The 72,089-nt window shown below is 43.6% G+C and overlaps 1 protein-coding gene across 1 annotated transcript; it reads right to left on the reverse strand.

Moving 5' to 3' along the window:
• Positions 1 to 4,523: 4,523 nt before the first annotated feature.
• LOC143808172 (uncharacterized) lies at positions 4,524 to 55,538 on the reverse strand. Its single transcript, XM_077290550.1, has 5 exons — positions 55,451 to 55,538; positions 55,132 to 55,278; positions 50,885 to 50,999; positions 50,623 to 50,788; positions 4,524 to 11,208 (listed from the first exon to the last, which is right to left on the reverse strand). The coding sequence occupies exon 5, from the start codon at positions 6,958 to 6,960 to the stop codon at positions 6,151 to 6,153; it is 810 nt and encodes a 269-aa protein (XP_077146665.1). The 5' UTR covers positions 6,961 to 11,208; positions 50,623 to 50,788; positions 50,885 to 50,999; positions 55,132 to 55,278; positions 55,451 to 55,538; the 3' UTR covers positions 4,524 to 6,150.
• Positions 55,539 to 72,089: the final 16,551 nt, after the last annotated feature.

Here is a 72,089-nt window from a genome sequence, read left to right on the forward strand (position 1 = left end):
GGAACAAATACCACAACATTATGACCAGACCACATATTACCACCACATACTGACTGAATACTACAATACTGATCAGTAATAAAAAAAAACCCCACAATACTATCACCATCAGTGCCATTATACACAGGAGATCTGTACTTAGTATGCAGTGTCTGTGTACAGGTAATACAGTGATCACCTGTGACATTATACACAGGAGCTCTGTATATAGTGTATAGGTAATATAGTGATCACTGGTGACATTATACACAGGAGCTCTGTATATAGTATACAGTGTATAGTGTCAGTGTATAGGTAACACACTGACTCACCAGTGACATCTCTAGGTGAAGTCCTTCATCTTTCATCCAGCACAGACCGCCATCATTTCTTCCAGCCAGGGCTCCTCTCTGCAGGATATAACACCGTTATCTCGAGTTCCTCTTGCAGAACACATTACTTAATTTCCCCAACTTCTACATTACACCACATGAAGAAGGCAACATCGTATCACTCTACACAGTAATAGGACTTCCCCTCCATTTAAAACAGTATACTCAAAAAATAAAATAAATACATCACTGCAGTAATAATATCCCTTAATTAGCCCCTATGGTAATAATATTCGCCATCCTAGCCCCCGTGTGTCTCATTCCTGGCGTCAGCCATATGTTCTCCCATCCTGCCCTAATGAGTATCCATTCTGCCAAATATGATCTTCCCATCCTGCCCCATCTGTCTCCATCGTATCCATCCTGCCCCATGATCCTGCCCCATCTGTCTCCAATCCTGCCCCCAGTGTCTCCAATTATGCCCATATCACCATTCTGCCCCGTCTCCAATCATGCCCCCATGTCTGCAATCATGCCCCGTGTCTCCATTCTGCCCCATCTGTTTCCAATCCTGCCCCATCTGTCTCCAGTCATGCCGTCATGTCTTTCATCCTGCCCCCTGTGTCTCCAATCATGCCCCGTATCTCCATTCTGGCCCGTGTCCAGCATTCTGCACCAGTGTCCAGCAATCTGCCCGTGTCCAGCTTTCTGCCCCTGTGTCCAGCATTCTGCCCCTGTGTCCAGCGTTCTGCCCCTGTGTCCAGCGTTCTGCCCCCGTGTCCAGCGTTCTGCCCCCGTGTCCAGCGTTCTGCCCCCGTGTCCAGCGTTCTGCCCCCGTGTCCAGCGTTCTGCCCCGTGTCCAGCATTCTGCCCCCGTGTCCAGCTTTGTGCCCCCGTGTCCAGCTTTGTGCCCCCGTGTCCAGCTTTGTGCCCCCGTGTCCAGCTTTGTGCCCCCGTGTCCAGCTTTGTGCCCCCGTGTCCAGCTTTGTGCCCCCGTGTCCAGCGTTCTGCCCCCGTGTCCAGCGTTCTGCCCCCGTGTCCAGCGTTCTGCCCCCGTGTCCAGCGTTCTGCCCCCGTGTCCAGCGTTGTGCCCCCGTGTCCAGCGTTGTGCCCCCGTGTCCAGCGTTGTGCCCCCGTGTCCAGCTTTGTGCCCCCGTGTCCAGCTTTGTGCCCCCGTGTCCAGCGTTCTGCCCCCATGTCCAGCGTTCTGCCCCTGTGTCCAGCATTCTGCCCGGGACCCCCCGGATCGCCGCTCTCAATAAAAAAAAAAAAAAGTTCTGCTTACCTGGCCACGCTCCTGCTCTCTGCACGCAGCTGAAGCGCGCACTCGCCGGCGACTGACAATGACGTCAGATGCTGGCGACATGCACGCTGCGGCTGACATCAGCTGCCAGCCTCAGATTGGCTGGCGGCTGTTAACTATTGACGTGCGGGCGCGGGCCCACACGTCAATAGCGTTAAACAGCTGCAGCGCCGCTAAGGGCCCGGTTTAGCCTGCGGCTGCCGGTAGGGGCCCGGTGAGCAGATGAGACGGGGCCCGATGCGGGCCCCCTCTGCCCTCCGGGCCCCATACGCCAGTCATGGCTGTAATGCCCTGATGGCGGCCCTGCCTGTGTGCTACGCTGAGCACTTAGGAATGAGATTCAGAAGAAACATCTGAGGGATTCATTCACTATAATGTGGCAGCAAAGTTACTCTGGACTGCATCTGGTTCAATCTCTGATTGAGCACTCCATACTTTCGATCACTTCTCTCTCTCCACTCGATTACGCTATCCGTCCTCTCGATCACCTCTCACTTTAGAGATCACACGTCATGAGGCTCTGCAGAGCAATCACACCAGAGGTCTGCTCCAGCTGCAAGTTAGGCCCTGTCTATCTCCTGTGCCATTCACCATGTGGTAAAAGTGATAAGACAGCATTATTCTTTGGGTTGGTACGATTACAGCGATACCACATTTATATAATTTTTTTATGTTTTGCTGCTTTTACACAAATAAAACAACTTTATAGAAAAAATATTGTTTTTGCATCTCTATATTCTGAGAGCTATAACTTTTTTATTTCTCTGCGACGGAGCCAGGGCTCAGCTTTCATTTAACCCCTTAGTGACAGAGCCAATTTTGACCTTAATGACCAAGCCAATTTTTACAATTCTGACCACTGTCAACAGATTCCACTGATTGTGAAACTGTTTTTTTGTGAGATATTGTACTTCATGTTAGTGGTAAAGTTTATTCACTATGACGTGTTTATTTATGAAAAAAAAAGGAAATTTGGCCAAAATTTTGAAAATTTTGTAATTTTCAAACTTTTAATTTTTGTGTCCTTAAATCAGAGAGTCGTGTAACACAAAATAGTTAATAAATAATACTTCCCACATGTCTACTTTACATTACCACAATTTTAGAAACATATTTTTTTGTTAGGACATTATAAGGGTTAAAAGTTGACCAGCGATGTCTCATTTTTCCAACAAAATTTACAAAACCAATTTGTTTTTACAGACCACCTCACATTTGAAGTGACTTTGTAGGATCAATATGAAAGAAAGTACCCAAAAGTGACACCATTCTAAAAAGTGCACCCCTCAAGGTGCGCAAAACCACATTCAAGAAGTTTATTAACCCTTCAGGTGCTTCACGAGAACTAAAGCAATGTGGAAGGAAAAAATTAACTTTTAACTTTTTTCACAAAATATTTATTTTAGACCCAAACTTTTTTATTTTCAAAAGGGTATCAGGAGAAAATGGATCACAAAGTTTGTTGAGCAATTTCTCCTGAGATCGTCAATACCCCGTATGTGGGGGAAAGCCACTGTTTGGGAGCATGGCAGGGCTCAGAAGGGAGGGAGCACCGTTTGACTTTTTGAACGTAAAATTGTCTGGAATCGATGGTGGGCACCATGTCGCATTTGGAGACCCACTGATGTGGAAACCCCCCAATTCTAACTCCAACCCTAACACAGCCCTAACTCCAACACTAACGCCAACACACCGTAACCACAACCCTAACCCCAACCCTAGCCACAACCTCAACCCTGACCCCAACACAACCCTAACCTCAAAGCTATACTGACCCCAACACCACAACCCTAACCCCAACACAACCATAACACTAACACAACTCTAGCCCCAACACAACCCCAACCCTAGCCCCAATCCAAACCACAGCTCTAACCACAACCATAACCCTAACCAGCCCCAACCCTAATCCTAACTGCAAAGAATGGAAAAAAATTACAATTTTGTTATTTATAATTTTTATCTAACTAAGGGGGTGACAAAGAGGGGTTTGATTTACTTTTTCCTTTGGTCACTGTGATAGGGTCTATCACAGTGGTCAAAATTAACCTGTAGGAAAAATCTCCTATTGTTGTCAGGTACCGGCCGGCAGATCTCGGCAGGCGCACTGCGCATGTGCCTGCCATTTTCTTCCGGGAAGATGACTTGGAGGGCCGGCGGAAGGAGCAGGAGGGGCCGGGGATGGCAGAGCTGCCGTGTGGGCTTGGGGCACCCCATTTCTCTCTCCTCTGATATGCTAGATCATATCAGATGAGAGAGAAATGAATGGAAATCGGACTTTTTTTGTGATCGCCGTTATTTGGTGAATAACAGCGATCACTTGACTGGAGACTGTAAAAACCGACTCAAATCATGTTCTCTGGGATCTCAGCTACGTCTGACAGCCAAGACCCCGGAGATTTTTCTATGCTGGGGGGCACTATACACTTATTTGTCAGCGCCATTAAAAAGCAGCACTGAGGAATAAGTACCCTTAACTGCTGCCATTAAAAGGCATATCGGTGGTCGTTAAGGGGTTGAGCCAAGCTCCCGTTGGTCATCATGTGGGCACTGCTCCTGTACCCACATGATAGCCATGTCATAAATTTCCTGACCATGATGTAAACTTACATCAAATATCATGAAGGAGTTAAAGTGGGATAAGTCTATCTTTATAATAAGAATACAAACACATGTCGAGAATATTTTCATTCAAAGGATGTAAGTATGGAAAAATATATTTGTATTACTATTAGGGTTGAACAATTAATAAAATGTTCAATTCTCTAGTTGCCTACTCCTGGCCTAATGGATATTGATCATGTGCACTAAAGAAATACACCAGACACAGTCAGCTGTAACTCTCCTTGATCAATGTGTGGCTCAGCTCCAAGAAGGGAAGTTTATTAGTCAAACACAATGTTATATATCTCCTGAAAAGGGGCTCGGTTAGCTTTAAAATGGGAGTGATCGGATGTATTTCATTGGTTAGTGGGTTGGGCATGAGCAAGTCCATGGGCGGATCCATGAGGTCATCAGGGTGGGTTGGTCCGTGAGGTCATCAGGGTGGGCGTCAATGTGGGTGGATCCATGAGGTCATCAGGGTGGGCGTCATCTTGGATACCAGAGCACACGGCATGCTGATACAGGAAATGGCGGCCATCTTTAGTGTCTTCATTGTTCATCTTGGATACCAGAGCACACGGCTCTGGTACAGGAGATGGCGGCCATCTTTAGTGTCTCACTTTGATCTGAGGAAAACTTATGTAAAGTTAAACAATACATGTTATGGGTTGCTTCTCTCAATTACCTTATGTCTTGTGGTTAATTAAGTATTTGATCTTATGGCTCTCCTCAACAGTCCCCCCTAAATACTTTATTAACCTTTTTTTTATCTTGATCCCACCATGGTTCTCTAACCCACCAGTGTTAAGTGTCACTATGACATCAGAGGCTTCATGACAATACGGATGCTACTGACACCAGAGAATGTGTGACTAATTATGGGTATACCGAGGAGGTATATCGGAGCGCGTTACCCATGTCCTCGGGACTTTACTACCTGCGAGATCTATTAGTCTCCAATCTTCCATCTCCATGGTTACATAAAATACACGTGTGCGACTAACCCTGATGTACACATCCTAGATCTGACCGTCTTGCCCGGGAGGGGGAATTGGAGTTTTCACCAGTTTGAGACAAGTTTTCCCTTGTGGAAAACCTCCCTTTGTAGCTGGACTTTGACAAGCAGGTCAGATCCTACTCTGTCCCTAACTGTCTAACAACTTTATAATGTGAGAGATGGATCCAGGAGGCGCTCAGCAACCCTGACCAAAGTAGGAGTAGTCAGGAGCACTTAGTAGGACCCTCAAATCTCGACTCCAGAGATGTCTTTCTGATGCACTTCTTTACAAGCACGTAGTCACCAGGTTGGAGAGCATGGGTACCTTCACTGGAATCTGGACCTGGAATGGATGATAAAACTCGTACATGTGTTACTGACAGTTCTTTAGTAACAACAATTACATATTTTACCAGAGTATCACTTCCTAAGGCTAGCTGTTGTGGAAAATATTGACCCAATCTTGGAGGTTCCCCAAAAAGAATCTCGAATGGTGTGAGTTTAGTAGGACCCTTTGGAGTGTTTCTGACTGAGTATAAGGCAACGTGCAAAATGTCTGTCCAAGTCTGACCTCCTAACTGGCTTTCAGTATTTTATTTTTGAAAGTGCCATTCAGTGTTTCTATTTTCCCACTGCTCTGTGGGAGATATGGAGTATGTAAACCCAAATCAGGTCCCACCAATGTCCATAGTTCCTTTGTCAGTGCTGCAGTGAACGCATGTACTTGGTCACTCTCAATTACCTCTGGGACCCCATATCTGCAGACTACTTCAGTCATCAGTCTCTTAACAGTCACTCTGGCAGTCATGTTGGTTACTGGATAGGCTTCGGGCCATCCTGAGAACATGTCAGTCACTACCAGTACATACTCGTACTTCCCTACTTTTGGCATTTGAATGCGATCAATCTGAATCCTCTGAAAGGGATAAAGTGGTTTAGTCAAATGTTTCTGAGTAACTTTCTGAGGCGGTGCTGGATTGCATGTTGCACACACAAGGCAGGACTTGAAATAATTTTTGGGTGATAGTAGAGATTCCAGGTGCCATATAAGTCTTCCAAATTAGGTCATTCATCTGATTCTTGCCTCTGTGGGTGATACCGTGTGCCCATTCTGTCACTGAGGGGTACAGATTACGGGGTAGACAGAGCTTTTTGTTCACCTTCCAGACTCCATCTTCATCCTTTTTAGCTCCTCCTTCTTGCCATGACTTCTTTTCATCATCTGATGTCTTGCCTTGATGTAGATGGATAATCCTCATAAGAGAGGCTTTAGTCCCTTCTTCAGTGTCTTGTGACACGTACACCGCTGCTTTCTCTTTCCTAAATGGATCCACAGCATAGGTCTTTGCTGTTTTGTCAGCAAAGAAGTTCCCCTTTGCTTCTGGAAAATCCAATCTCCCGTGAGCTTTGATCTCGATCACTGCAACCTTTGAAGGTAGATCCAGAGTGACCACAAGTTCTTGTATGGTAGCAGCATGTTTTAGAGGAGTTCCACTGGACGTTGGGTATCCTCTGGCTGTCCAGATACTGCCAAAGTCACGAGCCACTCCGAAAGAAGATCTTGAATCCGTGTAGATGTTGACCACCTTCTCCGTCGCTTCCTGACAAGCCAACTTCAAAGCCTTAAGTTCCGCTTCTTGTGCAGACGTGCGGTGGTAGGGATCCGGCTGAGATGACCTGGTCATGTGTAACCACGGCATATCCCGTATGGAATCTTCCTGTTTCATCTGCAAATCTGGAACCATCAGTGAAGAACGTCAGGTCAGCATGTGGGAGTGGGTCTTCAGACACGTTTTTCTTGGAGGCTGCTTCTTCCTGCATTTGTTCAAGACAGTCATGATCCTCTGAGTGTGTAGAGGCATCTTCTCCGAGAGCATCAGTATCATCATCCACATCCCCCCTGGAAAGAGGAAACAGCGTGGACAGTTTGAAGATGCTGCAGCGGACAAGAGTGACATTATCCGGAACCAAGAGCGAACATTGGAGTCTCATATGACGCTGCACCAACAGATGTTTAGGTTCCAAGAATAGCAATTATGTCATATGGAGCCGTTAAGAGAACTTGGTGTCCTCAGATGATATCAGGATTTTGGATTCCAAGAGCTGGTGCAGACTGTATGGCCTGTTTAAGAGCGTAGAAAGCTTCCACGGATTTGGTACATAGTGGAAACTCTGACGTCTTGAGGTCATCGTACAATGGCTGCATCAGCTTGAGGCATCTGGAAACCTTTGGCGACAATAAGCGATAGGTCAGCCAACTCATCCGAGGCCCATGTCTTAGGTTCTTGGCAGAACTCAACACCAGAGTCCCATGTCTCGTCACTGGCAAGTGAGTCATCATTGAACACGATATCCATAACAGGCCAATATGCATCGCCTGCTCTAAGATTTGGCAGGGAAATGAGATCTTGCCACATGGCTGGGTGATTCCTTTGGATTTGAAGCATGCTTCTGTTGAAAGGCATCAGCTGTTTTTCTGGATCTGGAAGTTCGTTCAACAGAGTAGCAGCTTGCTGGGGTGTAAACTTGACATAGATGGTGGGCTCCTCAGACATGAGCATTGGCACTGTTGGTGGTGGCACCTGAAGCGGGAGTAGAGATGGCACCGGGAGTACAGATGTAATCACTTGTGTATGAGGAGCAGGAGGAGTCTTGGAATGAGGAGCTCTATTTGGGCAGCTCCAGTATCATGGTGTGGGGTCCAGGTGACACAGGCAGTCTTAAAAGCTTTAACAGTCCTGTCCTCATTAATGCGAGTTATTGCTGCACAAAGTTGTTGAGCACTAACGTCTGGATGAATAGGGTCAACATTAGGGGTCACAGCGTGTATTATGATTCTACACGGAAGATTGCCAGCTTTAGTCACCGCTATGTCCCCAACAGCTATCTGACCACGTGACTCAACAATGATTTGACTGTCAGCTTGTATAGTCGCCCCTCCTGCTTCCACTATAGCTCTAGCTACACCTCCATTGTGCTCTAACCGAGAATTGGCAGCATTAACAATAGCGTCTGTCTCCATTGTTGTTATGTCACCCTTTCCCACCACTAACAAGGGTCCCTCAGGAAGTTCTTTTTCAAAAATAGGTTGCCAACATTCCCTCCCCTTTGTTCTTCCTGTGCTATTGGTATCCCCCTCCCAGATTGAGCCCCCCCTTGATACAGTTGCCACCGTCCCATACAGGTGTGCGCTTGGCTGTGAGACAGCCTGTGAGATACCAGGTATAGGGTTAGGTAGACTGTGTGAGAGTGCTGTTGTAGTGGAAGCATTGGGAGGAGAGGCCGCTGCTTGGAGCATCTCATGTGGGTGTGCGGCTAAATTGGCAGTGGAAGTGACAGTAGAAAGGGTAGGTGCCGGGGACGATCCAGGTGGGAGTATTGCTGGATTCACGACAGGTGTGATAGGGGAAAGGGTCGGTGCCTCATTGGAAACCACTGAGATAGGAAACATGGGTAAAGCCTGTTCACTTCCCGAAGGAATATAGTATTGGCCATTAGTGGTCATTACTGGGTAACAAGGATTTGGTGATGTGGTGTGTAGCCTTAGTCTGAGATGTTCACCACCAGGAACAGTACATTTGCCATCCACAAAATGGCCGCCGTCAGAATTACATTTGCCATCCACAAAATGGCCGCCGTCAGAATTACATTTGCCATCCACAAAATGGCCGCCGTCAGAATTACATTTGCCATCCACAAAATGGCCGCTATTAGAATTAAAACATTTGCCATCCACAAAATGGTGGCTGCTATTAGAATTAAAACATTTGCCATCCACAAAATGGCCGCTATTAGAATTAAAACATTTGCCATCCACAAAATGGCCGCTGTTAGAATTAAAACATTTGCCATCCACAAAATGGCAGCCGTCAGAATTACATTTGCCATCCACAAAATGGCCGCTATTAGAATTAAAACATTTGCCATCCACAAAATGGCCGCTGTTAGAATTAAAACATTTGCCATCCACAAAATGGCCGCTATTAGAATTACATTTGCCATCCACAAAATGGCTGCCGTCAGAATTACATTTGCCATCCACAAAATGGCCGCTATTAGATTTAGCACATGGCTCTGGGCCACCATTATGGCTGCTATTACATTTAACACATTTGCCATCAACAAAATGGCCGCTATTACATTTAGCACATGGCTCTGGGCCACCATTATACGGTGGTGGCCACTCACAGGTTATATTTTTGTAATACACAACTCAAAACTCTTTTCTTTTTATTCCTTTCCTCTTCTACCCAATTTTCTCTATACAGACTTTCAGAGACTCTTTCTCCTGCCCTAGCAATAGACAACAATCCATTATCTTCTAGGATACCTTTTCTTTCTTTTTTTTTTTTTTTCTAAGACAATCTTCCACTCCAGGGGCTGTAACCATCCCCCCTTCTGGCATTCCACACAATTTCCACTAATGTGCATGAGTCTAACTTGCCATCTGAATTTGGCTTAGTGCCCATACGGCAGAACTGCATTAATTTCTCCATCTTTCTATAGATACACAGTATATATATCTATCTATCAAGATAACAAACACCAAACAAACAATAAGACGGGGGAGATGACTCAAACCTGAGATTCTAAAGGGAACTGAGTCTGCAGTACTCAGTTCCTATTGCTTCTTGTCATGTGGTCCCTGTCTGACTTCCGTGCTCCGTACTTTACAAACCAATTATTCCCTACTTTGTCAAATTGTTCCCTAACTTACCAGTCCCTGTGCAGAGTCACTCACTCGATGTCACGGGGCAAAAACTCAAAATTTATTTATTTGGCTCAAACTGAGTCAATCACTCCAAGTTTTTAATGAGCCGCTACACAATTTATTATGCCCGAACTGAGTCAATCACTCCAAGCTTTACCGGGCCCCCCTAGGCCGAGTCAATCACTCCAGGTCCTAGTCTCTCTTATACAGAACTGAAAATCTTATCACAGGCGACAACCGTATACCACAGACAAAAATTATTATTTTTTTTTTCTTTCTACACTTGCTTGCTTCTCTAAAAACCTGTTTATCCCGTTCTACCACATGCTTTTCCTTCTGTAAACACTTGCTTCTTTTCTTTCCTAAAAACCTGCTCTTCCTGTTCCAAACACAATGCTTCTCTTAACTACCAGTCATCTCCTTCTGTAAAAAAAAAACAAAAAAAACAAACTTGCTCTTCCTGTTTTATCACTTGCCTCTGTAGAAAAAAAAACTTGCTTCTCTTAACTACTAGTCATCTCCCCTCTTCACAACATGTAACAGGCAGCAGGCAACTAAAAACATGTGACGGTTCTTGCAATTAAATGACCAGCAGCGGAGAGACCCTTCTGCCGTCTTACAGATACCAAGAAAACCGGACACGGTCAGGCAATCTGCACAGGATACCCCGAAGGACACAAGGTAAAGACTACAGATTATAAAAATCAGCAGACTTACCGTGTTCTGTTAAGGAGGTGATCAGTCTCCAGGTTCGGGGTACTCAGTGCATCCAGCCGTTCCACTCGCCGATCCTCAGGGTTCAGGGCTCTCCTCTGCTGGCCCCAGGTTGGGCGGCCAAATATTAGGGTTGAACAAATAATAAAATGTTCAATTCTCTAGTTGCCTACTCCTGGCCTAATGGATATTGATCATATGCACTAAAGAAATACACCAGACACAGTCAGCTGTAACTCTCCTTGATCAATGTGTGGCTCAGCTCCAAGAAGGGAAGTTTATTAGTCAAACACAATGTTATATATCTCCTGTAAGGGGGCTCGGTTAGCTCTAAAATGGGAGTGATCGGATGTACTTCATTGGTTAGTGGGTTGGGCATGAGCAAGTCCATGGGCGGATCCATGAGGTCATCAGGGTGGGTTGGTCCGTGAGGTCATTAGGGTGGGCGTCAATGTGGGTGGATCCATGAGGTCATCAGGGTGGGCGTCATCTTGGATACCAGAGCACACGGCATGCTGATACAGGAAATGGCGGCCATCTTTAGTGTCTCACTTTGATCTGAAGAAAACTTATGTAAAGTTAAACAATACATGTTATGGGTTGCTTCTCTCAATTACCTTATGTCTTGTGGTTAATTAAGTATTTGATCTTATGGCTCTCCTCAACATTACTACTTCTCATATGTTCATTTTGTTTTAATCATATAAAGAAAGAGGAAGAAAAATGAAAAAATAAAAGGAAACGTTTAAAATAAACTGATAAAATAATAATCAAAGTCAAACGGAACAAGTCCATGACACATTCTGTATTCTGTTTAACAACAAGCCTGTATTTCAAAATCACTTTTTATCAAAATGATTCTGTCCTCTTGAGCAAAGCTGCACAAAACCAAACTTAATGAGGACCACAGTGGAGCATATCAAAAGCCCCAGCCTCTGATGGAGTCAGCGTTCTTGATATCAACTGGAGGAGAGCAGGCCACCAGCATGAAACTGCCAATATTAAAAGGGAACAAAGATCACAGAGGTAAGCATTAAGGTTATACCTAAATTTACAAAGTGCATCTGTATATGGCAGAAATTAACTACTACAAAGGGGCAAAGAGAAGCCACACAAGAGGAATCTGTATGCTAATGATTGAATTTGAAGAAGAGTGCATATGTGAGACAGCTAGGATACTGGTTCCTGACTATGTAGGATTCTTGCATCATAAAGGCAGAGTCAGAAGGCCATATATATCTGAGTGAGATCGGAATGCAGTGCACAGACTGGTGAGTGGATTTCCAGAGCATGACAGCTGTATGTATTCTAAGATTGTGCCAGGGAAAGTAGGTGCTGCTGAAAAAATTGCAAGCAGACTGTGCAAGTGCAGCGCCCCCACTGCCGCAGGGCCGAGGGGTACCCGGTACTGGGCCTCTGAGTCTCTGCTCTGGGGTTGTCACGATGGCTAGACCCAGTCCGTGACCCTGCTGAGGGGCGCACAATGAAAGGTGTGGATGGTGGTGGTGGTGCGGTGAAGTAAATAACGAGGACACCAGGTTGCAGTCTCTTTACCTCTTTACTGAAGGCTTCTGGGTCCTCAGTCCGGAGTACGGTTAACCAGGCTGCGCAAGTCCGGCCGGTCCGATGGCACCTCCAGAGTTCCCTTTGCAGGTGGAAATCTGTGCCTTCCTTCTAGCGCTTATGTGTTGTGGTCCTACCCTGCTGTGCTTACGGGATAGTCCCCACAACTGTTGTGTCTGTTTCTCGTGTTCCCTCACAACAACTCGATTCTGATGTTCTTCTTAATCTCGTCCCCCAGATCTTATGGTAGGACGCACCCGTATGACGGGAAGGCTCGGAGCGCTTCCGGGACCCTAGAGTCGCCCCTCTCCACAAGTTGCCCCCTATGTCTGCGTAGGTGATGTAGGTGAGACAGCCAGCCTATAGCTCTCTGTCCTGCCGTTGGCTTGAAGTAATGCTTAGAGCTCTGTACTTCCTCGGTGTTCTGGCCACCGGTTACTTACGCCTCAGTAGGATGTTGCCTCGGTCTAACAGCACGACTCCTACTGGTATTTCTCCCTGTTGCGTTGATCTCGTTTCTCACTCAGCACAATAAATCTCGCTTCTTGTCCTTTCTTAGGGCACCGCCGCTATGAAGTGCAGGCGCTGTCCCGTAGCTTTCTCTCTGTTTGCCAGGCCTCTGTCAGGATCCCACCCCTGACAGGGACCCTACCGAATCTTCCCCTACAACACCCCCTGCCACAAGGTGTTGTCTGGTTCCAACCCAGTCAGCGTTCTCTCTAACTTCCTGCCTAACCCCCAGTTTTACCAGACTGTGAGGAGTGGCCTAATGAATAGTACCCTTAGCTCCCCCTGGAGGCCAGACTGTGAAATGTATTGGTGTATGTGATACCTGGTCAGATGAACTCCTTCAGTGCCATCAGACGTACCATAGCCCCCCTTAGCGGCGGAGCCACAGTACTGCAACGACCAGGACTCTGGGGCGCTGCACAAGCATCAGTAAAGTTTCATTCAACAGTCGTAAGTGTCAGTCTGTCATTGTTAATACTAAGGCTTGTTCCATCAGAGTAACATCACTTTGCAACCACTTCTTTTCGTCATCCCAAAGTGGGGAACCATTTTACCCCAAAGTGCCTTCCTATCTTGTATGCAAAAAGAATGTGATATGTAATCAAAATGACCAATTTTTTATAATAAACATTTTTATGTCAATTATATTTTTTAAATGTTTTAATATTTTTTTAATTTTCCAGATTACAATCTATTTAAAAAAACTCTTGAAAACCTGCAATTATCACACTAGCCGCTAAGCACAATATTATGTTCATACTTCCTGTATTCATCTCATTATTATTACAGACAGGATTCTGATGATAAGAGATAAACCTATATGTAAAGTAGATAACACAGAATCACACCATTCACAATAGGTGATGGTCATCCCCCCTCTCCCTGCCATATCAGAGTGCCCAGAAAAATACTTCTATTCAAGACTATAAGTCTGATTGTGTCAATTGTTTTCTACTGTTCTTGTCACTGCTGTAAAATATACAGGTCCTTCTCAAAAAATTAGCATATAGTGTTAAATTTCATTATTTACCATAATGTAATGATTACAATTAAACTTTGATATATTATAGATTCATTATCCACCAACTGAAATTTGTCAGGTCTTTTATTGTTTTAATACTGATGATTTTGGCATACAACTCCTGATAACCCAAAAAACCTGTCTCAATAAATTAGCATATCAAGAAATGGTTCTCTAAACGACCTATTACCCTAATCTTCTGAATCAACTAATTAACTCTAAACACATGCAAAAGATACCTGAGGCTTTTAAAAACTCCCTGCCTGGTTCATTACTCAAAACCCCCATCATGGGTAAGACTAGCGACCTGACAGATGTCAAGAAGGCCATCATTGACACCCTCAAGCAAGAGGGTAAGATCCAGAAAGAAATTTCTCAACAAATAGGCTGTTCCCAGAGTGCTGTATCAAGGCACCTCAATGGTAAGTCTGTTGGAAGGAAACAATGTGGCAGAAAACGCTGTACAACGAGAAGAGGTGACCGGACCCTGAGGAAGATTGTGGAGAAGGACCGATTCCAGACCTTGGGGAACCTGAGGAAGCAGTGGACTGAGTCTGGTGTGGAAACATCCAGAGCCACCGTGCACAGGCGTGTGCAGGAAATGGGCTACAGGTGCCGCATTCCCCAGGTAAAGCCACTTTTTGGGCTACAGAGAAGCAGCACTGGACTGTTGCTAAGTGGTCCCAAGTACTTTTTTCTGATGAAAGCAAATTTTGCATGTCATTCGGAAATCAAGGTGCCAGAGTCTGGAGGAAGACTGGGGAGAAGGAAATGCCAAAATGCCTGAAGTCCAGTGTCAAGTACCCACAGTCAGTGATGGTGTGGGGTGCCATGTCAGCTGCTGGTGTTGGTCCACTGTGTTTCATCAAGGGCAGGGTCAATGCAGCTAGCTATCAGGAGATTTTGGAGCACTTCATGCTTCCATCGGCTGAAATGCTTTATGGAGATGAAGATTTCATTTTTCAGCACGACCTGGCACCTGCTCACAGTGCCAAAACCACTGGTAAATGGTTTACTGACCATGGTATTACTGTGCTCAATTGGCCTGCCAACTCTCCTGACCTGAACCCCATAGAGAATCTGTGGGATATTGTGAAGAGAAAGTTGAGAGACGCAAGACCCAACACTCTGGATGAGCTTAAGGCCGCTATTGAAGCATCCTGGGCCTCCATAACATCTCAGCAGTGTCACAGGCTGATTGCCTCCATGCCACGCCGCATTGAAGCAGTCATTTCTGCCAAAGGATTCCCGACCAAGTATTGAGTGCATAACTGAACATTATTATTTGATGGTTTTTTTGTTTGTTATTAAAAAACACTTTGATTTGATTGGCCGGGTGAAATATGCTAATTTATTGAGACAGGTTTTTTGGGTTATCAGGAGTTGTATGCCAAAATCATCAGTATTAAAACAATAAAAGACCTGACAAATTTCAGTTGGTGGATAATGAATCTATAATATATGAAAGTTTAATTGTAATCATTACATTATGGTAAATAATGAAATTTAACACTATATGCTAATTTTTTGAGAAGGACCTGTATTTTTAAATGTTTTTTAGAAGCTCAGGCTACCGTAGATGGCTGCCCCCATAATCATGTAAATAAAATTAAAAACAAAAAATTACAATGAGAAATGCTAAAAATTACAAAATTAAAATATGCATCGCTATCTGCTGTTAAAGAGAACCTGAAAACTGACACATGCTGCCTGATCCATGTAGTGCCGTAGTGTTTGAGTCAAACATACATGGTTGAAATCATGCAGCCAGTGGATCAGGCAGTGTATCAGCTGTGAGGTTCCCTTTCATTATGAAAAATACTACAGGGGATACATTCCCTTTAAAGGGGACAAATCACCATAATCCACAACACCCCCTTCACTTTGACAGTTTTGGGTGATAAATATTTGGTAAAAGGAGCATTAAAGTATGATTTTTTTTCCAACCATCATATCTTTTTACAGCACGTACAATGCAATTGTAATGTCTAAGGGTACCGTCTCACAGTGGCACTTTTGTCGCTACGACGGTACGATCCGTGACGTTCCAGCGATATCCATACGATATCGCTGTGTCTGACACGCAGCAGCGATCAGGGACCCTGCTGAGAATCGTACGTCGTAGCAGATCGTTTGGAACTTTATTTCGTCGCTGGATCTCCCGCTGTCATCGCTGGATCGGTGTGTGTGACACCGATCCAGCGATGCGTTCGCTTGTAACCAGGGTAAACATCGGGTTACTAAGCGCAGGGCCGCGCTTAGTAACCCGATGTTTACCCTGGTTACCATCGTAAATGTAAAAAAAAACAAAACGTACATACTCACATTCCGGTGTCCGTCAGGTCCCTAGCCGTCTGCTTCCCGCACTGACTGACTGCCGGCCGGAAAGTAAAAGCAGAGCACAGCGGTGACGTCTGCTTTCACTTTACGGCCGGCACTCAGTCAGTGCGGGAAGCAGACGGCGAGGGACCTGACGGACACCGGAATGTGAGTATGTACGTTTTTTGTTTTTTTTTACATTTACGATGGTAACCAGGGTAAACATCGGGTTACTAAGCACGGCCCTGCGCTTAGTAACCCGATGTTTACCCTGGTTACCCGGGGACTTCGGCATCGTTGGTCGCTGGAGAGCTGTCTGTGTGACAGCTCTCCAGCGACCACACAACGACTTTCCAACGATCACGGCCAGGTCGTATCGCTGGTCGTGATCGTTGGTAAATCGTTTTGTGTAACGGTACCCTTAAACTTGTTGTATGTTGACGCATTCAAGAGTAAGTTTGATGGTATGAGATGAATCACTGGTGATAGAAATAGGTGCACTCAACCTTTTGACTTGCACTGTATGTCTAAACGCTCTAGCCAAATAATAAAGCAGTCAACTTTTTTCTAAAGCTGGCTATAGAGCTTGATGCTGGTGGTTATGACTTGTTTGAGTTACTTCATTAATGATATATGATCTACGTGTGCAATGATATTAATGCAATTGTTAATGAAAATAAATGAGGGCTTAAACATGACTTCATATCAAAAGAAAAACATGTTGCTACAGCTCATCAATTCTGCAGTTGCAAACTGTTCGGCCATCAGAAATCCAAGCTCAATCCTGGTGATGCATGGAAGATTCATAGAACAGCGAGGTGGAGATATACATATAAATCTAATGACTGAGTTGCACTAATCCAAAACGCATAAGCAGGCTATTGATGAAGGTCACACATAGAGGCCCTGATTCAGCAAGAACGGTGTTGTTAACATCAGTCTTGATGAGGGCACGTGGTGGAGTAAGAAGAGCCTGACTTATTAAGATGTGTATGCCTCTTAATCAATCAGGAGCATCTGACAAGTGGCGTGTGCCTCTGTGCTCTTCGCTACAAATTTTACTCAGTGACTGGAGTAAGGTACTGCCTTAACTTGTCTTGAATTAGACAAACTGTATCATAGTAGGAGTGGTGGAGCTGATGGTCTGCTCCTTGTCACCCTAAAAGGTTAAATGTATTTAATATGCATGAATGATATAAAACGGTAGCACTCACTGGGGCTGCAGCCTAGCCTAGCCGGTCCAGTTTGGAAGGGGAAACTGAGTGTTAGTGTCAGGTTCAGGAAGTTTCAGACATTTGAGGGACAGTAGTGTGAAGTGGCAGCAGCTGTCTCACGCATTAGTCTGCCAGGGACAACATGGGCCTAATACTTGGGGCAGTGGATGGCCAAAAATACCCTTCATTGTGATTCCATCTACTAGCATGATGGGATCTTGAGATGGATGTCGGGGACCTTGGATGCACTCAGCCTGTGAAGCTACAGGCAAAGATGGAATCAGACTACATGGGGCGGAAAGTATTACAATCAGGGTGCACTGCTAGTGATGTTGAAGAATTTCTAGTGCTAGAGAAGATAGCAAGAGGGACACCCCACCCATACTGAGAACCAGGGCGAAAGTTGTGCCGATACCTGTGGGAAAGACGATAACCTGTTGGGCCCTATCTTGTATGCTTACTTGTAAAGTCTGCCATTCTTTAAGTAAAAGTTGGACTGTTTTTACTTCATCACGACCCTGTCGCACTTCTGTCCCACCCTAGTTCCATCCATTTAGGCAAAGTTGGGTGAAACTGCTGTGAAAATGCCCAAAGTTACAACATTTTTTTGCAACTCCTAGTGCAACTTTTCAGAGTAATTTACACCAGAATTCTGGCTAATTACTTTGATGAATCGGGATCAGGTTTTGTTTAGCATGAGGCAGACTCTCAATATCAGTATTTTGGTGAGCCCAAGGTACTTCAGTTCATTAGTATTCCAATCAGAGCAAAAGTCAACACAAACCTGCTTCTACTCACTTCTCCCCGTAGCCCCTGAATGTTGCTGCCGGCTGGTGTTCTGCTACGAAGTAATGTGCTGTTGCGTTAGAACAAAATCCCTGACTACATAGTTACAAAGACACATAGACACATTTCTGCTCCTGATCCCAAGTGTCAGTCAGCCACTTAAAGCATGAAGAAGAGTGATGCAGATGTTAAGGAGTTAAAACACAAACCCTAATAAGAATTACTGGAAAAACCTGGTGTCAGGCAACAAGAACATCACATCAATATACATTGTCACATTAGCAGCTGCATGGTAACATTACAGTTTATTTTAATTAATAGAAGTGCAGAGGCATCCCTATCTGTAAGCTGGCGGCTCCCTGCACCCGGCACGGACGAGCGTTGCTATGGAAGCATAACCTATAGTGAGATTCTAACAGAGGTTCATGAACAAACAGGAAATCAATGCAATGTCTGGGCTGCTCTATTACTGGGATATGTATCTTTAATATTAGCGAATACTGGTTTTTATCATACTGGTAAATTAGCACCATTGCACCGAGAACACATTAGACTTTCAATATAAATTTTAATAACATGTTTATCACATGTGCTCTGGATTAATTAGGTTTTTTTTCTGTATAGTCACATAATTAATGCAATTAGTTTCTATTACAGAAATTGAAGATGATCATCTACAGCTAATATTTTGCTTCCTGTATCCCAGTTATTTTCATGAAGAACCAAATGGGTTTAAAGGGTACTAGGGGTCTACAGAAATTATTGATTCTTTTAAGGCTAAGGTCACACCGCCGTTTTCTCTCCATCTGACAAAAATGGTCCGATTATGCTAATTAGACTGTGAGCAGATTTTGATCAGATTGGGATACTTTTTTTGGAGGTGGAGAGAAAATTAAAGTTCCTCCACCTTCTCCATTATGTCGCTTTACTTTACAGCTTGTTCTTAACACTGCGCTAAAGCTGGGTGGAATTAGAAGGTATCAGCGCGCTCCAGCGATCCTGGCCAGCTTCAAAACAGTACACACTCAACAGCTTGTAAGCGCTGCACAAGTTCTGTTGTCTAGCAGAGGTGGCCTGTTTCCAAGAAGCCCTCCTCCCATCAAAGTTTTTGTCCTCTTAACAAAATTGCAATCATCATATTAGATAGCACTGTGTACTTACATCTTGCCCTCTACCCAGTAAATTCTCCTCTTTTCTATGTAAAAACAGGAAGTCTCTTTTCTCCACATAAATCATTCCTCTCTTTAACATTAGAACTACCGATGGAGTCATTTTGACTCCTCGCAATTTTTATGTCTCTTCTGTGACTACATTTTTCTGAATACCAGCCTGAGACTCAGTGACTTTTACTCATTTAGGATGCAAAAAAAGATTTTGTGACAATAAATAGTTTTTGAAAAAAAAGAGTACCTTTTTATTCAAAATTTACCTTTAATTACCAAAGGGAGTCATTTTGACTCCCTACTATATTTTGTTAGTCTTTGTCGCTAAATGTTATTTCTTTTAGTTTTCATTTACTTCTCTTATGTGTAGTTTAATTTTCAACATGTTGTGTATGCATTTGATCTTACAAAATTAATAATAAGCGATTGTAAAACGTCTATTATTATTGTTTTACTTAGTTTACTTTTGTTATTTCCTGTAGAAAAATATGAAAATCAGAAAAAAAATTCCAAAGCACTACTTTGGGATCTGGCAATAAAAACACATAAGAAAAAATATAATTATTATTAACAACCACAAATGTAATATAGTAATAATAAACAAAAATTATAAAATTAAAGTTACAACAATACCAAGAGCAAGAAGCTCTAAAAATAAACGAAAACCAGCCAGGATTCAAAATGACTCCATTCGGTAGTTCTAGGGGGTGACCAGTCCGTTAGTCCTAGTGTTAACTCCTGACCCAGCTGCTCTGCTCCTCCCCCTTGCAAAGGACTTTTGCAGTGACTCATGAGTTATACAGGGTAAATTGACCTCCCATTTCTACATAGAGCTTAGAAGGATTCAGCTAGTCAGATTTTAATCACATGATTTCATAAAACAGAAGAATTAACTGTTGTAAGAGTGTCACTGGTAAAATACTGGAGGGGAGATATGTTTCACTGAGGTTGTTAGCTTCAGTGATATGAACCTGGAAGCATGCTCCAGCATGCTATGTGCTGAGAGGGGTTAATCAACCAGGATAGGGCTAAAGAGTTTGGGTGGGTCGGCTATTCACCATATGTCCACCCTATGGTGTGGTCCAGGAGGTAAGGGTAGTGGACTCACTCAGTGTTCTGTGTGCCTGAAGGTGAGCAGATCTCCAGAACTGTGCTCATGTTAAATAGAGCTGAACCCTCTTTCTGAGCCCCTCAGTCATACGGACTGTAATGCCAGCAAGACTCAGTATGTTTACATCATTTTGAACTGGATTGTGAAGCATGTTTTTAATAAACTAGTTGAAGAGTTAAATGAAAAGCATTCCTCTGACTACCTTACTAAGCAGCCGAGTGAGCCAATCTACCAAACTGAGTAAAAACTTAACTAAAGAAAACAATATTGTTAATGTCATGATCCAGTCCGGAGTTTAGTCCTGTCTGCTCATTCTCTGAGTGGATCATGTCTAGGGTTAACTTTGTTCTGCCTCATTTTGGTCTCAGGTTTGCTATTTAGCTCCCAGGTATCCTGAGGGTGGTGTCAGCTATAGCTCTGTCTTTGGCGTGTGTACCTGACTCTGGAAGCTCTTGATTTGTCCTGTTGTGAACCCTGACTTTTCCTGTGTATTTTATCTCCCCCTGCCTGCTCTTTCCCAGTGTCTCTTTGTTTGTCTGTAGATCTGCTTGACTCCCTGTTACTGACCTCCTGGCTTGGCGTTTTGACTCTGTTTCAGCTTGTCCCTATTGTACCGTATTTTGCCCGTCCTGGTTTACCGATCCCTTGCTATGTCTTGACTATTCATTCTGTCTAATCATTTTGTACTGTAGTGCTATCTTGTGTTCTGACTTGGCTATCCTGACCTCGCTCTCTCTCGCCACTAGGTGGCGTTTGTTCAGCTCCTCTGTGAGTGCAGTCTCGCTTCTCTACCAAGCTCCCCCTGGTGGAGGTTGCGCTGTACTGCACTGCAGCTGCATGACATTATAGCTGACCTCACATTTGAAGGGATCTCTGCATTTTTTTTTTCTTTTCCCTGCTCTGTTTGCTATGGATCCGCTCCATACCTTGGCGGATCAAATGAATAGTTTGACAGTTATGATACAAGACTTGTTTGTGGAACAGAGGGCCTTGTCCTCATCTCTAAACCACCTGCAAAGGGAGTTTTCTGACAGAGCTAAATCTTTGCAGACTGACTGTAAGCGCTCTGACGCTGTTGATGTCTCTTTGCACTCTCCTGAACCTACAGTCAAGCTCCCAGATACCTTCTCTGGGGAGAGGGAGAGATTTTTTACTTTTAAGGAGAGTTGCAAGCTTTTTTTTTCTCTTAGACCCAGATCTTCTGGAGATGAGACTCAGCGGGTGGGGATAATCATTTCCTTACTGCGGGAGGGACCTCAGTCATGGGCCTTCTCTTTACCTGCTTCTGCCCCTGAACGTTTGTCTGTGGACAGATTCTTTGAGGCTTTGGGACTGATTTATGACGAACCAGACTGGGTCAGGGTAGCAGAGGACATGATCATGAGTCTCTCCCAGAATGAACTCACTGCTGAACAGTATTGTTCTGAGTTTAGGCGGTGGTCCGTTGAGGTGTCTTGGGGTGACTCTGCTCTGAGGCGCCTGTTTGAGAGAGGACTTTCAGATCATCTCAAGGACGCGCTGGCCCTTCATACACCACCCAGTTCCCTGGTAGAGGCCATGACCCAGGCCATTCGCATGGACCGGAGGTTACGGGAGAGAAGAATTTTCCAGCGTGAGATTCCTGTTTTCCTGCCAAGTCTGAGGCGATGTCATTCAAGGAGACAATGGAAATTGGTGGGAAATTGGTGCCACCAATTTCAAGGAGAAGGAAAGGAAACGGCGACGTGATGGGAAATTATGTTTTTATTGTGGAGATCCGGGACATTGGAAGAAGGACTGCCCCTCTTGTCCATCGAGTAACAAGCTTCTGAGTCTGGGTGATGGTCTTGGAGGACATCCAGACTCTAAGGTACCATTTTCGTCATTTCAAAAAGTTTTGTTAGAGGTGGAACTGTGTTCTGGAGGTGGTTTTGCATCCACTTCAGCGTTTGTGGACTGTGGATCTTCCATGAACTTCATTGACTCTAGTCTGATGTCCAAGTTAAAGTTAGGGACAGTTAGGCTAGAGGTTCCCATCCATATCGTTGCCATTGATAAGACACCGTTGGCTCAAAATGTCCTTAAATTTGTCTCTGAGGAGTTCCTCCTCAAGGTGGGGTCCTTGCACCAGGAACGAATTTCATGTTATGTTATGACTAATCTTCCTGCGGGACTGGTGTGGGGGTTCCCCTGGCTGCAGAGGCATAATCCTGTTATAGACTGGGGATCTCGTGATATTGTTAAATGGGGTCCTAATTGTTCCAGTGGTTGTCTTTCTGCTGTGTTTGTGTCCACCATTAGTCCGGAGGGTATTCCGAAGTACCTAAAGGACTTTGGGGACGTGTTCTCCGAAAAAGAGGCTGAGGTCTTACCACCCCATCGTTCTTATGATTGTACCATCAATCTTATTCCGGGTGCTAAATTGCCCAAAGCCCGTTTGTACAATCTTTCTGGCCCGGAACGTATTGCCATGAAAAACTATATCTCTGAAAGTCTTCGCAAAGGTCACATCCGTCCCTCTGTCTCACCTGTGGCCGCGGGATTTTTTTTTTGTCAAGAAGAAAGATGGTGGTTTACGTCCATGCCTCGATTTCCGGGAACTAAATAAAATTACGGTGAGAAATACCTACCCTCTCCCACTCATTCCTGATCTCTATAACCAATTGTCTGGGGCTAAGTGGTTTTCCAAACTGGATCTTAGGGGAGCATATAACCTTATCCGTATTCAGGAGGGGGATGAGTGGAAAACGGCATTTCTCACCTCCGAGGGTCTGTTTGAGAACTTGGTCATGCCCTTTGGTCTCACTAACGCGCCTGCGGTGTTTCAAAATTTCATGAATGATGTATTTTCTGATTTTATCGGGCGCTTTATGGTTATATACCTGGATGATATCCTTGTTTTCTCGCCTGACAAGGAATCCCACATTGGTCATTTACGTGCTGTTCTTCACAGGTTACGGGGAAATTCTCTGTTCGCTAAACCCGAGAAATGTTTGTTTTGTGTCCAGGAGCTTTCTTTTCTGGGGATCATCCTTTCTACCAATGGGTTTCGGATGGATCCCGGAAAGGTACAGGCCATTGTTGATTGGGTGCAACCCAGAGACCTCAAAGGGTTGCAGCGTTTTCTGGGTTTCGCCAATTATTAACGGAAATTCATTAAGGGGTTTTCTCAAGTTGTCAAGCCTCTCACCGATCTCACTTGCAAAGGGGCTGATCTCAAAGTTTGGTCATCCTTGGCTGTTGAAGCATTTATTACATTAAAAAAGCGTTTTATGACTGCTCCTGTATTAGTTCAGCCCGATCCATCTGAACCATTCATTGTGGAGGTGGATGCATCAGAGGTGGGAGTAGGGGCGGTGTTGTCTCAGGGACCCGTTACTTTGACCAATTTGAGACCATGTGCCTTTTTCTCGCGGAAGTTTTCTTCTGCTGAGAACTATGATGTTGGGAACCGGGAGTTATTGGCCATAAAATTGGCTTTTGAAGAATGGAGGCATTTTTTGGAGGGGGCGGTTCATCGGATCACGGTTATTACTGATCACAAGAACTTGTCTTATATTGAAACCGCCAAACGGTTGACTCCTAGACAGGCTAGGTGGTCGCTTTTTTTCTCTCATTTTCATTTTTCTATCACTTTTCGACCTGGTTCCAAGAATGTCAAGGCTGATGCCTTATCTCGCAGTTTTGATCCGATATCACCCCCCGAACCTCCTTCCTCCATTCTTCAGCATGGGGTGGTTGTGGCAGGGGTATCCCCTGAATTGCAGCAGGAGATTCGAAAGGCTCAGTCTCTTGCTCCTCCCTCTTTGCCTGACAATAAGCTTTTTGTCCCAGTTCAGTACCGATTGAGGGTTCTCCAGGAGTTCCACGATTCTGCTCTCTGTGGACACCCGGGGATCTCTGCCACCCGGAAAGCTATTGCTACGCTGTTTTGGTGGTCCTCCATGACCTCTGATGTCACTGTGTTTGTGTCTGCTTGTGATACCTGTGCCCGTGCTAAGAGCTCCCATAACCGGCTGGCCGGGGAATTGGTGCCATTGCCAATTCCAGATAGACCTTGGACTCATTTTATTTTATCACTGACCTCCCTTCTAATGGCAAAACTGTAATCTGGGTAGTGGTTGACAGATTCAGTAAACAGGCGCATTTTGTACCTCTGTCAGGATTGCCTAATGCTGAAACATTATCTAAGTTGTTTATTGAGCATGTTGTACGGTTGCATGGTGTGCCTTTGAATGTGGTTTCTGACAGAGGGGTACAATTTGTGTCCAAATTTTGGAGGGCTTTTTGTAAAAAATTGGGTGTTTGTTTGACGTTCTCCTCTGCTTACCATCCTGAGACTAACGGTCAGACGGAGAGGACCAATCAGTCTCTTGAACAGATTTTGAGATGTCTTGCTACGTCTCGGCAGGATGATTGGTGTTCTTCATTGCCCCTGGCTGAGTTTGCATTTAACAATCGGATTAACCAGTCCACGGGCACCTCCCCGTTCTTCTGTAACTACGGTTTTCACCCTCATTTTGGTGAATTTTCTAGGCTGGATTCAGGATGTCCTGGGGCTGATACAGCAGTGCAACGATTGGGGGAGGTGTGGAGGGAGGTCCAGAAAAACATCGGAGAGGCTCAGGGCAAACATAAACTTTTTGCTGATAAGCAACGGTCTGTGGGACCTATGTTCCTGGTGGGAGATAAAGTGTGGTTGTCTACCAGGAACATTCGTCTCAAGGTTCCTTCAGCTAAGCTAGGTCCCAGGTTTATTGGTCCTTATGAGATCATTGAGGTGATCAATCCAGTTGCCTTTCGCTTACGACTTCCTCCAACGCTTCGGATTCCCAATGTGTTCCATAAGTCCCTTCTTAAGTAATTTTTACCATCCTATGCTGAGCCTCCATCTCCTCCGCCTCCTGTCTCTGTGGATGGTCAGACCGAGTATGAAGTGGAACAGATTGTAGATTCTCGCATGGTCCGTAGTTCTATTCAGTACTTGGTCCATTGGAGGGGTTATGGTCCTGAGGATCGATCTTGGGTCCCGGCACGATCTGTCCATGCTGATCGACTGGTCCGGGCATTTCATGCACGTTATCCTGGGAAACCTGGGGGTCCGGTGGCCCCCCCTTGAGAGGAGGGTACTGTCATGATCCAGTCCGGAGTTTAGTCCTGTCTGCTCATTCTCTGAGTGGATCATGTCTAGGGTTAACTTTGTTCTGCCTCATTTTGGTCTCAGGTTTGCTATTTAGCTCCCAGGTATCCTGAGGGTGGTGTCAGCTATAGCTCTGTCTTTGGCGTGTGTACCTGACTCTGGAAGCTCTTGATTTGTCCTGTTGTGAACCCTGACCTTTCCTGTGTATGTTATCTCCCCCTGCCTGCCCTTTCCCAGTGTCTCTTTGTTTGTCTGTAGATCTGCTTGACTCCCTGTTACTGACCTCCTGGCTTGGCGTTTTGACTCTGTTTCAGCTTGTCCCTATTGTACCGTATTTTGCCCGTCCTGGTTTACCGATCCCTTGCTATGTCTTGACTATTCATTCTGTCTAATCATTGTGTACTTTAGTGCTATCTTGTGTTCTGACTTGGCTATCCTGACCTCGCTCTCTCTCGTCACTAGGTGGCGTTTGTTCAGCTGCTCTGTGAGTGCAGTCTCGCTTCTCTACCAAGCTCCCCCTGGTGGAGGTTGCGCTGTACTGCACTGCAGCTGCATGACAGTTAATATCTTAAGAATGGCAGAACGTTTTAAGAAGCAGTAAATGGAATAATTGCTTGTATTTATATGCACTAATATTTTGCTTCCCTTATCCCAAACAGTTATTTTCATAAAACACCAAATGGGTATATACCGTACCACTGGTTTACAGAAATCATTGATTCTTACAAGGCTAGAGTCACACCTCTGTTTTCTATCCATGTGAGAAAATCGGTTCGAATATGCTAATCAGACTCTGATCAGAGTGGGATCCAGTTTTCTTACAGAAAAAAAATTCTTCTCTACCTTCCCCCATACAGTCAGTCTGTGAAAATCAGCACTAGCATGTCATACGAGTGTGGTCTGATTTTTTTCACGGACCCATAGACTTCAATGGGAGAGTGCTATCCAATTCTCGGAGACAAGTGCATGCTGCAACTTATTTTTTGCGACCAACTTGGTCCAAGGAAAAAATCTGACATGAGCACAGCCCCATAGAATAGCTTGGGTACGAGTTCTATCCAACAAAATCACAGATAGCATTTGTCAGATTTATACAGTCGCGTGCACAAGCCCTAATAGTCATTTTACCGGTCTACAAAGAGAGCAGCTGACGGAGGTTATAATGGTGTAAGGATGTATCTTTTTGTAGTTATTTCTGTAGGCGAGTGCTATTGTATGTCCCTATATTATGCGGTATTTACACCTCTGACATGAATGATTCTGCTCTGTTGAACTGAATGGCATTTTTTTGAGACTCACATCCCATGTAAATTTTATTCTGGCTGTTATTCCATTATTGTGTTGAATATGTTGATAGGATAGAATTGAAAAGTAAAACCAGTTATTTGTCCAAAAGCATTTAATAAATGTTGTTTAGCTGGATCACAACTGGTGCCTTGGACTGGTAAGTGGTTAATAAAGGCGATGTACACCTTTGGTGGTGCTTTTTCTTTAAAATCCATGTATTTTCCACCTTTAATGTTTAGTTCAAAATGCATGTGTTTTAGGTGAAGTTTTTAATAAACCATTTTTCATCACATAGCTTTCTCCTGTATTCATAGCAAGCAACAGAATGAACGGCCTTAATCTTTCATGGAACTTATCTGACCTCTTAGTCTTCATCTAAACTCCATTCTGATCAAAACAGTATCAGTTTTAATTTAATCAACCTGATATTGAAATCTTCACTAATTTAAGATCCAAGAAAGTGTTACAAATGTAAGATTTCTCCAGAAATTTTGTGAAACTGCTCCGGTTTCCCGAATATCTAATTTGATAAAGAGCAAAAGTAAGGGATAGAAACCATAATTGCCAAAAAAATGGAGAGGTCTTATTAGACATCCGATAATAGTAATTTAATGCAAACTCAGCCAAAGGAAGATAAAGCGTACAGTGAGATGTGTGTGGCAGATCGCAGTGGCACTAAAGCTGGTTCCAGCCAGCTTCAAGGTGGCGCTTACACGTTCTATTGGAAAAAAGCTTGCAAGCACTGTTCCCCTTGCCAAGGACAGAGGGATTTTTAATTCTATTGGTTATTGCTTGTTACCAAGTTTACCATCCTTTGCTGCAGTCTGTCAGCGGTGGTCAGTCACTAAGGCAACAAGCAGTAAACAATAAAACAAAGAATCCCTCAGTTCTTAAGAATGAGGTACATTTTTAATAACAAATATATTTCAAAGTTGTTTGTTTTTATAACTTACCATGATGAAATGAACCTGTGAGGCATAAAAAATGATACATTTACTTGTATCCTAGTAAAGAAAGATCTCCGGAACTTGGAAACAAATATGTTTTGGAAGTAAAGTGATGATGTTTCCTGAAATGATCCACAACTGCCCATATCACTATTGTATCGTAGAACGTGAAAAGTTCTGTGATACAGTCAATATGGTCTTCTGAGAAGTCATAAAAGCTTTAGCTCACAGCGGTGGACATCATGGGAATACAGTGGTCTAAGAATGTTACAATATTCGATTAACCTGTGCTTTAGCACAGTACAAGGTTGTTTAGATTCTTCACAGATTTCACATGTTATATCTTGTTACGCAGAAAAGGAGGCCACCTAAAATAATACACAACTAATCTACAGATTCCTCAGATTCCCTGGTGCCCTACTGTAACTGAATCATAGAACTACTGAAGCACTCATATTCTGAGTTGGATTTCTGTAACTAAATCTGCAGTAGTGATGGGTCATTCACACTTTCATGTAAATCATGGGAATCGGTACCCCAGGTGGAGCTGCTTGCAGTTTCCGAATGGCTATTACTGGGGGTAAAATTACACAATCCGGCTCCAAATGTGGCTTAAACCCAGCTCACCAGCCTGAAAAATGCTCTAATATCAGCTAGCTGTAGGAGGAATGCATCGATATGAAGGTGATTGCACCATAAATATGTGTTTACCTGCGTGTGAATACCTATTTAATAGGAATCTATTAGGATACAAAAGAACATTTCCTTTTTGGTGAGAGGAGACAAACAATAGAGATCAGCGAAAAGAGCCAGACTGCCCATCACCATCACTAATTTGCAGGACTGTGAAAATCACAATTCTGTTTGGTAGAACAGGTTTTTCTGGTAGAAAGCTGATTGCACAGGAACAAAACTGAGCTAACACATCTGTGCTCACATCTAGTAAGCCTAAAAGTAATAATGATATGAAATCCAGTAAAAACCAGTGCTCACCTAGCTCGCCTGGAATGTAATCCCTTAGCAGATTCTAAATTATTCTTGAGATCAGTATTATTACTAGATACTTTTAATGTCTCTAATCCTTAAATGATCATTTTATGGCCAACAACATTTTCCAATCTCATAGCATTTATCACCAGAAAATTTACAGATGAAATAAGCCCAAGGTCATAAACTGGTCATAGCGGGATCATCTTAAAACAAAACTGCACCTATCCCAACTCCGGAAGATATCTATCTCAACAATTAATGGACAGTTCACATCTGGCTGAGCCCAAACTAGGGCTTATTGTCATGGTTCCCAATGGCAGGGGAACGTCAGGACACATAAATAACGAACGAGCTCTTGGGTGATGGAATCTCGAGCTGACCGTGAGCTAAACCTACAACACAACTAACAGTGGCCGGGGGGCGTGCCTACGTTTTATCCCTAGACGTCTCTCGCCAGCCGGAGAACTAACTTACCCTAGTAGAGGAAAAAACAGACCTGGCTTACCTCTAGGGAAATTCCCCCAAAAAGGAGACAGAAGCCCCCACATATATTGACGGTGAGTTCAGAGGAAAAGACATACGCAGTATGAAGGTAGGTTCAGCAAAGCGAGGTCCGCTTACTAGATAGCAGAAAGATACAAAAGGGAACTGCACGGTCAGCTGAAAACCCTTTTAAAATACCATCCTGAAATTACTTTAAAACTCATGTGTCAACTCATGACACCGGAGTGGTAATTTCAGCCCACAAGAGCTTCCAGCTACAGAGAAAGACTTAACTGTAAACTGGAACAAAAATGCAAACAAACTTAGGACTAAGAGTCCAACTTAGCTGATCAGTAGTCTAGGAGCAGGAACATGCAACAGAAAGGCTCTAGTTACATTGATGGCCGGCAAGGCAATGACTGAAGAGCAGGAATAAATAGGAACTCCCCACTACTGATGAAAACAGGTGAACTGAGAAAGAAAACACACCCAAGTCACCAGTACCACTAGCCACCACCAGAAGGAGCCCAAAAGCAGATTCACAACAGTACCCCCCCCCTCAAGGAGGGGGCACCGAACCCTCACAAGAACCACCAGGGCGATCCGGATGAGCCCTATGAAAGGCACGAACCAAATCAGAGGCGTGAACATCAGAAGCAGTTACCCAAGAATTATCTTCTTGACCATAACCCTTCCACTTAACCAGATATTGTAGTCTCCGTCTGGAAATACGGGAGTCCAAAATTTTCTCCACAACATACTCCAATTCACCCTCAACCAGCACAGGAGCAGGAGGCTCGGTAGAAGGAACAACCGGCACCTCATACCTCCGCAACAACGACCGATGGAAGACATTATGGATAGCGAAAGATGCCGGAAGGTCTAAACGAAAGGATACAGGGTTAAGAATCTCCAAAATCCTATAAGGACCGATGAACCGAGGCTTAAACTTAGGAGAAGAAACCCTCATAGGGACAAAACGGGAAGACAACCACACCAAGTCCCCAACACGAAGACGAGGACCAACACGACAACGGCGGTTGGCAAAATGCTGAGTCTTCTCCTGGGACAACTTCAAATTGTCCACCACCTGTCCCCAAATCCGATGCAACCTATCCACCATAGTATCCACTCCAGGACAATCCGAAGACTCCACCTGACCGGAAGAAAAACGAGGGTGAAACCCCGAATTGCAAAAGAAAGGAGAAACCAAAGTGGCAGAACTAGCCCGATTATTGAGGGCAAACTCTGCCAACGGCAAAAAGGCAACCCAGTCATCCTGATCCGCAGACACAAAACACCTCAAATAAGTCTCCAAGGTCTGATTAGTTCGCTCCGTCTGGCCATTAGTCTGAGGATGGAACGCAGACGAAAAAGACAAATCAATGCCCATCCTAGCACAGAATGCCCGCCAAAATCTAGACACGAACTGGGTCCCCCTGTCAGAAACGATATTTTCCGGAATACCATGCAAGCGAACCACATTTTGAAAAAACAGAGGAACCAATTCGGATGAGGAAGGCAACTTAGGCAAAGGTACCAAATGAACCATCTTTGAAAAACGGTCACACACCACCCAGATGACAGACATTTTCTGAGAAACAGGGAGATCAGAAATAAAATCCATAGAGATGTGAGTCCAAGGCCTCTTCGGAATAGGCAAAGATAACAACAATCCGCTAGCCCGAGAACAACAAGGCTTGGCCCGAGCACAAACATCACAAGACTGCACAAAAACTCGTACGTCTCGAGACAGGGAAGGCCACCAGAAGGACCTAGCCACCAAATCCCTAGTACCAAAGATTCCAGGATGACCTGCCAACGCAGAAGAATGAACCTCCGAGATGACTCTACTGGTCCAATCATCAGGAACAAACAGTCTACCAGGCGGGCAACGATCAGGTCTATCCGCCTGAAACTCCTGCAAAGCCCGTCGCAGGTCTGGGGAAACAGCAGATAATATCACCCCATCCTTAAGGATACCTGTAGGTTCAGAATCACCAGGGGAATCAGGCTCAAAACTCCTAGAAAGGGCATCTGCCTTCACATTTTTAGAACCTGGTAGGCATGAGACCACAAAATTAAACCGAGAGAAAAACAACGACCAGCGCGCCTGTCTAGGATTCAGGCGCTTGGCAGACTCAAGATAAATCAGATTCTTGTGATCGGTCAATACCACCACCTGATGTCTAGCCCCCTCAAGCCAATGACGCCACTCCTCAAAAGCCCACTTCATAGCCAAAAGCTCCCGATTACCAATATCATAGTTTCGCTCGGCGGGCGAAAATTTTCGAGAAAAGAACGCACAAGGTCTCATCACGGAGCAGTCGGAACTTTTCTGCGACAAAACCGCCCCAGCTCCGATCTCGGAAGCGTCGACCTCAACCTGAAAAGGAAGAGCAACATCAGGCTGACGCAACACAGGGGCAGAAGAAAAGCGGCGCTTAAGCTCCCGAAAGGCCTCCACAGCAGCAGGGGACCAATCAGCAACATCAGCACCCTTTTTAGTCAAATCAGTCAAAGGTTTAGCAACATCTGAAAAACCAGTTATAAATCGACGATAAAAATTAGCAAAGCCCAAGAATTTCTGAAGGCTCTTAAGAGAAGTAGGTTGCGTCCAATCACAAATAGCCCGAACCTTGACAGGATCCATCTCAATGGAAGAAGGGGAAAAAATGTACCCCAAAAAAGAAATCTTTTGAACCCCAAAAATACACTTAGAACCCTTCACACACAAGGAATTAGCCCGCAAAACCTGAAAAACCCTCCTGACTTGTTGGACATGAGAGTCCCAGTCATCCGAAAAAATCAAAATATCATCCATATACACTCATAAATTTATCCAAATATTCACGGAAAATGTTATGCATAAAGGACTGAAAGACTGAAGGGGCATTTGAAAGACCAAAAGGCATTACTAAATACTCAAAATGGCCCTCGGGCGTATTAAATGCGGTTTTCCACTCATCCCCCTGCTTAATTCGCACCAAATTATACGCCCCACGAAGATCAATCTTAGAGAACCACTTAGCCCCCTTTATTCGAGCAAACAAATCAGTCAGCAGTGGCAAAGGATACTGATATTTGACTGTAATTTTATTCAAGAGTCGATAATCAATACACGGCCTCAAAGAGCCATCTTTTTTAGACACAAAGAAAAAACCGGCTCCTAAGGGAGATGAAGAAGGACGAATATGTCCCTTTTCCAGGGACTCCTTAATATACTCTCGCATAGCAACATGTTCAGGTACGGATAAATTAAACAAACGACCCTTTGGAAATTTACTGCCTGGAATCAGATCTATGGTACAATCGCAATCTCTGTGAGGAGGGAGTGAACCAAGCTTAGGCTCCTCAAAAACATCACGATAATCAGACAAAAATGCCGGAATCTCAGAGGGAATAGATGATGAAATGGAAACCAAAGGTACGTCCCCATGAGCCCCCTGACATCCCCAGCTTAACACAGACATTGCTTTCCAGTCAAGGACTGGATTATGAGATTGTAACCATGGCAATCCGAGCACCAAAACATCATGTAGATTGTACAACACAAGGAAGCGAATCACCTCCTGATGGTCTGGAGTCATACGCATAGTCACTTGTGTCCAGTATTGTGGTTTATTACTAGCCAATGGCGTAGAATCAATACCCTTCAGAGGTATAGGGACTTCCAGAGGCTCTAGATTAAACCCACAGCGCCTGGCAAAGGACCAATCCATAAGACTCAAAGCGGCGCCAGAGTCGACATAGGCGTCCGCGGTAATTGACGATAATGAACAAATCAAGGTCACAGATAGAATAAACTTAGACTGTAAAGTGCCAATTGAAACAGACTTATCAACCTTCTTTGTGCGTCTAGAGCATGCTGATATAACATGAGTTGAATCACCACAATAGAAGCACAACCCATTTTTTCGCCTAAAATTCTGCCGTTCGCTTCTGGACAGAATTCTATCACATTGCATATTCTCTGGCGCCTTCTCAGAAGACACCGCCAAATGGTGCATAGGTTTACGCTCCCGCAAACGCCGATCAATCTGAATAGCCATTGTCATGGACTCATTCAGACCTGTAGGCGCAGGGAACCCCACCATAACATCCTTAATGGCATCAGAGAGACCCTCTCTGAAATTCGCCGCCAAAGCGCACTCATTCCACTGAGTAAGCACAGACCATTTACGAAATTTTTGGCAGTATATTTCAGCTTCATCTTGCCCTTGAGACAGGGCCATCAAGGCTTTTTCAGCCTGAATCTCTAAATTAGGTTCCTCATAAAGCAACCCCAAAGCCAGAAAAAACGCATCCACATTGAGCAACGCAGGATCCCCTGGTGCCAATGCAAATGCCCAATCTTGAGGGTCACCTCGCAGCAAGGAAATTACAATCTTAACCTGCTGTGCGGGATCTCCAGCGGAGCGAGGTCTCAGAGAAAGAAATAATTTACAATTATATTTGAAATTCAAAAAACGAGATCTATCTCCGGAGAAAAATTCTGGTATAGGAATTCTACGTTCAGATATAGGAGCATGTATAACAAAATCCTGTAAATCTTGAACTTTTGTGGCAAGATTATTCAAACCTGTAGCCAAACTCTGAGGATCCATTTTAAGCAGGTGAGATCAGAGCCATTCAAGGGTTAGAAGGAGAGGGAGACAAAGACTGCAATTAGAGCTGAAATGCAACTGATTCAACTATAGAGCAAGCACCAAGGGAAAAAAAAAAAAAATTTGCAGACTTCTTTTTCTCTCCTTTCTTCTGCCAACAGTTTTAACACTCGTCCGGCCATACTGTCATGGTTCCCAATGGCAGGGGAACGTCAGGACACATAAATAACGAACGAGCTCTTGGGTGATGGAATCTCGAGCTGACCGTGAGCTAAACCTACAACACAACTAACAGTGGCCGGGGGGCGTGCCTACGTTTTATCCCTAGACGTCTCTCGCCAGCCGGAGAACTAACTTACCCTAGTAGAGGAAAAAACAGACCTGGCTTACCTCTAGGGAAATTCCCCCAAAAAGGAGACAGAAGCCCCCCACATATATTGACGGTGAGTTCAGAGGAAAAGACATACGCAGTATGAAGGTAGGTTCAGCAAAGCGAGGTCCGCTTACTAGATAGCAGAAAGATACAAAAGGGAACTGCACGGTCAGCTGAAAACCCTTTTAAAATACCATCCTGAAATTACTTTAAAACTCATGTGTCAACTCATGACACCGGAGTGGTAATTTCAGCCCACAAGAGCTTCCAGCTACAGAGAAAGACTTAACTGTAAACTGGAACAAAAATGCAAACAAACTTAGGACTAAGAGTCCAACTTAGCTGATCAGTAGTCTAGGAGCAGGAACATGCAACAGAAAGGCTCTAGTTACATTGATGGCCGGCAAGGCAATGACTGAAGAGCAGGAATAAATAGGAACTCCCCACTACTGATGAAAACAGGTGAACTGAGAAAGAAAACACACCCGAGTCACCAGTACCACTAGCCACCACCAGAAGGAGCCCAAAAGCAGATTCACAACAGCTTATATTACGGAAGCTTTCAGTTTTTCAAAAGACTCAATAGCCCACTATCTTCTTTGTGAGGTTTTACCAAGCCAGAGAGCCGCTTGACACTCATTCTGCAATAATTAACAAAACCTAGGAATAGCTTTAAGCTTTCAGTCTTCGATAGCCTGTAGATTAATTGGATGCAGGGTCGGACTGGCCCACCGGGGGTCGGAGAATCCTCCGGTGGGCCCGCCCCCAGAGGGCCCTCACCAGACTTCTGCTCTGTCCTGTATTTTAGTGTATTATGATTGCATGCACCCAGCAGTGAGTGGGTTATTACATACCCAGTGCTGGCTTCCTGCACTGCTCAGTAACAAGTGATGTGAGAGCTTTCTCATCACCTGCTGCGGCTTCTACTGATGTCGTGGTGCCGCTGTCTCAGCTGCACAGTGCTCAAGAGATCAATAGAAGTGGCAGCAGGTGATATAAAGCAGTCACCTCACATCACTTGGTGCTGAGCAGTGCAGACAGCCAGCACCGAGTATAGAATAACGAACCGGGTATAGAATAATGCACCACGCACAGCACAGAGCCACAGGCTGTGAGACACTGCACACAGCAGTTAATTTTTTGAGGGCATGATGGGGCCTCCATCAGACCAGTGACCTGATAGCAGGAAGCAGCGTTGTGCTGACTGAGGCTGCTGAAACCCTGTAAGTAGAGGATCAAGGGGGCTGCACTATGGAACTGTGTGAGGAGAGGAATGAGGGTCTGCACAATGGACCCTTGCACAGATAGGAATGAAGACCCAGGATTCAGTGTGAGTGGTCAGAGGATGCATTTATTTGATGTAACTTGAAAGGGGCTGTGTGGAGAAGGAGGGATGATGAGGGGCTGTGTGGAGAAGGAAGGATGATGAGGAGGCTGTGTGGAGAAGGAGGGATGATGAGGGGCAGTGTGGAGAAGGAGGGATGATGAGGGGCTGTGTGGAGAAGGAGGGATGATGAGGGGCTGTGTGGAGAAGGAAGGATGATGAGGAGGCTGTGTGGAGAAGGAGGGATGATGAGGGGCAGTGTGGAGAAGGAGGGATGATGAGGGGCTGTGTGGAGAAGGAGGGATGATGAGGGGCTGTGGGGAGAAGGAGGGATGATGAGGGGCTGTGTGGAGAAGGAAGGATGATGAGGAGGCTGTGTGGAGAAGGAGGGATGATGAGGGGCAGTGTGGAGAAGGAGGGATGATGAGGGGCTGTGTGGAGAAGGAGGGATGATGAGGGGCTGTGGAGAAGGAGACATGAAGGGCTGTGTGGAGAAGGAGAGATGATGAGGGACAGTGTGGAGAAGGAGGGATGATGAGGGGCTGTGTGGAGAAGGAGGGATGATGAGGGGCTGTGTGGAGAAGGAGGGATGATGAGGGGCTGTGGAGAAGGAGGGATGATGAGGGGCTGTGTGGAGAAGGAAGGATGATGAGGAGGCTGTGTGGAGAAGAGGGGATGATGAGGGGCAGTGTGGAGAAGGAGGGATGATGATGTGGCTGTGTGGAGAAGGAGGGATGATGAGGGGCTGTGGAGAAGGAGACATGATGAGGGGCTGTGTGGAGAAGGAGAGATGATGAGGGGCAGTGTGGAGAAGGAGGGATGATGACGGGCTGTGGAGAAGGAGGGATGATGAGGTGGCTGTGTGGAGAAGGAGGGATGATGAGGGGGCTGTGTGGAGAAGGAGGGATGATGAGGGTGCTGTGTGGAGAAGGAGGAATGCTGAAGGGGCTGTGGAGAAGGAGGGATGATGAGGGGGCTGTGTGGAGAAGGAGAGATGATGAGGGGCAGTGTGGAGAAGGAGGGATGATGAGGGGGCTGTGGGGAGGAAGGATGATGAGGCTGTGTGGAGAAGGAGGGATGATGAGGGGCTGTGTGGAGAAGGAGGGATGATGAGCTTTGTGGAAAAGGGGGGGTGATGAGGGGGCTGTGTGGAAATGGGGGGATGATGAGCTTTGTAGAAAAAGAGGGTGATCAGGGGCTGTGTGGAGAAGAGGGGGGAGTGAGAAAAAGCCATTGGTGAGTTCACCACCTCTGCACCGTGGGACTTTCTCACTGTGCTAGTGGGGATCTTACCAAGGTCACCGCAGTTTAGGGACCTGGCTGGGAACGCAGCCTCAGTGACTTGCCGTAACCTCGATGAGGTTAGCTGATGCCAGTGACCGGAGGTAAACTTTATACCTCTGATCACAGCTGCGGGCTTGCATCATTTGACAGCGTGTGAACATCATGTCTAAATAATAAAATATTTCTGTGCTTATAGAATATCATTGTTCTCGGCAGCACTTGTCTTGTTTACACAAAATTATCTGCTGCCGATAAGGGTGCTTATCTAGATGGAAACTAAGGGAAGACTCTGCAGCTAGTGCCCCTTAAGCATGGTGGGCCCTTAGAATGATTTTCTCTGGTGGGCCCAAACTACTCCAGTCCGACACTGATTGGATGTGTGTGGAGCCCGGTAGCCATCTGTTTTTCATCCATTTTTAACTGATCCATCCTTAAGAGTCTATAGATAAATAAAAGTTCTGACAGTCTACCTGCTTCAGTTTTTAAGTATGGCTGAGAAAAAAAAATGATGCAGCATGGATGCAAAAGAGAGGAAAAATAGTTGACACAGGAGAAAAATATTCAATTTTACAAGGATGTAAACATAGACAGAGATGTGTGAATGTTGCCTAAGGGCTCATTTAGACATCAGTGATTTTCTTGTACGAGAAAATCGATCCGAGTTTCTTCAGTGTTTTTTTAATCAGAGTTTTATTACTGTGTCTGTTTCATAGATTTATCTTGAATGAGAAAGAAATCTATCAATCTCTATGTTTTCCTATCCAGCAGACCATGGATAGCATCCAATTGCTGTCTGCTTTGAACGGACCCATAAACTCACATTGGAAATTTTCATCTGAAAACTTTTATCAATATTGAAGTTGTCTCCATGATTTTGTACAGACCACTCGGTCCACAAAAAATTGCGGACATGGGCTTATTCAAACCTCAGTTTCACATACGAGTCCTATCTGTGTTTATCTCATATAGCACTTGTACCTGTAATAGTTTATGGGGCTGTTCAGATATCAGTGATTTTTTTGCGGATTTTTTGTGAAAAATGGTAGAGATATTTCCGATATTGATCCGAGTGTTGGATCAAACCCGGAAATTAAAGTGTATGGATCCGTGAAAAATTCGGTCAGTGCTCGGGATGCCATCTGTGTGCTGTCCGTTTTTCACTGACTGATAGAAGAAGGTGGAGAAACTTTTTTTTTGTTTTGTCATCAGTGGGAAAAAAACTGATGACATTCTGGCCAAACTCTGATGACACTCTGATCCAAATCACTGATGAAACTTCGACAGACTTTCTCATACGAGCAAATCACTGACGTTTGAATGAGATCTTGGGTTGAGCAGGTCTGAGATATATCATTACTTGGGAGAAAAATAATAATTGCAGCTTTTCCCGGTGGTGGATATTGTAGGGAGCGCAGTCGGCTAAGTATGTTACAGTATTCAATTAGGCTGTGTTTTGCACATTAATTTACAACCACAAGAGATATGCATCCGACTCCAAATATTCAGATAAAAAAAAGAGAAGTGCAAATGACACCCTCTAGGGGCATAAAAATGAAGAAACCATCTTGTTGTAAGTATTAGAGTATAAATCACAATTTATTAAGAATTTTAGCTATATGTTAGGATTCCAGCCGGTCTCTTCGCTGTGAATGGCAGAGCAATAAAGGAAAATGTTAACATATCACAAGAAGGAAAGATGAACTGTATGCAGGATTGGTAAAATGAGATGTTCATTAGTGAGATCGGTGTCACACAGGAGGTAGAATTTGCTGAGATCAACATTATGAGGAATATTATTTGTTATGCAAGACATCTTGTCCTTCAGAAAATGAGTTGCATGTGTCTGGAGCTGTGTTTCCTGGACACATTTTATTTCTGCTGACTTCACATTTTCCTTTATTGTTCTGCTGGAAGTTTTATTTTATTTTGAATTAACAAAGAATGAAAATTGTTCATTTCTGATGATTGCTGTGTATTGGAGAAATAAGGCAATAAAATAATATTTCCTTGCAGGGTACGCTGGTGTCATACAGGATGATTTCCCATTCTGGAACCTACTCTATGAGCCAGTGTGGAGAGCCACTATGTATGAGCAGCTTGCTGGACCTGGCTTGTCCACGTATTAGGCCGACGTCACACTGGCGTGTTTTATGAGAGGCGCAGAAAATGCGGATTGCATACGGTACAATGATTCTCTATGGCCCAGCTCCTATCTGACGTATTTTACGGATTCGTATTATACGGTCTTGTACGGCCATAGAAAATCGCAGTATGCTGCATTTGTCAGCGTATTGCGCAAAAAATACGCCAATGAAAGTCTATGGGGGCGAGAAAAATACGGATTACACACGGACCAGCAGTGTGACTTGCGAGAAATACGCAGCGGTGTTCTATAGAAAAGCCGGCAATTCAGTGCGGTGTACAGTAAAATCACACTGACAGAATAGAATAGAATAGGTAGAATAAATGTGTACACATAGAATAGGTATATATATATATATATATATATATATATATATATATATATATATATATATACAGTTAGGTCCATATATATTTGGACAGAGACAACATTTTTCTCATTTTGGTTATAGACATTACCACAATTAATTTTAAACAAAACAATTCAGATGCAGTTGAAGTTCAGACTTTTAGCTTTCATTTGAGGGTATCCATATTAAAATTGGATGAAGAGTTTAGGAGTTTCAGCTCCTTAACCTGTGCCACCCTGTTTTTTAAAGGGACCAAAAGTAATTGGACAATTGACTCCAAGGCTATTTCATGGACAGGTGTGGGCAATCCCTTCATTATGTCATTCTCAACTAAGCAGATAAAAGGCCTGGAGTTGATTTGAGGTGTGGTGTTTGCATTTGGAAGGTTTTCCTATGAAGTAAACATGCGGTCAAAAGTGCTCTCCATGAAGGTGAAACAAGCCATTTTTAAGCTGTGAAAACAGAGAGAAAACCCATCCGAGAAATTGCTACAATATTAGGAGTGGCAAAATGTACAGTTTGGTACATCCTGAGAAGGAAAGAAAGCACTGGTGATCTCATCAATGCAAAAAGACCTGGGCGCCCACGGAAGACAACAGTGGTGGGTGATCGCAGAATAATCTCCATGGTGAAGAGAAACCTCTTCACAACAGCCAACCAAGTGACCAACACTCTCCAGGAGGTCGGCGTATCAATATCCAAATCTACCATAAAGAGAAGACTGCATGAAAGTAAATACAGAGGGTTCACTGCACGGTGCAAGCCACTCATAAGCATCAAGAATAAAAAGGCTAGACTGGACTTTGTTAAAAAACATCTAAAAAAGCCAGCACATTTCAGGAAGAACATTCTTTGGACAGATGAAACCAAGATCAACCTCTACCAGAATGATGGAAAGAGAAAAGTATGGCGAAGGCGTGGTACAGCTCATGATCCAAAGCATACCCCATCATCTGTAAAACACGGCGGAGGCAGTGTGATGGCTTGGGCATGCATGGCTGCCAGTGGCACTGGGTCACTAGTGTTTATTGATGATGTGACACAGGACAGAAGCAGCCGAATGAATTCTGAGGTATTCAGAGCCATACTGTGTGCTCAGATCCAGCCAAATGCAGCCAAACTGATTGGTCGTCGTTTCATACTACAGATGGACAATGACCCAAAACATAAAGCCAAAGCAACCCAGGAGTTTATTAAAGCAAAGAAGTGGAATATTCTTGAATGGCCAAGTCAGTCACCTGATCTCAACCCAATTGAGCATGCATTTCACTTGTTAAAGACTAAACTTCAGACAGAAAGGCCCACAAACAAACAGCAACTGAAAACCACCGCAGTGAAGGCCTGGCAGAGCATCAAAAAGGAGGAAACACATCGTCTGGTGATGTCCATGAGTTCAAGACTTCAGGCAGTCATTGCCAACAAAGGGTTTTCAACCAAGTACTAGAAATGAACATTTTATTTAAAATTATTGAATCTGTCCAATTACTTTTGGTCCCTTTAAAAACAGGGTGGCACATGTTAAGGAGCTGAAACTCCTAAACCCTTCATCCAATTTTAATGTGGATACCCTCAAATGAAAGCTGAAAGTCTGAACTTCAACTGCATCTGAATTGTTTTGTTTAAAATTCATTGTGGTAATGTCTATAACCAAAATGAGAAAAATGTTGTCTCTGTCCAAATATATATGGACCTAACTGTATATATATATATATTTGTACACATAGAATAGGTATAAATATATATATATATATATATATATATATATATATATATATATATGTCAGTGAGACACATATATATATATTTATATTTAATTCAGCGCTAGATAGCAGAAAAGCCGGTAATTCAATTGCTTTTCCTCTCTCCTTCACAAACCCGACAGGATATGAGACATGGTTTATGTACAGACACATGTTGTTTTAATATTTTATTATACTCTTAATCCACCTGAAGACCCTTGTCACCTGAAATAAAGTTAAACAAAACAAACAACAATATTCCATACCTTCCGTCGTTCAGTCTTGTCCCACGCTGTAAATCCATCTGATGGGGTTTGTTTTGTTTAACTTTATTTCAGGTGACAAGGGTCTTCAGGTGGATTAAGAGTATAATAAAATATTAAAATAACATGTGTCTTTATTTCATTAAAATACTTTTTAATAATGTGTGTGTGTGATTTATTAACCATTTCGTACTATTGGATTAATAATGGATAGATGTCATAATTGCCGCCTCTCCATTATTAACCTGGCTTAATGTCACCTTACAATAGCAAGGTGACATTAACCCTTCATTACCCCATATCCCACCGCTACACGGGAGTGGGAAGAGAGAGGCTAAGTGCCAGAATAGGCACATCTTTACAGATGTGCCTTTTCTAGGGTGGCTTGGGGCAGATGTTTTTAGCCAGGGGGGGCCAATAACCATGGTCCCTCTCTAGGCTATTAATATCTGCCCTCAGTCACTGGCTTTCCCACTCTGGCGGAGAAAATTTGCACAGGAGCCCACACCAGTTTTTTCCGTGATTTAACCCTTTAATTTAATAGCTAGAGCCCCCAAATTTGACACCAAGACACTTCTTACATTAGTAAAGAGGAATATGTAATAAAAGAAGGGATATGAGATGGTTTACTGTATGTAAACCATGTCTTACATCATGTCGGGTTTGTGAAGGAGATAGGAAAAGCCGGCAATTGAATTACCGGCTGTTCTGCTATCTAGCGCTGAATTAAATATAAATACAATATATATATACTGTATATATATATATGTCTCAGTGACATATATATATATATATATATATATATATATATATATATATACTGTATATATATGTCTCAGTGACATATATATATATATATATATATATATATATATATATATATATATATATATAGACTGTATATATGTTTTCATGAATATATGAGCCCATGGATCCATTGTATGTCGGTTTTGCAAGCCAGCGAGAAAATCTCGCAGTACGTACGGATGCCATACGGATTACATACGGAGGATGCCATGCGCAAAATACGCTGCCACACCCTCCCTACGGATGACATACGGATCACTATTTTGGGAACATTTCTGCGTATTACGGCCGTAAAAAAACGGACCGTATTTTCATACGCCTAGTTTGACACCGGCCTTACACTGATGCAACCTCGCTCCAAGAGAAACATATGAAGCTATGGATTCTCCAGTTATAATTTCTGGGGATTTATTCTACAATCAGCTGATTGACACACCACTGTGTATATAATCACAGGCGTCATGTGCAGTCAGTCACTTTAATTACCATTATGCCTTTCGGTACATAATATAGTATAGTGACAACAGGAGACTTGGAGCTGTGCATAGTTACAGTGGAGGAAAAAAGTATTTAGTCAGCCACCAATTGTACAAGGTCTCCCATTTAAAAAGATGAGAGAGGCCTGTAATTGACATCATAGGTAGACCACAACTATGAGAGTCAAAATGAGAAAACAAATCCAGAAAATAACCTTGTCTGATTTGGCAAGATTTATTGTGCAAATAATGGAGGAAAATTAAGTATTTGGTCATTAACAAAAGTTCATCTCAATATTTTATTATATATCTTTTGTTGGCAATGACAGTGGTCAAACGTTTTCTGTAAGTCTTCGCAAGGTTGGCACACATTGTTGGTGGCTGACTAAATACTTTTTTTCCCCACTGTATGTCACGGCAGTAGGTAGTGGGGGGAGGTCCTCGAAGTTGGTGGTGTGGGTAAATGGCGGTTCGGAGGGGGGGGGATCTCAAGAGGTCCTGGACTCCCCCCCTGGGTGGATTCAAGTGGAGGGTAATTAAATAACCCTGTGGAAAGAATTAAAAAGGACCCATGTTTAATGGTAATGGATACTGGCCAGGCAGGTTGATAGGTGTCTCTGAGCTGGTGCTTAGCTGCTAGAGGCAAGAGGCAAGACTCAGCCTGGGACCAAATTGGGAATATTAAAACCTGAGGTTTATGGTTTTGGGGCTTCGAGGACCATCCCTTCTGGGATGTTCTGTATTAAAATGTTATATTACATGTTAATAAAAGGCTGCTGTGGCCAATTTATCCAAAAATAGTTGTGGAATGTTTTTATTGGGTTTTAATTAATGAATTGAGGTTGGGGGGACACTAAGTGGTTTAGATAGCGGGTATAGGAGCTCACGAGTCACAAATACCCATTTGTCATGAGGCCACTGGAAGTACATAGCGCACAGCAGGAACACCACAGTACCGTACAAGGTGTAGTGGCCATTTTGCAGTACTGCAGCTCATCTACATAAGTGAATTTACATCTACTAATTTTGGGCCTGAAGATAGATCTATAATATCATTCAGCCTAATTTTTCTAGATTAATATTAACCTAATAGTACAGTGCTACAGTATTAGCCATTGATGCTCCTGATAAGTGCACCTGCTGTTGGATGACATCAGCACTGATGAGGGAAACTTGCAGCTGGCAACAGCAAATTTAAAATGCAGTTATAGTCAATTAGCAGTCCAATTATAATAATTATGACAAGCAATTTCCTGTTTGTAAAAACATCAATATAATTAAGAAATGTAAAAATAAAGTGATTCTAAACCTCATGCTTATTTCATCCGTTGTAATTTCATCTGCTTCATGCATCAACATTTATAACCCACAAGAGCACATAGAAAAGTCTCCAAATAAGCAACTGGTCTGTGTACAGGATTATATATTAATGCAGGCCAAAAAAATACTTTCATTCAGAAGATTGATAAATTTTAGTTTTAGTAATGGATGAACTGAGTTCCGACCATTTGATTTTATGTCGTACATATATATAACAAGCAGGAGGTTTTGTGTGTGTTTGGATGTGTAACCTTTATTAATAACAGAATAGCATTTAGGCAATTAGGGTCTCATTTTCATTCACACTATGTAAATTTGTATTTTTACTCTCCAAGCTATACAGCACAAATATAAGTAGGTGGTATAGGTAGGTTTGGGCTAGACAATACACAATAGTTGACGGGGACACATAATCTGCCCCTGCTTACTTGACTGAGGCCAGTGTGATGCTGCCTCAAATATGGTGACCTAGCTATTTGGGTGCGTGGCCATGCTCTGTATGAAAATGTCACCCAACATGCCTGAAAGCCCTTCTGCGGCACCTAGAGAAGCTGACAGATGGCACTTCAAGGCTGAAAACTGAGTGCATTTCACCTACCATCTTCTCTGCTATGGTAATGGCTATTTCTAATGTCTCAATTTCCTTTTTTATAATTGGTTCCGCAAGGGACAATAGAGAAAAGGAGATCATGCCAATGATTCTCATTTATGATATAAGGCATACATATGAATGTTGGTAAAGCAATCAGATCTGTAATGAACCATTCACAAGACTACTGTAGGAATAGCACTATTTACTCTGGTTGGCGTCTCGCAGAGTTTATAGTCCAGGCTATTAGATAAAAGGTTTTGTATCCCATTATTGTGTATTGTCTAACTGCAAGTATATTACCTTTGTATATTTGTACCATGTCATTTTGAGAGTCAATATATTACAACTGGTGACATCTTCTTGCAAAATGAGGCCACGATTGATTAAAGTTTTAATTAAAGGAATTGTGTCAGTATAGTCATGCTGCCAAATGCATGGGCAGCATGATTCAGAGTCCGACGGTACGTTTATTGTAGCCAGGTAGGTTTTTTATAAAAATTCACTGGAGGAAACAGGAAAATATAAAAAACATGGTCCAAAGAGTTGGTTAGGGACCTGTTATGATCTGGTGGCCTAGGAGCAGCATGAGACGTACTCTGGAGAAGGTGGTACCTGTACTGACCGCAGACCCTGAACTTAACACCGCAACTAGAAGTAGCCGTGGAATGTACCTAACACTCCCTAGACATCTCGACACAGCCGGAGGACTAAATACCCCTAGAGATAGAAAAGGGAAAACTATCTTGCCTCAGAGAAAATCCCCAAAGGATAGACAGCCCCCCACAAATATTGACTGTGAGAGGAGAGGGAAATAACATACGCAGACTGAAATCAGGATTTAGCAAAGGAGGCCACTCTAACTAAATAGAAAGGATAGGACAGAGTACTATGCGGTCAGTATTAAAACACTAGAAAATATCCACCACAGAAAATACAAAATCTCCACATCTAACTAAAGATATGGAGGGTATATCTGCATCTCCAGAGATACCAGCTTGGCTGAACAAATCCTTATGCAGACCAAGCTGGACAAGACAAAAACATGGAAAAGAACTGAACAATAAAGCCCACAGCATGTGGACTGCAAAAAACAAAGCCAGAACTTATCTTTGTTGAAATGAACAGCAAAGCAGGAGAGACCAGGCAGGGATGTGAATCCTCCAGGAACAATGGACAACTGGCACTGACTAAAGAGTCAAGCAAGACTAAATAGCCCAGTCTGAATGGCAATAAGTGGACACACCTGATGAATGCAGCGATCCAAAGACAGCAGCGCTACCACTTATAACCACCGGAGGGAGCCCAAGAGCAGAATTCACAACAGTACCCCCCCCCCTTGAGGAGGGGTCACCGAACCCTCACCAGAGCCCCCAGGCCGATCAGGACGAGCCAAATGAAAGGCACGAACCAAATCGTCAGCATGAACATCGGAGGCAACAACCCAAGAATTATCCTCCTGGCCATAACCCTTCCATTTGACAAGATACTGAAGCTTCCGCCTCGAAATACGAGAATCCAAAATCTTCTCAACCACATACTCCAACTCCCCATCAATCAACACCGGGGCAGGAGGATCAACAGAGGGAACAACGGGCACCACATATTTCCGCAACAAAGATCTATGAAAAACATTATGGATGGAAAAAGAGGCTGGAAGGGCCAAACGAAAAGACACTGGATTAATAATCTCAGAAATCCTATAAGGGCCAATAAACCGAGGCTTAAACTTAGGGGAAGAAATCTTCATAGGAACATGACGGGAAGACAACCAGACCAAATCCCCAACCCGAAGCCGGGAACCAACACACCGACGACGGTTAGCAAAACGCTGAGCCCCCTCCTGAGACAACACCAAATTGTCAACAACATGAGCCCAAATTTGCTGCAACCTGTCAACCACAGAGTCCACCCCAGGACAATCAGAAGGCTCAACCTGCCCCGAAGAAAAACGAGGATGAAAACCAGAGTTACAAAAGAAGGGTGAAACCAAGGTAGCAGAACTAGCCCGATTATTAAGGGCAAACTCGGCCAATGGCAAGAAAGCCACCCAATCATCCTGATCAGCAGACACAAAGCATCTCGAATAAGTTTCCAAAGTCTGATTAGTTCGCTCGGTTTGGCCATTTGTCTGAGGATGAAATGCGGAAGAAAAAGACAAATCAATGCCCAGCCTAGCACAAAAGGCCCGCCAAAACCTAGAAACAAACTGGGAACCTCTATCGGACACAATATTCTCCGGAATGCCATGCAAACGAACCACATGCTGAAAAAACAACGGAACCAAATCAGAAGAGGAAGGCAACTTAGGCAAAGGTGCCAAATGAACCATCTTAGAAAACCGGTCACAAACCATCCAGATAACCGACATCCTCTGGGAAACCGGAAGATCCAAAATAAAATCCATAGAAATATGCGTCCAAGGCCTCTCAGGGACCGGCAAAGGCAAAAGCAACCCACTAGCGTGGGAACAGCAAGGCTTGGCCCGCGCACAAGTCCCACAGGACTGCACAAAAGAACGCACATCCCATGACAAAGAAGGCACCCAAAAGGACCTACCAACCAAATCTCTGGTACCAAAAATCCCAGGATGACCAGCCAACACAGAACAATGAACCTCCGAAATCACTTTACTAGTCCATCTGTCAGGAACAAACAGTTTCCCCACTGGACAGCGGTCAGGTTTATCAGCCTGAAACTCCTGAAGAACCCGTCGCAAATCAGGGGAGATTGCAGAAAGAATCACCCCTTCCTTCAGAATGCCGACCGGCTCAAGGACCCCAGGAGAATCAGGCAAAAAGCTCCTAGAGAGGGCATCAGCCTTAACATTCTTAGAACCCGGAAGATACGAGACCACAAAATCAAAACGGGAGAAAAACAGGGACCATCGGGCCTGTCTAGGATTCAGCCATTTGGCAGATTCGAGGTAAATCAGATTCTTATGATCGGTCAAGACCACAATACGGTGCTTGGCCCCCTCAAGCCAATGTCGCCACTCCTCAAATGCCCACTTCATAGCCAACAACTCACGATTGCCGACATCATAATTGCGTTCTGCAGGCGAAAACTTTCGAGAAAAGAAGGCACACGGTTTCATCAAGGAACCATCAGAATTCCTCTGAGACAAAACGGCCCCTGCCCCAATCTCAGAAGTGTCAACCTCAACCTGAAAAGGAAGAGAAACATCCGGCTGACGCAACACAGGGGCAGAAGTAAATCGGCGTTTAAGCTCCTGAAAGGCAGAAACAGCCGCAGAGGACCAATTCGTCACATCAGCGCCTTTCTTCGTCAAATCGGTCAGGGGTTTAACCACACTGGAGAAGTTGGCAATGAAACGGCAATAAAAATTAGCAAAGCCCAAAAATTTCTGAAGGCTCTTCACGGATGTGGGCTGGATCCAATCATGAATGGCCTGAACCTTAACCGGATCCATTTCTATAGATGAGGGAGAAAAAATGAAGCCCAAAAAATAAATCTTCTGTACTCCAAAGAGGCACTTAGACCCCTTCACAAACAAGGCATTATCACGAAGGATCTGAAATACCATCCTGACTTGTTTCACATGAGACTCCCAATCATCTGAAAAAATCAAAATATCATCCAAATATACAATCATGAATTTATCAAGATAATTCCGAAATATATCATGCATGAAGGACTGAAACACTGATGGAGCATTAGAGAGTCCGAATGGCATCACAAGGTATTCAAAATGGCCTTCGGGTGTATTAAACGCAGTTTTCCATTCGTCACCCTGCTTAATACGAACAAGATTATATGCCCCTCGAAGGTCAATCTTAGTAAACCAACTAGCCCCCTTAATCCTAGCAAACAAATCAGAAAGCAAAGGCAAAGGGTATTGGAATTTGACCGTGATCTTATTCAAGAGGCGATAATCAATACAGGGTCTCAAGGAGCCATCCTTCTTGGCAACAAAAAAAACCCTGCTCCCAATGGTGAAGAAGATGGCCGAATATGTCCCTTCTCCAAAGACTCCTTAACATAACTCCGCATGGCGGCATGCTCTGGCACAGACAGGTTGAAAAGTCGTCCCGTAGGGAACTTACAGCCTGGAATCAAGTCAATAGCACAATCACAGTCCCTATGCGGTGGAAGGGAACTGGATTTGGGCTCATCGAATACGTCCTGGAAATCTGACAAAAACTCAGGAATTTCAGAAGAGGGGGAGGAGGAAATTGACATCAAAGGAACGTCACCATGAACCCCCTGACAACCCCAACTAGTCACAGACATAGATTTCCAATCCAATACCGGATTATGCACCTGTAACCATGGGAAACCCAGCACAATAGCATCATGCAAATTATACAACACCAGAAAACGACAATCTTCCTGATGGGCTGGCGCCATGCACATGGTCAGCTGTGTCCAAAACTGAGGTTTATTTTTAGCCAACGGTGTAGCATCAATGCCCCTCAAAGGAATAGGACTCTGCAAAGGCTGCAAGGGGAAACCACAACGTCTGGCAAATTCTAAGTCCATTAAGTTTAAAGCGGCGCCTGAATCCACAAATGCCATGACAGAAAATGACGATAATGAGCAGATCAGGGTCACAGATAACAGAAATTTGGGTTGTACAGTACTGATGGTAATGGAACTTGCGATTCTCTTGGTACGCTTAGGACAATCAGAAATAACATGAGCAGAATCGCCGCAGTAAAAACACAACCTATTCTGACGTCTGAATCCTTGTCATTCAGCTCTAGACACAATCCTATCACACTGCATAGGCTCAGGACTCCGCTCGGAAGACAATGCCATAGTGTCCACAACTCTGCGCTCGCACAAGCGCCGATCAATCTGAATGGCTAGAGACATAGAATCACTCAGACCAGCAGGCGTGGGGAACCCCACCATAACATCTTTAACGGATTCAGAAAGACCCTTTCTGAAAATTGCCGCCAAGGCATCCTCATTCCATTTAGTCAGCACAGACCATTTTCTAAATTTCTGGCAATACGATTCTGCCGCTTCTTGACCCTGACACAGGGCCAACAAGGTCTTCTCGGCATGATCCACTGAATTAGGTTCATCATACAAATACCCTAGCGCTTGAAAAAAGGTGTCTACATTAAGCAAAGCAGGATTCCCAGATTCCAGGGAAAATGCCCAATCCTGAGGATCGACACGCAGCAGAGAGATGACTATTTTAACCTGCTGGGTAGGATCCCCAGAGGAACGGGGTTTCAGAGCAAAAAACAGTTTACAGTTATTTTTAAAGCTGTCCCCAAAAAACAAATCAGGAGTAGGAATTCTAGGCTCTAAAACCGGAGTCTGAACGATATAATTGGAAATATCCTGTACTCTAGCAACAAGTTGATCCATACGAGAAGCCAATCCCTGAACATCCATGCCAGCGCCAAACTCCTGAGCCACCCAGAGGTAAAGAGGGAAGAAAAGACACAACAGACTACAGAAAAAAAAATGGCTCAGCACTTACCTTCCCTTCTTTTGAGATGCGATTAACTCATTGTTGGCCAGTTGTACTGTTATGATCTGGTGGCCTAGGAGCAGCATGAGACATTCTCTGGAGAAGGTGGTACCTGTACTGACCGCAGACCCTGAACTTAACACCGCAACTAGAAGTAGCCTTGGAATGTACCGAACACTCCCTAGACATCTCGACACAGCCGGAGGACTAAATACCCCTAGAGATAGAAAAGGGAAAACTATCTTGCCTCAGGGAAAATCCCCAAAGGATAGACAGCCCCCCACAAATATTGACGGTGAGAGGAGAGGGAAATAACATACGCAGACTGAAATCAGGATTTAGCAAAGGAGGCCACTCTAGCTAAATGGAAAGGATAGGACAGAGTACTATGCGGTCAGTATTAAAACACTAGAAAATATCCACCACAGAAAATACAAAATCTCTACATCTAACTAAAGATATGGAGGGTATATCTGCATCTCCAGAGATACCAGCTTGGCTGAACAAATCCTTATGCAGACCAAGCTGGACAAGACAAAAACATGGAAAAGAACTGAACAATAAAGCCCACAGCATGTGGACTGCAAAAAACAAAGCCAGAACTTATCTTTGTTGAAATGAACAGCAAAGCAGGAGAGACCAGGCAGGGATGTGAATCCTTCAGGAACAATGGACAACTGGCACTGACTAAAGGGTCAAGCAAGACTAAATAGCCCAGTCCGAATTGCAATAAGTGGACACACCTGATGAATGCAGAGATCCAAAGACAGCAGCACTACCACTTATAACCACCGGAGGGAGCCCAAGAGCAGAATTCACAACAGAGACCAAAAGGAGAGAAGAGATTCGTCTGGCACCGTACCCGGCTGGCTTCTTCCGGCATCGCTTTAGTTGATTGACGGGTATTTCCTGAAGTGCACAAATGGGAAGATGAATCATAGCAGCAAGAATCGACTGAGGTTCCCTTTAGAGGGTTGCTATAATGTTCTGTCTTCAGAAACGTACTTCTATCGGCACTCAACTTCCTGCTTTGCTGGGGACAGTGCATTCCTTGCGATTGGCAGCTTGGACCACTGGCATGGTCGTGCTGATGACCCGAACTGGGAGCTCTCAAAGGCTGCTGCAGAGACAGTAATATGGGAGAAGCACAGGAGAGACTGGTCACATCACATCCAGTGATCCGAACAGTTTCAGAACACCGCAAATAGGTTCTAAAGCATAGAGCATGCAAGCAGAGCGCACTCAATTCCTAGGTATCCGGCCATTCTGTGGCTGCAGGGTGCCCAGTAACCTTCATAACAGGCTGTACACTATAACATTCAGAATCACTCCATTCTTGAGAGGCCATTTTTAATAAGAGGAAAATTGCAAATTGTTTTTACAAGCACTTTGCAGTTTTACCCATTTAACAAGTTTAGACAACACCTTTAATTTTAAGGATTGTGTAAGTAATATACTCTGATTTCTCGCTTGCAGATGCATTTGGTTCTTTCAGTCATATACATACAACCCAGTGATCACAAGGATGACTGTGACTAACGCAATCTCTTATTTACCTATTTAAAATAAAACATAAAAACTCTGGTAATGACTGAAAGCTCTGCCCTTACATATCAATATGTCACACAAATCATATTATGTTCAATTGGAAAAAAGCCCCCCTCTATACACGTGATCTGATCTGTAACAGCCAACCCACTTACACAATTATTAACGACATATTTATGGCAAAATGCTCCAATATAATTTCTTAAATTTAGTGTTCCTTATTATTGCCCTTAGAAACTCCCTTATTATCCTTAAGTATGTGGATTATATGAGGGGTAATTGCACAGAAATGGATAATTTCGCTTAAGTTTATTGAAGATGGTTTAGGCATATGGACATAGCATTAACAAGGGATACGTGCAATGCACTCAGTGACTCTGCATACATTGTTTTTCTCCCTAAAAAACAGAGTATATGCCAAACATGTCCCTGTAAATATGCAGCAGAGACACGTATCATAATAACAATTTGTCAGCCGTAGATGTCCCATTAGTACTACTCACCAGCTGCAGAGTGCTAGTATACAGCCTGTACAGATGTGGGTACGGTTTATGGTAGTAGACAATATGCTATAACGTGACCTCTATAATAATTAGATAACATGCCTGACCAGAACAGGTTTCCATGTAGAGTAGACGTAACGTATAATAATTGCAGGAGAAAATTAGTAACTTGAAGCAAGCTATTCATTTATTGATGGCTGATCCCATTAATGCTTGATGTCTGGGGATACAACTGCCAGGACTCACCGATCAGCACCGCTAAGGAACCGCAGTGTTCAATGAATGTGATATGGCACTGGCATAACTGCTGTGACCACTGTCACCATGCTGACTATAGGGGTCCCAGAGATCGAACTTGCACTAATCAAACATTAAATTGCCTATCCTGAGTCCTAGAGAAACCATATACAGTAATATATCACAATTATTATTTTCTAATAATTACCACACCTGCCGGAGATTCAGCTGATCCCTGTCAACAGTGTGGCAGTTTCTCTTTCTGTCGACAGGGCAGGACTACTGGTGCAATGCTGATTGAGCAGTTGGGAGGCGACTGTCAATCTGCATGACATCAGTATTCCCGTACTGTCAACACAGGAAAAGAAACTCCAGCTCCTGCTCCATTGATGGTGAAGAATAGCACCAGGCACAACAGGCAGGTAGGTACCTACCTGTTAGTGCTTAAGCATAATTTTTTTTAATGTAATGTTAAAAAAACATAAATTAAAGTTAAAAAAATAATTATAATTGTGGCAGGTTGGCTCACTCAGCTGCTCCTCGAGGTAGACACAGAAATACTTGGAGTGGTTTATTGCTTCATAAACCATAAAGACAAAATAGTGACACAAAATAGCTTTTCTGGCACAAATGAAAATAAAAAGTCCATACAAAGACATTCCCAAGAGGGCTCCCACCATCTGGGACAACCACACAAGGCAGCTGTCACTGGAACTTCAGCCTGGAGGCTTCCTTCCCCCAAACACTTCAGACAGAAAAAAACAGTAGCTGGATATTTAACTCCCTCCAACCACTCCTTTTTTCTAGAATAGTGGAGGTTTTTTCATCTTTTTTCTCCTTTTGTGTTTTTTGCTGTTAGGCCGGAGTCACACTACAGCGAGATAAGGTCGAGTCTCGCAGGTTAAAAACAAGCTCTGGCACCGGCACTCCGGAGCGGACCGTGCGGCTCCATGTATTGCTGTGCGGCCACACGCTCCGCTCTGGAGTGCCGGTGCCAGAGCTTGTTTTTAACCTGCGAGACTCGGCCGTATCTCGCTGTGTGTGATCCTGGCCTTAGAGTGGGACTGGCAAGTGTGAGGACCCTTGACGTGGGTTGCCAGCTTATGTATTGTGGCCATAATATTAACTAATACCTTACATATTTTGATTTGTTTTTGTGCACTTTATTTATTTTTCGGGGTGCAGTTGGGCCCAGATGGCTTTGTGGACTGTGGCGTCTGTTCACACAGGACGCATTACAGCTAGCACTGGGCAGCCCACCACAGGGCGTTACTAATAGGCTATGATCCAGATGCTTTTGCATTCTCTGTGTGAACACTGCTGCAGATTATTTGTTTGCACTGGTGTGCCAAACAGCCAATCCCTGATTGTAGGCTGTCTCATTGGTTTTACCGCACCTGTGTAGTTGCCATCTTTACTTGGGCCTGCTGCACCAAGATAGTGCATTTGATTTAAGGCCTAGACAAGTAAGCACCTTTGCCTTTTTTCTGGTGTTTTTTCTAGAATAGAGGTTTTTTCATCTTTTTCCTCCTTTTGTGTTTTTTGCTGTTAGAGTAGGGCTGGCAAGTGTGAGGACCCTTGCATATTTTGATATGTTTTTGTGCACTTTATTTATTTTTCGGGGCGCAGTTGGGCCCAAGTGGCTTTGGGACTGTGGCCTCTGTTCACACAGTTTTTTTCCTCTTTTTCCTCTTTTTGTGGTTTTTGCTGTCACTGGAACTTCAGCCTGGAGGCTTCCTTCCCTTAAACACCTCAGACAGAAAAAAAACAGTAGCTGGATATTTCACTCCCTCCAACCACCCCTTGAGGTGGAGATATGGTGAGAAGGCATCCCGCCCATTTCTAACACCTACTCACCACAAAACCCAGATCCTGGTAACTGCAGATTAACTCTCAGCATATATCATGCTGGAAGGAACCTTATGGGTTTCAAATCACGCAGGAATAACAACCTTTGCGACACATATCTCCCCTCACATACAGCATCAGTGACTCTGTCACACTATATATAATTAACTGACAATAACAAAGCCTAAAATGCCTTGGAAGAATTTAGTTTTTTTCCAATTTATCCCACTTGAATTTTTTTGCCCATTTTTCTGTAAGCTATGTAGTAAGGTAAGTGATGTCATTCAAAACTACAACTTATCCTACAAAAAAAGAAAGCTTATATAGATTTGATAGAGAAAAAAACAATTACGGCATTGTATTAGATAAAGGGAAAGAAACCATGAAATATCAAAAATGAAAATAGGTCGGAAAGAGGTTAATAGAGAGATTGTATGTACATTTTTAAAAAATTCATGTAAATATAGGTTTATCATGAAAATGTTACATTTGTATACAAAGAAGAAAAAGGTAATTTTCTGATTACATATACCTTTTAAGGAATTGTTATTGTACCCTGATGTTTCTTTTGAGATGAAACAGAAACTAGCAATGCAAGTTCTATTTCTATATGAACTTCAAATTATAATAATAATCTTTATATAGTGCCAGCATATTCCGCAGCGCTTTACTATTCAGAGGTTCATATACAACAGTCAGGAGTAACAAAGTTAAAGATAATACAGTAATTAAAGCAAAAATAATGACACCCCTTCTCTTCAGAGCTTACAATCTACAATGAGTGGGGGAGACACAGAGCACAGGTGCCTTTTTACAATGATGGTCCAGCCCTATTGAGGGAATAGGGGATAGATAAAGGCTTTTGGGTGCGGTGGAGTTTGATGGAGAGATACAGTATGTTCAGAGAATTAGTGAATTCCCTAGTTATGTACCGTATATATAATATATGAATGTAAATACATATATAACTATATATTATAACATACATAAAAGAAATAATATATAGCATAGTTATATGTAACAAAGATAAAAACAGCAATGTAACAAATTCCATGTAATGCGTTTGTCTCCATGGATACTGCACATTTATTAGTAAAATCATGGAAGCAGTAATACCATGTAGTGTCCTTGTAATCTCTAGCAGCAGCCCGCTGTGAGTGTGTAATTGTTTTCTCTTGACAAATTCATCTCCGAGCATGAAATCAGCACCATGAAATTTCAGATATGTTTCACACACTTATTTCTAGAAATCTTAAGTGAGGGCTGCAAAGAAAAACATGAAAGGTGTGTTAACATATAACGCACTTTCTGCCGCTCATAATTACGGAGGGATTACAACAAGTAGTTTTCCATTTCCAGTTGACAGGGAATAATAGCCACCAGCAGTAATAGGTGAAATTAATATAAATAACAGGGAAAGTCAGACGTCGCTTACCCTCCCTTGTTTCCGATCACTGGTTCGCTAAACATTTCTACATAGCTGAGAATTACTTCCAGAAGATGGTAAGGTCTGCGGATGTCCCTTAACCTCCCCCGAAGCACTGCGGAGGTTTTCTGCATTAGTGGCAGAGATCCAGAGGTCCAATGCTAAAAATGTTTTTGGTACTAAATGTTTCAGAAAGCTACAGAATGTTCTGCAGGTTGTTCCGTGTGCCTGCAGCAGTTCTAGATAGAAAAGCTATAAGGCTATGAGATTTCTAACAGTCTACTGAAATATTTACAGTAACCAACTCACGTGAATTGGGGCATAACACCCAAAGGTTTATTCACACATATGAGACTGAATATGTAAAGTGTCTCACAGTGTCAAAATACTAAGCCAAAAGGGTGGCCTTTACAGGTAATGTTTTTTAGCCCCTTCATGACCGGAGCTTTTTTCGTTTTCGTTTTTTGCTCCCCTCCTTCCCAGAGCTATAACTTTTTTATTTTTCCATCAATATGGCCGTGTGAGGGCTTGTATTTTGCAGGACGAGTTGTAATTTTGAACGGCGACATAGGTTTTAGCATGTCGTTTACTCGAAAATGGGAAAAAATTCAAAGTGCGGTGAAATTGCAAAAATGTGCAATCCCACACTTTTGTTTGGCTTTTTTGCTAGGTTTACTAAATGGTAAAACTGACCTGCCATTATGATTCTCCAGGTCATTACAAGTTCATAGACACCAAACATGTCTAGGTTCTTTTTTATCTAAGCGGTGAAAAAAATTCCAAAGTTTGCTTAAAAAAAATTGCACAATTTTCCGAGACCCGTAGCGTCTCCATTTTTCGATATCTCGGGTTGGGTGAAGTCTTATTTTTTGCGTGCCGAGCTGACGTTTTTAATGATACCATTTTTGTGCAGATTCGATCTTTTGATCACCCGTTATTGCATTTTAATGCAATGTCAAGGCGACCAAAAAAAGGTAATTCTGGCGTTTTGATTTTTTTTATTGCTACGCCGTTTAGCGATCAGGTTAATCCTTTTTTTATATTGATAGATCGGGTGAGTCTGAACTCGGTGATACCAAATATGTCTATGTTTGATTTCATTTTTATTGTTTTATTTTGAATGGGGCGAAAGGGGGATGATTTAAACTTTTATATTTTTTTTATTTTTTTCATATTTTTAATCACATTTTTTTTACTTTTGGCATGCTTCCATAGCCTTCATGGGAGGCTAGAAGCTGCCACAACTTGATCTGCTCTGCTACATAGAGGCGATGCTCAGATCTCCGCTATGTAGCAGAGTTACTGCATTGCTATGAGCGTCGACCACAGGGTGGCGCTCATAGCATTCTGGCATCAACAGCCATATAGCTCTCAAGAAGACCTCTGGTTGTCATCCCGTCCGATGTCAGAAAGGGGTTAAACTTCATCCAGGATCTGTGTAATGAGTGTATAGGAGGTGTGTCCCTTTCAAAGACCATGCAATCGTTAAAACTTGAGTTATGTTCATGCCTTGCTTTTTTGCTGCATTTTTTTTTTCTGCAGCCAAAACCTGATCACTTGGCAGTAGAAATGCTGCAGCCAAACAGCAGGTTTTGCTGTTCATTGCTGCATTTCTTCATGCATTTTTCAGGATCCCAAAGTTCAGCTTTGCTTTTTCCTTGTAATCATAAACAATACAAAGTGTTAGGTTATAAATGCAAGGCATATGTGAAACCATAAAACATTTCTTGGAAAAAAGGGCAATTTGATCAAATTATTTAGGGAAAACACCAAGGTTACTTACGGAAGCCGTTTTTTTCCAGAACCCATGACAGCACACCTGAGAGGGATCCGCCCAGCCAGGACAGGAACCTACTGAAATAAAATACGTCTCCCCTCAGTTGGTTAGGCCAGGTTCACACTGCGTTATTGGCGTCCGTTAGACGACTCCGTTACACCGCGGCATAACGCGGTGTAACGTAGTCCGTTAATGCAGCCATTAATTCCTATGACAGACGCATCGCTAGCGCACGCCCACAATGGGCATGCACTAGCGATGTGCCGTCATTGAGTGACGGACCCTGGGACACGGGCTACAGCGTTTCTGGGTCCGTCACTGCTAGCGCAGATAGAGCTAGCAGATGCTCTATCTGCGCTAGCCCGATGACAAATTGGCACTTGCGTTAACAGCAGCCCATTAACGCATGTGTTGAACGAGCTGCTGTTAACGCAATGTGAACCTAGCCTTACAGAGCATGAGAGGACCTCCCGGTTTATTTACACATAAAACCAACATCACATTAGAACACACCCAAACTATAGTGCACACCCATAAGGTGAAAAAGGGGGGAATATACGGGTGCTGTCATGGGTTCTGTAAAAACCGGCTACCGGTAAGTAACCTTGGTGTTTTCCCTTCACCCATGACAGCACACCTGAGAGACTTCTGGAGAATTTGAAACACCTTTGGGAGGTACCACAGCTTGTAGCACCCTTCTACCAAAGGTTAAATCAGAAGAGGAGGATAGATCCAATCTATAGTACCTAAAGAAGGTGGATGGTGGATGGTGAGGACTAGATAGCGGCCTTACAAATTTGATCAATTGATACCTCTCCTAAGGAAGAAGCTAATGCGAAACGCGCGTCAGGGTGTCTCATACTGCTAACAGGTCAGGTATACAGGCTGGTGGGACTTATAGTTACACAACTGAAAGCTGCTTTATTTTCACACATCCTAATTCTCTTCACTGCTATGCACTCTTGCACCTTATGAGGAAGCTAGTATATTAGGCAATTCTGGGCACAGGTCTCTTATCCAACTTAATTTGGACAATGTATTTACTCCTATTTAGTCTATTTATTATGCACAGATGCACTTTTATGAATAATGAGCTCCATATATTGCTCCATACAGTATATAATAGGCCCCATATATTGCTCTATACAGTATAATGAGCCCCATGTATTACTCCGTACTGTATAATGGGCCCCATATATTGCTCCACACATAATGGGTCCCATATAATGTTCCATACAGTATATGATGGGCTCCATATAATGCTCCAGTATATGATGGGCCCCATATATTGCTCCATATATAGCAGGCCCCATATAATGCTCCATACAGTATAGGATGGGCCCCATAGAGTATAATGATCCCCATATATTGCTCCATACAGTATAATGAGCCCCAAATAATTGTCCATATAGTATAATAAGCCTCACATAATGCTCCATACAGTATATGATCGGCCCCATATAATGCTCCATATAGAATAGTTCCCATATAATGCTCCATATATAATGGGCCCCATATATAATGCTCCAGTGTATGATGTGCCCATATCATGCTCCATATATAATTGGCCCCATATATGGTGCTCCAGAGTATGATGGGCCCATATATGATGCTCCAGTGTATAATGGGCTCCATATATGATGCTCCAGTGTATGATGGTCCCCATATATAATGCTTCAAACATAAAAAAAATTAAATACTCACCTATCATTGCTGGCTGCTGCTCTGCTCCGGACTCCTCAGCGTTGTCGTCTTCCAGCTCTCTGAACTGTTACTGCTCAGGCAGAGGGCGCACAGACGTGACGTCATCGCGCCCTCTGACATGAACGTCACAGTCATCAAACGCCGTAGCGGTGGAGCTGGGAGAGGTAAGTATCACAAGTGTTGGGACCCTGATCAATTGGAGGGGCCCACGCCCCGGTGTCTGCACTAGCACAGACACCGGGCCCCAATAGTGCGCAAGTGTCCGCGACGGCGAGTGGGCCCCCCGCCTGCTCAGGGCCCTGGCACTTGCCAGGTACGCAGGGTGCTGACGCCGGCCCTGTATATTACTAATTAAATTATTACTAATTTAATTAAACTTTACTTGGAGTCAAGAAAAACAAAAGGATTGCTTTAAAAAAATAAAGTGCACAATACATCACAGTAAATGAATACCAACAGCCATGCTCATGTGAGTATACCAAAACATTACGGTTTATACTTGAGAAAAATCACAAAAAATAATAGGTTTAACATCTTGCTGTACCTGCAATTTTTTCACCAAAAATGCTGCAAAAACCGATAGCAGTTTTTGTTTCTGTGTTTTCGCACTTACTCATTGCCTGTTATGGGAGAAAAAAGCTGCAAAAATCCTGAAAGAATTGACACACTGCAGTTTTCAAAAACACAGCAATTTACAACTCATCCAGGAAAAAAAAACAAGCGTGTGCATGAGATTTTTGAAATCTCATAGCTTTTCCTAGTACTGTAAAAAGAAGCTTTTAATTTGCATAAAAAATGCATAAGAAATGCAACCTTTGTACATAGCCTTTCTTTTCACATCAGTGGCACATATGTTTAGTGGTTGCAGATTGTTGTCTAAGCAGGATATGCATGATAGTTAAGGCCCCTTAAGGTACCGTCACACTCAGCGACGCTGCAGCGATATAGACAACGAGCCGATCGCTGCAGCGTCGCTGTTTAGGTCACTGGGGAGCTGTCACACAGACAGCTCTCTCCAGCGACCAACGATCAGGGGAACGACTTTGGCATCGTTGAAACTGTCTTCAACGATGCCGAAGTCCCCCTGCAGCACCCGGGTAACCAGGGTAAACATCGGGTTACTAAGCGCAGGGCCGCGCTCAGTAACCCGATATTTACCCTGGTTACCATTGTAAAAGTAAAAAAAAAACACTACATACTCACCTTCTGATATATGTCACGTCCCCCGCCGGCGGATTCCCTGCACTGAATGTGTCAGCGCCGGCCGGCTGTAAAGCAGAGCACAGCGGTGACGTCACCGCTGTGTTCTGCTTTACGGCCGGCCGGCGCTGACACATTCAGTGCAGGTTAGCTGCTGGCGGGGGACGTGACAGACATCAGAAGGTGAGTATGTAGTGTTTTTTTTTTTACTTTTACAATGGTAACCAGGGTAAATATCGGGTTACTAAGCGTGGCCCTGCGCTTAGTAACCTGATATTTACCCTGGTTACAAGTGAACACATCGCTGGATCGGTGTCACACACACCGATCCAGCGATGACAGCGGGTGATCTGACGACGAAATAAAGTTCTGGACTTCTAGCTCCGACCAGCGATATCACAGCGGGATCCAGATCGCTGCTGCGTGTCAAACACAACGAGATCGCTATCCAGGACGCTGCAACGTCACGGATCGTCGTCGTTCTCGCTGCAAAGTCGCTTAGTGTGAAGGTACCTTTAGACTATTGTTGGCCGTGCACACAGATATCTATGAATGACTCTCCTCCCAACAGATTATGTTGGGCGAGATAAGGATCCAGCATGACAAAGTCAAGTGAGATAACTGCTGTTATTCCCATGTGGTAGTAAACACAGAACAAAGGAACTAACTATGACAAAACTGCATTTAAACTTTCCCCCTGTTCTGAATAGACTAAAGTATCAGGTAAAGCAGGCCCTAGCTGCTTTAGCACAACCTAGATATCCCCTGCAGGAAAAACTATGGATGAACACTCTGACCTAGTTCATTAAAAGGCCATCTAATGTATCTCAAACCTCCTAAGGAACCGAGTGAGAGTGCAGCATAAAGAAAACACCAGCAGAACACTTATTTGAATGGTCTAGATACTCCAAACAGAATCCATTAAGGACTATCATCATCAGAGAGCCAACCAGGTAGGAGGGTGGTTAAAATAGAAGCACCTGCAGTATGATAGGACAGGCTTGATAACACATAGAAAACACCTGCAGTCCGAAAGGAAAAGGCAAAAGGTAATCAGCACCCAGACAGTGACAGAAACTACCATAGCTCAGTAAGTAGCTCAGTAGCTTACTTATGAACCTATTTGATCAAATGCACTCCTCTCACATTGGAATCATGAATATGATACTCTTAGTCTAAACCAGTAAACTTACAAGTGATTATGTGAACATGGCTTCTAAAACATATCAGAGTACTCCCTTCAATAGCATTCATTTTCAATAACCCCTGAGTCTTCAAACTGTCTGAAAATACTGGATTAGCATGGACAATAGTGCTGCTTACCTCATTCCCTCTGTAAATTGCCTAAGGCCTGCACATTTGTTAATATTTTAAATGGAAAAAAAGAAATATGTTCTGTACATAAAATATTTTGGATGTAGAATAAAAGCTTTTGCAAAACATGTCTACTGTATTTAAGAACACATAAATACGACAATACCTATAGAAGGACATTGCGTATTGTTACATTTTATAATACATATCTTTAAAAGCAATTTGCTGTTTTTACTAGAAATCTAATAAGAAAACGTCATTTTCTTTTCTTAGAAGATAAATTATCTGTAAACCATTAACATCTTTCCTCCATCTCACGCGACCCTCCCAACGGACCTATCCATTACTGTAAACGGCTACCCACTCTCCCCAGTCCCACAAGCTGGCTGCCTCGGGGTAATCCTTGACACTGATCTCTCCTTCAAACCACATATCCAAGCCTTTTCCACTTCGTGCCGACTTCAACTCAAAAATATTTCATGGATCCATACATTCCTAAACCAAGAATCTGCAAAAACCCTAGTCCATGCCCTCATCATCTCCCGCCTTGACTACTGCAACCTCCTGCTCTGTGGCCTCCCCTGTAACACTCTCGCACCGCTCCAATCTATTCTAAACTCTGCTGCCCGACTAATCCACCTGTCCCCCCACTATTCCCTGGCTTCTCCCCTCTGTCAATCCCTGCACTGGCTCCCCATTGCCCAGAGACTCCAGTACAAAACCCTAACCATGACTTACAAAGCTATCCACAACCTGTCTCATCCATACATCTGTGACCTCGTCTCCCGCTACTTACCTGCATGCAACCTCCGATCCTCACAAGATCTGCTTGTCTAACTCCCCTCTTATCTCCTCCTCCCACAATCACATACAAGATTTCTCTCGCGCATCACTGTTATGACCCCAATGGCAGAGGGTCTCAGGAAATAATACCAAGTCTGCAAACACAAAAAACCAGCTCATAGGGCAGTGGTAACTGGGCTGACCATATATCTAATCCTAGCACCACAAATAGAAGCAGCCGGGGAACGTGCCTACGTTGGTTCTAGACGTCTTGCGCCAGCCGGAGAACTAACTAACCCTAGAAGGGAAAAGAAAGACCTTTCTTGCCTCCAGAAAAAAGACCCCAAAAGTTGGATACAAGCCCCCAACAAATAATAACGGTGAGGTAAGAGGAAAAGACAAACATAAGCATGAGCTAGGTATTTAGCAAAGAGAGGCCCACTAGCTAATAGCAGAATATAGTAAGATGACTTATATGGTCAGCAAAAACCCTATTAAAATATCCACGCTGGATATTCAAGAACCCCCGAACCGACTAACGGCCGGGGGGAGAACACCAGCCCCCTAGAGCTTCCAGCAAGGTCAGGAATCACATTTAGTACAAGCTGGACAAAAATAGGAGCAAAGCAAATAACTCAAAAAACAAAGAAGCAAGACTTAGCTTAATTTTGCAAGAGCCAGGACCAGCAGACAGGAGCAACAGAAGGATCTGATTACAACGATGCCAGGCACTGGACTAAGGATCCAGGAAGTTAATATAGCGACACCCCTGGACTAACGACCCAGGTGAGTTCCAAACTGAAGAAAGACAATCCCAGAGTCATACCACTAGTGACCACAAGAGGGAGCCAAAAAGTCAATTCACAACACATCACCCCTACTCTGGAACTCTCTACCACAACATATCAGACTCTTGCCTACCATCGAAACCTTCAAAAAGAACCTGAAGACCTACCTCTTCTGCAGTAACCACCCATTGACCAAACCACTGCATGACCAGTTCTACCCTCACCTACTGTATTCTCACCCATCTCTTGTAGATTGTGAGCCCTCGTGGGCAGGGTCCTCTCTCCTATGGTACCAGTCATGATTTGTATTGTTTAAGATTATTGTACTTGTTTTTATTATGTATACCCCTCCTCACATGTAAAGCGCCATGGAATAAATGGCGCTGTAATAATAAATAATAATAATAACAATAGTATGTACCATATTTTTCGGACTATAAGACGCACCAGACCATAAGACGCACCCCAAATTTTCAGAAGGAAAATAGGGAAGAAAAATGAATGTGTCAAATGGGGGTCTGTCTTACAGTTCCAATTCAGCTTACCGGGGGGATCGGCAGCGCTGGTGGAGTGTGGTCACAGGAGTGTTCGGTGGTCTGGTGATATTACTCCCATCTCAGACTTGCGGCAGGTTCAGCGGTGCTCTGTGGTGTGGGGGCTGCATCGGCATTTTGTGAAAACACGGGTGCCCCCTCACATCCATTGCTGAAATATGGTGGCCTCTGGGAAAATGGCCGCCGAGGGCGGCGCATGCTCACATTTAGATCTCGGTCCCAGCTGCCTTGAGATCATTAACAAGTTCCCCCCGTGTAGTTTTAGGCTCATCTCTCACCTTCCTCATGATCAAGGATACTCCACGAGGTGAGTTTTTGCATGGTGCCCCAGATCGATATCGATTGACCAACAGTTGTCTCCTTCTAACCCAGCGTCTTACTTATGGTTTTGTAGCCCATTCTAGCTTTGTGCAGGTCTATGATCTTGTCCCTGACATCCTTATGAAGCTCTTTGGTCTTGCTCATGTTGTAGAGGTTACAGTCTGACTGATTAATTGAGTCTATGGACAGGAGGCTTTTACAGTATAAAGGTGACTATGTAAGACACCTGTCTTTAATGCAGGTAACAAGTTGATTAGGAGAATCTAGCTGGTCTGTAGGAGCCAGAACTCTTAATGGTTGGTAGAGGATCAAATACCGTATTTTTCGGATTATAAGACGCACTAATGGGGGTGCGTCTTATAATGCGGATTTACCTTACCGGTACCGTTGCTGCAGGCCGCTGAGATCTCATCTCCCTAGATCTTGGTGCCAAGATCTCCCTCTGTGCATGCTGGCGGCCATTTTCCCGAATCCACCGCACAGGAAACCCTGGAACCACGGGGGGCTCTGGCTTTTCACAAAATGTCAGCAAAGCCCCCTGCAGCACCGGAGACACCTGCAGCAGCACCGGACACTCCTGCAGCAGCGCCGGACACCCACAGCAGCACCCCCTCATTCCAGCCTGCGGCCTGCAGCATCACCCCATTCCTGTTTCCACCAGCAGCGACCCTGGGACCCCGCTTCACCGCAGCCACCCCCCTCCGGTAAGCAATAAGATGCATGGATTATAAGAACAGCAAAAAGGAAAGGAAAAATTCCAGCACCAGGCGTCTCTTCATAAAATCTTCAGTACTTTATTCTCATGTCAAGAAAAAAAAATCATGCGGGGGCGCAGCCCCTAAACGCATGACGCGTTTCGAACAAAGTTTTTATTCATAGGCATAAAGTACTGAAGATTTCATGAAGAGACGTCTGGTGCTGGAACTTTTTCTTTTCCTTTTTGCTGTTGCTATTGAATGGTATCCAGCCACTTGTTTTTCTTTTCGTTGTTGCTATTGAATGGTATCCAGCCACTTGTTCCTGGCACCTCTGTTCATTTGGATTCCGGTGAGGCATCACTAATCCCTTTCCCTGTTTCCTGTATGATGTTAGATGGATTATAAGAAGCACCACCATTTTATATTAAAAAATAAATCCTATTTTTCTCCTCAAAATTTGGGGTGCGTCTTATTGTCCAGAGCGTTTTATAATCCAAAAAAATACGGTACTTAATATCACTGCAAAATGCAAATAAATTTATATAATTCATACAATGCGATTTTCTGGATTTTATTTTTGATATTCTATCCCTCAATGTTAAAATTAGCCTAAGGCTAGTTTCACATTTGCGTTTGTGGCCGCAGCGTTTGTACCGCATATAAACGCATGCGTCGTGTATTCCTATATTTAACATTGAAAACGCATGCGTTTTTTTTGTTCGCGTTTTGCCGCGTTTGCCGACACATGCATCGTCTCGTCGTTTGCGACTTGGCGCGGAAATGCAACATGTAGTAATTTCTAGAGGCGTCTATTTGCCGCCAGGAAACGCATGCGTTCGATCGTGCAAGGATTGCGACAAAAAAACGCATTGCTGTCAATGTAAACGCATGCGTTTTTAAGCACATGCGTTTTGTTGCTTTTTTGAACGCATGCGATGTACAGTAAAATCACACTGACAGGTTACAATAGAGTAGATATATACACATAGAATAGGTATATATACATATATATATGTCAGTGAGACACCTATGTATATATATTTATATTTAATGCAGCGCTAGATAGCATAAAAGCCGCTAATTCAATTACCGGCTTCTGCTATCTCCTTCACAAACCCGACAGGATATGAGACATGGTTTACATACACAACCACAAGAAGAGAAAAACTGGTGTAAAGTGCCAATATGCACAGAAATTTTTTATTAAGTAAACATAAAATAACAAACAGCAGCAAAAAACAACAGTAGATGCAAGGTAGCTGCTAAGACAACCAGGGACAACTACAATTAATTATACATACCACATATAAACCATATATGTCTTTATTTCATTAAAGGACTTTGTAATAATGTGTGTGTTTTCTTAACCACTTTGTACTATTGGATTAATAATGGATAGGTGTCATAATTGACGCCTCGCCATTATTAACCTGGCTTATTGTCACCTTACAATAGCAAGGTGACATTAACCCTTCATTACCCCATATCCCACCGCTACATGTGAATGGGAAGAGAGAGGCCAAGTGCCAGAATAGGCGCATCTTCAAGATGTGCCTTTTCTGGGGTGGCTGGGGGCAGATGTTTGTAGCCGGGGGGGGGGGCAATAACCATGGACCCTCTCTAGGCTATTAATATCTGCCCCCAGTCACTGGCTTTACCACTCTGGCGGAGAAAATTGCGTGGGAGCCCACGCCAATTTTTTCCGCCATTTAACCCTTTAAATTAATAGCTAGAGCCCCCAAATTTGACACACAGACACTTCTTACATTACTGAAGAGGAATATGTAATAACAGAAGGGATATGAGATGGTTTACTGTATGTAAACCATGTCTCATATCCTGTCGGGTTTGTGAAGGAGATAGCAGAAGTCGGTAATTGAATTAGCGGCTTTTATGCTATCTAGCGCTGCATTAAATATAAAAATACATATATAGGTGTCTCACTGACATATATATATATGTATATATACCTATTCTATGTGTATATATCTACTCTATTCTAACCTGTCAGTGTGATTTTACTGTACACCGCGCTGAATTACCGGCTTGATTTTTCTCTTGTGAAATTTCTCATCATGCGCACCATAAACGCAAACGAAACGCAGGAAAAAAAGCATGTAAACGCGTACAAAGGCGGCGTTTTTTAACAGCATGCGTCAACGCATGCGTAAAAAAAACGCCCCGTTTGTACGCTTTTATATGCGTTTTTTTCCACCACTTGCGGATGCGTTTTAAACGCTGCGGATTTAAACGCAAATGTGCAACTAGCCCTAAAGAATGCTATATGGGCTGGCTGCATCCTGTAGTGCTTGTGTTCAAAGACCTGGGCAGGTAAGCGGTGCTGCCTTTTTTCTGCTTTTTCTAAAATTCTTGGAGGATTTTAGTCCTCTTTTGTGGCTTTGCTATTAGTTTAGTGATAGGAGTCCCAAGTGTGGGGATCCTTGTACTATTTTTTCAGGGTGCAGCCAAGCCCAGCACGTTTGGTCCTGTATATAGGGTTGTTCACACTGGGATGCATTGATAGAGAGCTGGCCAGCCCGCCTAATCAAATAGTATGGGCGTGACTAATAGGCTGAGAACCAAACACTATGCATTTCCTTTATGTGAACAGCGTCCTATACAGGCTTTTATTGTGCAAATGTATACTAAGCAGTCATCCCCTGCCATCATATATTAGAGACACTACATCGGCTTTAGGTCACTTTGATGGTTTAGCATTGCAGGAGAATATGATCATGGTGACCGCCGATGTAGAAAGTCTATATACATCAATTAGACATGATGATGGATTAAAGGCAACATCTTGGTTTCTCAGATCAAGCAATCTTGACAAATCGTTGGTTGATTTCGTCATCAGCCTACTGGAATTCATACTAAAACATAACTGTTTTATATTTAATAATCAGGTGTATCTCCAGCTCCAAGGGACAGCCATGGGGGTCACATGTGCCCCCTCATATGCCAACCTGATCCTTGGAGCTTGGGAACGTGATATCTTCCAGTGCAACCCTCCCAGATATATCGACAAGATACACCATTGGATTCGTTATAATGATGATATATGGTTTATCTGGGAGGGGTCTGTAGAAGAATTGAGATGTCTGATGGATGATCTCAACAACAACGATCTGAATATTAGATTAACTTATACGCATGGTCGCCATCTGAATTTTTTGGATGTTGATATTCAGGTTACCGCAGCCAGAATTTTGAATACAGACGTGTATCGCAAACCAACTGCCACAAATTCCTTGCTTCATGCTCAATCATCACATCTCCAGTCAATGATTCGGGGAATTCCCATTGGCCAGCACCTCAGGATCAAACGAATTTGTTCGACAGAAGAGAACTTCCAAAAACAGGCAAGAGAACTTTACTCCTGGTACAGCCACAGGACAATCCGTCACGGGTATCATAGGGCAAGAGATGCTTCTAGGAATGCACTGCTATATAAACCACCAAAACAACAGAGTGGGGCGTCCCAGCAAGTTAGGTTTATTACAACATATAACAGCCAATGGAGTCAACTTACCGATATTTTTAATAAACATTGGAAGGTCTTAGAAACTGACCCTATTTTGCGCAAATTTATTTCCGCAAAACCTTTGGTTACAGCAAAAAGGAGCAAAAACTTACGTGACTTTTTGGTTGAAAGCCACTACGCCCCTAATCCTAGACTTACTAACCCCATAGTTCCTGCTTTTGCCCAGGGCTTTTTTCCCTGTGGATTATGCAAGGCGTGCAGAAATTTAGTAAAATGCAGGGACTTTACCAACTCAGATGGGACACGCATTTTCAAAATCCTACACAAACTTACCTGCTCATCCTCGGGGGTGATCTACTTTGCTCAATGCCCATGCGCAAAAATTTATATCGGCATGACCACTAGGGAGTTTAAGGTTAGGGTGAGGGAGCACATACGAGATATTGATAAATCCAAAAACATGTGCCAGGATGAACCTCTCAAAACCCTACCTAAACACTTTAGGGAGTTTCACAATTCAGACTCCAGCAAGCTCACCTTGCGGGCTATCGGTCAGGTCTCGATGGGCCAAAGGGGTGGGAATTTATTCAAAAGACTTGCACAGGTAGAGAGTAGGTGGATATACCGACTTCAAACAGTTGCTCTTCTGGGCCTTAATGAGAACTTTGGGTTCAGTTCTTTTCTCTGAATTAGGTATCTATTTTATTGGGTTAGGGGAGGGTGGGTAATTTATTATCTTGGGTCTAATGTGCTGTTGTTTTTAAATTATTAATAGTTCTGATATTAATGATTTTTTTTTCCTTTTATAGTTTACTTATATCATATTTCACTCTGTTACCTGATGATGGGGATTGGCTTGGCTTGGAGGTTGATTTTAAGGTCCAAGAATGCCCTCTTCGCCAGATTGTTCCATTTATGCGGTTATCTATATCACCACCTGGCAAAAGTGGACAACACGGACTTAAAGTTTAAAGTTTTGAGGCTATCTGGATGCTGAATATTACTACCGGAAGAATGAGTTATCTGTATATAGTGGTGTATTTAAAGTAATCTATGTTATGGTCACTGTTTTTATTATTATTTATTTGTATTTTTGGTATTTATTGTGAACACTGTCACAATTTATTTATTTGTGAGGGTCTTTGACGTATATGCGGTGTTACAATTATATGCGACCTTCCATATATGTCTATATATTGTTATTTGTGTATCCTCTCTTTTGCACTGTGCACTTTAGTATAATTTAACATGTTTGATGGTTTATATATGATAATATTTATGTCAAAATATTGACATTATATGCCGTGTTACATTTATATGTGACTTTGTGGGTATGTTTATAGATTATTTGTACACCCCCCGCACTCTTGCACTTTAGTATAATTCAATATGTTTGAAGGTTTACATATATATAGTTATGTTCAAATTTAGGCATCATGCCTTATGGCTTGAATATACTTTAATTAGCTTTTTATACACATATTCTTTATAGTATATTATATTAGATGTTGTAGGTAATAGGCTGGTTTTTTATTTATATATATTAATTTCTGGTAGCCAACTTTGTAGGACACTCACACTAGTATCCCCATTACGCTTTATAATACGCTCCTTTTTCTTTGTAATTGTGCTCCTGGATTCGGCGCATGCGTGGCTGCCTCGCTCTCTGACGCCTATACGAATGGCCACTGGGAAACTTGCGCATGCGCCGTCTTATTGACGGCCCATGTTAGCTTGCGTTCCACGGCCGTGTGTTATGGACCTGGTGGTTAGGTGCACCTGGAATGACCTGATGGTTAAACTAAAAAACAGGACAAGCTCTGGGAAGTGGGAACTCTGCTGACCGCAATCCTAATCCTATAACACACACACTAGAAATAGCTGTGGAGCGTACCTAACTCTCCCTAGACGCCTCTTCACAGCCTAAGAGCTAACTACCCCTAAAGATAGGAAAATAAGCCTTTCCTTGCCTCAGAGAAAATTCCCCAAAGGTAAAGGAAGCCCCCCACATATATTAACTGTGAGTTAAGAGGAAAGTCACAAACACAGGGATGAAACAGGTTTCAGCAAAGGAGGCCAGACTTACTAAATAGACTGAGGATAGGAAAGGGATCTATGCGGTCAGCACAAAAATCTACAAAAAGCCATGCAGAGTGTGCAAAAAGACCCCCGCACCGACTCACGGTGCGGAGGTGCCACTCTGCAACCCAGAGCTTCCAGCTAGCAAGGCAATATCATGTTAGCAAGCTGGACTAGAACTTAGCAAATACTAAGAAATATATATTCAGTACACAATGAACAACAAATGAACTAGCAGGGACTTAGCTTCTGCTGGAGTAGACAGGTCATCAGAAAGATCCGAGAGAGATCTGAGTCAGTGCAGATACATTGACAGCTGGCATGGAGTAACGATCTGAGTGGAGTTAAATAGAGAAACCAGCCTAGCCGCAAACGAAGGCAGCTGAGGAAGGAACCTCAGAACCAGCAGTTCCACTCACAGCCACCAGAGGGAGTCCACGGACAGAACTCGCCGAAGTACCATTCATGACCACAGGAGGGAGTTCGAGAACGGAATTCACAACAGTACCCCCCCTTGAGGAGGGGTCACCGAACCCTCACCAGAGCCCCCGGGCCGATCAGGACGAGCCAAATGAAAGGCACGAACCAACTCGGCCGCATGGACATCGGAGGCAAAAACCCAGGAATTATCCTCCTGACCATAGCCCTTCCATTTGACCAGGTACTGAAGTTTCCGTCTCGAAATACGAGAATCCAAAATCTTCTCCACCACATACTCCAACTCCCCCTCGACCAACACCGGAGCAGGAGGGTCAACGGAGGGAACCATAGGTGCCACATATCTCCGCAACAACGACCTATGGAACACATTATGGATGGCAAAAGAAGCTGGAAGGGCCAAACGAAACGACACAGGATTGAGAATTTCAGAAATCTTATAAGGACCAATGAAACGAGGCTTAAACTTAGGAGAAGAAACCTTCATAGGGACATGACGAGACGACAACCAAACGAAATCCCCAACACGAAGTCGGGGACCAACATAGTGACGGCGGTTGGCGAAACATTGAGCCTTCTCCTGGGACAATGTCAAATTGTCCACTACATGAGTCCAAATTTGCTGTAACCTGTCCACCACAGAATCCACACAAGGACAGTCCAAAGGCTCAACCTGCCCTGAAGAAAAACGAGGATGAAAACCAGAATTACAAAAAAAAGGCGAAACCAAAGTAGCCGAACTGGCCCGATTATTAAGGGCGAACTCAGCCAATGGCAAGAAAGTCACCCAATCATCCTGATCAGCAGAAACAAAGCATCTCAGATAGGTCTCCAAAGTCTGATTAGTTTGTTCGGTTTGGCCATTTGTCTGAGGATGGAAAGCCGAAGAGAAAGACAAATCAATGCCCATCTTAGCACAAAAGGACCGCCAAAACCTTGAAACAAACTGGGAACCTCTGTCCGACATGATGTTCTCCGGAATGCCATGCAAATGAACCACATGCTGGAAAAATAGTGGAACCAAATCAGAGGAGGAAGGCAATTTAGGCAAGGGTACCAAATGGACCATCTTAGAGAAGCGATCACAAACCACCCAGATGACCGACATCCTTTGAGAGACAGGGAGATCTGAAATAAAATCTATGGAAACATGCGTCCAAGGCCTTTTCGGGACTGGCAAGGGCAAAAGTAACCCACTGACACGAGAACAGCAGGGCTTGGCCCGAGCAAAAGTCCCACAGGACTGCACAAAAGAATGCACATCCCGTGACAAGGAAGGTCACCAAAAGGACCTAGCCACCAAATCTCTGGTACCAAAAATCCCAGGATGACCAGCCAACACCGAACAATGAATCTCAGAGATAACTCTACTAGTCCATCTATCAGGGACAAACAGTTTCTCTGCTGGACAACGGTCAGATCTATCAGCCTGAAACTCCTGCAGCACCTGCCGCAAATCAGGTGAGATGGCAGACAGAATTACCCCCTCTTTGAGAATACCAGCCGGC

Source organism: Ranitomeya variabilis, chromosome 2 (assembly GCF_051348905.1).
Source record: "Ranitomeya variabilis isolate aRanVar5 chromosome 2, aRanVar5.hap1, whole genome shotgun sequence".
NCBI lineage: Eukaryota > Metazoa > Chordata > Amphibia > Anura > Dendrobatidae > Ranitomeya > Ranitomeya variabilis.

Bases quoted from the DNA above. Each gene is read 5' to 3' on its own strand.
- LOC143808172 (XM_077290550.1), bottom strand. From the start codon at position 6,960: ATGGTTCCAGATTTGCAGATGAAACAGGAAGATTCCATACGGGATATG.